The 72,089-nt window shown below is 43.9% G+C and overlaps 1 protein-coding gene across 1 annotated transcript; it reads right to left on the reverse strand.

The window, feature by feature from the left end:
* Positions 1–1,353: 1,353 nt before the first annotated feature.
* On the reverse strand, positions 1,354–57,499 carry Wdfy1 (WD repeat and FYVE domain containing 1). The gene is made up of 12 exons (XM_041650375.1): positions 57,313–57,499; positions 28,454–28,521; positions 23,696–23,769; positions 19,490–19,544; positions 17,335–17,485; positions 15,782–15,894; positions 13,085–13,211; positions 12,042–12,147; positions 7,812–7,913; positions 6,302–6,432; positions 5,162–5,270; positions 1,354–4,496 (listed from the first exon to the last, which is right to left on the reverse strand). Exons 1-12 carry the CDS (start codon positions 57,447–57,449, stop codon positions 4,437–4,439), a joined length of 1,233 nt encoding a protein of 410 aa, XP_041506309.1. The 5' UTR covers positions 57,450–57,499; the 3' UTR covers positions 1,354–4,436.
* Positions 57,500–72,089: the final 14,590 nt, after the last annotated feature.

The raw sequence follows: 72,089 nt of genomic DNA on the forward strand, positions 1-72,089 counted from the left end.
GGATGGCTCATGCACTCCCATGACTACTGTGGGAGAAATGGTCACGATAGGGTGTTACCTGATGGCGGTGGGTCTTGTATCTTATCTGTTATTTTTATTGGTTAACTAATAAAAAAAAAAACTGGCCCTAATAGGACAAAAAATTAGGTAGGTGGAATAAACAGACAAAATGCTGGAAAAAAAAAAAGATGAGTCAGGCAGTCGCCATGATTCTCCCATTCCAGACAGACGCAGGTTAAGATCTTCCCTGGTAAGCCATCTTGTGGACTACACAGATTATTAAAAATGGGTTAATCAATATGTAAGAGCTAGCCAATAAGAGGCTAAAACTAATGGGCTAGGCAATGTTTAAAAGAATACAGTTTCCGTGTAATTATTTTGGGGCATAAGCCAGCCAGGCAGCCGTGAGCCGGGGCAGCAGGAACACAGCCCGCCGCTCCATATCACAACAGTTACCTACAAGGAGAAGCTTCTTCCCTACTGCTAAGCAAAGCTCAGGGACCCAGAGACACGCAATCGCAGCAGGAGCCAAGTTAACACAGTCTAAAGTGCACAGCAATGAGAAATGGTAATGTATCGCAAACACTGGAAAGACATACGATGCAAGCTTACTGGGGCCATCTCTGAGCTTCAAAAGCACTGTGCTTCGTATGGTTTAGTGGAACCTTATTCTACTGTCTGCTCTCTGGGACAGTCTCCCGCAGCTAGCTGGCCTCCAGTTTCTGGGTGGTTAGGCTCCTTCTGCCTAAACCCTCCAAGTGTTGGGAATAGGAGTGTGTACTGCCACGCCCAAGCCCTTTTCTTCCATAAAGCTGGTCTGATGCTGAGAGGAAAGACAGTGACATCTAGTTTTGAGAAGCACACAGTAACCTGACTGGCCAGGCCAACATCTTACGGCATTAGCTCAGGATTCAGTTTTCCTGGCTCTGACTCCCTGTATCTAACCTCACAAGGTTGAGCTGCAGGCACAGGAGAGCCGGAGCCAGGGTCTCTCTTCTCTATGCAGCTCTGTGCAGAGCTATCCTGAGCTACACTAACTGGGGATTCACCGAAGTTTCTAAACTCCAGTAGAGCACTACCCTCCTACACTCCCCTGCCACGGTATGATACGCTAGCACTGGAGGACGGGTCAGACACACAGACAGACAGAGACACAGAAGGACAGACTCTTCTTCACTTTGTCACCTGTAAAATGCAAATGGAAGGTAAACCTGAGGGGTGATACTAGAATGTAAAGATAACGCAGGTAACTTGCCCAGAGCACATGGAATGCCGAGTTAAGTGTGACACAGACACAGACATGGCCTGTGCCGTGCCCAGACCAAACAGAACACACACGAAGCAAGCAGCGTAACAAGCAGGGAGATTTTATTATATGCATAGTCTCCAAAAAAAGAAAAAAATAACAAAAAAAGCCCCACAAAAACAAACCCACAAATAAAAAAGAACAAAATTTTCAGCCTCTCTGGGATACACAGAGCACAGTATTATACGGAAACACAGCTATACAAGAAAAAGTTGAATTACTTTATGTCATCTTTTGCTTCCCAAGTCAATAAAGGCTACAGAATGAAACACTTTGAATTGTTCGTCAATAGAAACTTGCTGCACAATGAAAGTTCAACTTACTCAAAGAGTTATTGTATAGTAAACTGCAGAAGATAGACGAGACATTCAATAATCCGCTCACAATTAACAATTAGACGTCAGCTCCTTTTAGAAATTAGCATGTGTTACATATTTGTTAAGCCTCCCATTATAATGAGCAGATTGTTTTCATTAATAGGAACTGGATTCTTATCATTTAGGGGATATCAATAGTACTTTAATGAAACACTGATTTTCAAAAATATCTTCTTGGATCTGAACTGCTCTCCTATTTTCTGTATATCTGGGTCAGTTCTGACAGTTGAATAAATACAGCTGCTAACAAACTGAATCACAGTGAGGGAGAACAAAGTGAGGGGCTCTAGAGCTAGTGTTTGTGACGTCTTCTAGGCAGCACGTTAAGAGTAAACTGTTACGACCTAGTGACTACTAAATAGATTCTACCAACGTACAGGCCTACTGCTACCACTGGGAACAACTAATACAGGACCACTGAAGACCATGATGAGAATAAAGACTTGACATCCCTTCGTTACACACTAGATCTAAGTAGACTCCCCTCTAACACCCTGCACTTCTTGATTCTTGTTTTTACACATCAGCTTGAGAATTCTGGGATAGGAAAGATGGTAGCTGTTCCTTGAGGAACTATATTAAGTGACCCATTTTGCAACAGAGTCCAAATAAGATAAAAAGCATGAGCCTTACTGTCCCTTCCTCATGTGCCCAGTCAGTAAACTTGAGAATATAATTTTCACCCTCTATAAAAAAATGACCCCATTTGCTACCTGACGCGTAACTCACAGGAAGAGACTGGCATGACTATTTTTGAATGACGTGATCACAGGCCCAACTGCGAAACGAACTGCATTGTCAAACAGTCTGCACTCCTTCCTAAGGTCCCCTGCCCTAATTTGCCCTTAAATACAAATTTCTTCCTTAATATCTATTAGCCCCTTAGAAGCTCAAACCAACCTCATGCTCTCTATGCCACACGGGGTTTTATAACAAGAGGCTTTCGAAATAAAAAATAAAGCTTGAAAAAATATAGAGTATTCAGTTTAATCTACCACAGATGTCCAAAAGTCACATTTTACAGACGTCTTTAGGAAAACAAAAGCACACAGGGTTCAGCACTATTCCACAGGGCAGGACTCCTCAGACCTGTATCCCTTTGCAAGGGCAGAACCACGGACTGGGCAGCCCGAGGAGAACATTCGACACGGCGGTTCCAGAGCATCGCTCAGCCTCCTGTGCAAAGCACACTGGCAACACACGTCTTCCAGAGTGTAAGCGGAATCTGGTGAAGGATCACCAGTTAAGGTGACAAAACATAAAATCTAAAAGGGGCAACACAAACCCTTTGGTCCTACTTCTGAAGACAAGAGCTGTCACTGCAAAGCTAGAACCCAGTATGCCTGGCTGCCTTTCCTTCCCTCATTTGTGTCACAACCACTGAGACATCATAGCTTCACTGCCTCTTAGAAACTATTCCCTGACCTTGATGTAACCCAGCATGGAGCAGCAGCGACATTAGCAAGAGTCACATAGGTGCTGCGGCCATTCACTATTTGGCCTTTAAAGCAGCAGGCCCTTTTCCGCTGTCTCCCGCAGTTCTACTGGAGCAGTTCATGTGCTACAGTTAACACAACATACATAAACATCTGAACATTTACTGCAGGCCTTCCAACCCACTTTTGCTCCTCATCCCGGTTATCTGGTCAAAAACTTTGAAAATGCGTTTTATACAACAGCTTTTCCAAACATGAAAAGTGGTTTAGCAGTTAGGGATTACTGTACAAGACCTGACTGATAATTCTGGCAAAGGGCCACCAATTTCTTCCTATGAAACATGAACAACAACTAGTCACAAGTACAGCATACTATAAAAGCTTCAGAGGACTTTTTCTGAGGGGCAGAAGTTGCTACCATATCACGGGGGCTCATCTTGGGACTACAAATGTATCTGTTAGCAAGACTGGGTTTTTCCATGGACCAGGCTGATGGCATCCATCCCCACCATGCTGGGGGAGCTGGGTTTGCCATGGGTCATGACTAGCTATAAAGAAAAGAAAAAAAAAATGTCAGGAGGCTTGTATAACAGCACCACAAAAAAGCTTTGTCCACAGAGCAGGTGTGGGAGAGAGGGACAATTGTGGGCTGTCTTGTTGTGTGTCAACTGTAGAGACATACACATGAGAAACAACTGCAGCGAGCCAAAGCCAAGAGCAGATCATGGCTCGACCTGACGGGAACAGGTACCTTGAAGAGGTTCTTCAGCAACTTGCTGTGGAGAACACTCACTCACATACGGCCAGCCTGGAGGGAGGAAGCTGGAGTTTCTTAACATCCTACCAACTCCCCCGGAGAAAGACAGAAAGCCCTTCCTCCAACTTCTGCCTGGACAGCAGAGTGCCCGCAGGGGCTTCCGAGGACCCTCTCAGGAGACTCCATGTGTGCTCACAGGTTTGCAGTGAAGTAAGCATTAATCTTTTTGTTAAAATTTTCCCCCTAAACCTTCATTTGCTGGATTACTTCCCCTTACCCACTGGTGCGATATTCATGAGGCAGTTGTGCTGAGGAAATTCTATTCCTTAGGGGACCACCAAGGACAGACCCTTCAGGTGTTATTCCCCACAGATAATTTCCACAAATACCCCAAAACACACTTAAATATATATTTTTTTCTTTTTTAAAAATATTGATTTGTTTTTCAGGTGGTTACTGTCCATTTACATGACAGTGGCTGTCGAGCTACATGAAGGGTTTTGTTTTGTGGAAGTCACTGTGCGTGTGCAAGGTGGAGCGGACATCACTCAGCTTCAGCATCAGTGTGGAGAGAATCCAGTTGCCAGGCTGCAGCCCACCACAGGAGTCATATCCCATATCTACAATGAAGGGACACGGAGAAGGCACACTTACCATGGGTTCTCACTTCAAGAGTCAGCACTGACAGACTTACATACAGACACAGCAATGGAGGTCACGAACTACACTGAAAATAAATCAGCAGCAACAACAAACAACAACAAACCCAAACAATAACAACAAAAACACTTCTAGGTAGCATCTTGAAACCTGAAAACAATGTCATAATAGTCTACTATAATGTCTAAGAATATAAAATATTTCCGTTTCATGACTCAACTGAGTTTAAAACATTTACTTCCAAGTTCTGTTTATGAACTGGAGATTAATTAAAATATATGTGATGATTTTTCACAAACTGAAGAGGGTGTAAAAAAATATTAGCCAAGAAGACAGGAAAGGCTGGAGACAGGGATGGGCAAAGATGGAAGCCAGGTGAGAGCTCAGAACCCACAGGACCTAAGGGCACCTGGTCCTCACAATCAGGACCAAACAACACCCAGAGTGACTCCCCCTCAGGGTGTAGGAAATCATAGCCATCTGCTCAGTCACCGGGGCTATGAGCAGGCAGGCAGTTGATTCTAGAAAGCAAAGGCAAATGGCAATGGTTTCAGGAGTATCCTGAAGCCCATTCACAGCGTGAGGACGGCTCTATCTCAAATGAAATGCTAACAGGCCTGCTTACCTTTACCACACGATCTGTCCCACAGGTCACCATTAGTCCCCTTGCAATGTCCATGGACATATGGGAAATGTTGTGTTTTCCTTCATGAAATGTTGCTAGAGAAGTCCGACTAACAAAGAGAAAGGATCATTGAAACATACTGACTGTACCTGAGCTAAAAGAGCAGCGATCCGCCAGCAACATAGGTGGCTGACACACGATAATGGTGTTAACATTCGTTTCTAAAAAAAAAAAAAAAATAGCACTGGGGGCTGGAGAGATGGCTGGGCAGTTAAGAGCACTGGCTGCTTTTCCAGTAGGACCTGGGTTCAGTGGAGTCCACCACTGTCTGTAACTGTAGTTCCAGGAGAAATGCCCCTGAACCTCGACCGCCCATAAGAGCTATGAGGCTCCGCTCTGTTGCCCGGAGCACCACTCCCTCCCATCAGCTCCCTGACCATCACACAGGCCTCTGCTGCTGCGGTTCTGGCTCAAGAAGACAGGAAAGATAACTGTGATTTTTCTCCTAAGGATCTGCCCACATGAGGGCACTGTGTCTGATGAAGTTATTTCAGAATATCCACAGAAAGCACAGGTCTTTACAGTCTTCTTAGTAACGACATCTGCATGAGTGGACAAAGGTCAGTTTGCTCAGCGGAGCTGTCCACTGATACAAGAACATGTCTCTGCACCAAGTCCTGTGAGACGGGCCCTAGCCGCTGGACTGGACTACCCCAACCACCCTCACAGTACTCAAAAAAAAACCTGTCCCAGCCAGTGGAGAAGCTTGAGATAAACAGTAGCAACCAAAAGTCACAAAGCTAGGAGAGGAACGTCTCCTCAAAATGGTTTATGTGGGTTGGCAAAATGGCTGAACAAGTTAAGGCATTTTTCCAGCCGTCTGATTCTTAAGAAGAAGAGACTCTAATAGACTCTACAAGCTGTCCCTGAACTTCCACAGCCAAGCTGTGACACACACGTGCCCAACCCACAAATAAACAAAAGTAATTAAAAACAGACAAAACAGAAATGGTTTATGACGTTCCAAAGAGATAAGCACATGGGTAGAAAGAAATCTAGATCCTTCCTCAGGCTGCCCTCACTCAATGCCCATCAAACAGAGGGTTGGGACACAGTTAGGCAAATGCCAAGGGCACTCACTCTTCGTCTTTGATGGAGTCATAACAGGAATCACAGACCCGGACCTGGAACTCGAAGCCCATGACTGGGTAGCTGGAGCGCTTGCTGCTGCACTTTCCGCAGACGGCCTTCCCGCACTTCCTGCAGTGATGCTTCCAGGGGAGAGGGAGGCAGGGTTAGTTTTGATTCATGGAAAAGCAGGGAAACGGGGCCAGGGAGGATACGCTTCATATACCCCTGATGCTCACCGCACTTGAAACAACTGACACTTGAAACACTACACAGGCAAGGGTCTCAAAAACATAAACTTCCTTGCTTGCGGGACAACAGCTATGTCTGCTGTTCCATAGTGTCTTGTCTACGATAAGCACCAACATTCAAACCAAACTTAACTTCTTTTAGGAACGCAATTGCTGGAGATGCTAGAAAGAAAAGAGTCTAGAATAATCTGTACAGGCGAATAACGTTCTTTTGACCTTTCAAAGTCTGATCCAGGAAATAAGCTTACTCCAGAACGCTAAAAACCACTCCGGTTATTATTACTCTAGCAGACTGACCGCTAATCCTCTGGCGACCATTTTTCTCTGTCCTATTAATTATTAATGCATAAGAGTGAAACCCACGCTTCCGTGTTTTCTTCAGAAGGAATACCAACTGTACTGTCTTATCCCCACTACGCAAGCATCCCACAGACTTGGCTATTTCAGAGTGTTTCAGGGAAATAAGAAATAAGGAGGCCCAGTCTGGGATGCCAGTCTGGATGGGGCCTTATGGGGCAGTTCTTTGGGTGAAAGCAAGCAAAGCTAGTCACACACACAAATGTTAGGCTAATCCCTCACCACTGACGGTGAATGAAATCACCACACTCTGGGTTAGCTGCCCAAATTCATGCCCGGCCTGAGTGAGCGACCACCTTCGAGGCTGTGCAGGAATGCATCCCACTGCAGGCCTTAGGCATTACATGGGCGAGCGAGCATCTCGTGCTATCAGTAACTCAGAATAGGCTCCTGGGGGCATGCTTCTTAATTTAAAAAACTGTAAGAGAGATTTGAGAGAGCCTTAATGAAAATGTTCCAGGTGTATTTATACTGGCACAACTGGGATGGATGAACTGACAGTCACAGGGTCAGAGAGTGCCCTGGGGAGGGCCATTAATTACCTGCTAGTGACAGCTTAAGACTCATCGAATTTCCTCATTGTTCTAATTTTATTCTTGGCTAATATCAAACACTGACTCTAGTAAGAAATAGTGCCAAATGCAAACAATTCCCACAGTTTTACAACAGATTCTGCAGCGTCTCAAGGCACCCCTAGCTTTCTAATGCAAGACAAGCAAGTGAGCAGTTAGGGAAGGGGTCTGTCTAGCCCCAGGACAGGCTATGCTCGTTATCAGTTACCCAGCAGCAAGAGAAACAATAGAGGAATCAACTGCGTTTGTAGGAGCAAAGCATGATTTTCTAAAAACCCAAATTAGTGATAAAGATGACAAGACACAGAATCCTTAGAGGGTGAGGAAACACTAGCTACTGACCTGTCTCAACCCCAGCGTCTTCGTGTCCCACATCTGCTTTATATTCCAGAAGAAGGGCTGCTCACACTTCTGACAGGAGTCACTTTCCAGCCACTGGGGAGCCTAGGGGCAGCACAGAGTCCAGACATGGGTACAGACTTCTACAACTTTCTAGAGTTAATATTTCTTTTAAATTCCACAAGGAATTTAGCTGAGGTTGCCATGAGCAATACCATGGTATACAGATTTTTCTGTTGCTGTTTTTATGTTTGGTCAGTTTTAGGAGACAATCTCACTGTATAGTTTGGCTGGCCTGGAACTTGTAACAACCCTCCCGTCTCTGCCTCTCAAGAGCTACAAGCATAGGTGTGTACCACCATACCTGACTCACGCTTGTATTCTGACTAATCGTAACAATTTTAACAGTGCTTACAGAGTTGTTCAAATTGTACCTGCAGATAAGAAAATACTTTGACTCTTTAAGGATGGTCATATATTTCTTTTTCATGCTAAAATTACTTGAAATCTATATCCACTTGAATAAAACCCATTTCTTGTGCAACCTGAACTATCTCTTATAGGGCCACTGTAAGACAGACCAACAACATAGAAACTTCTAGTTGTTCTGTGTGGGCATCATGCCAGACAGACTAACTAGCACTCCCTGGCCTGCCCAGTCCTCAGGATCAGGTCCACTCCTCATCTGAATCCTGTGCCCTCACTGCACAGCGAACTCTGCTATTCCTTCCCCCACGCTGACCAGTGAGTGTGCTCTCACCATACACTGGCAGCTGCCACACAGCCCTTCCCAGTGCTGTTTCGTGGGGGCTTCAGACCATGGTGCTGGAGAACGACAGCTAAGCTCTGGTCTCGGAGAGCCACGGACTAAGACTGACTATTACTTTGCTGAACTAGAGGGCAGAGGAGCACAGGGGAATATAAAATATACTTTTAGTACCTTGAGATAGAAAACTATAATCAATGCAGAAATAGGGTTGGAACAAACTTTAATATAAGAAAATCCTTAACTTAATTTTGTTAATACACGAAGTCGGTGTTAAACCCTAAGTTATTATGAGTCACGTGGCTTCGTGACAGCTGTGTAAAGAGGAAAGGGGTTGTCCGCACTGAGAAGAGCAAAGAAGAGCAAGGCAGGGCCAAGGACAATGCTGAGCGCTTGCCCAGGATGGAATGGTCCTGGGTTTGATCCCAGCATGATGAAGTCAGGTGTGGCGATGCATGCCTGTGTCCCAGTGCTCAGGCGGTGGAGCCAAGGAAGACCCAGAGGTCAAGACCATGCTCAGGCTACACAGACTCCCAGGCTGGTGTGAGTTACAGGAGACTCTAGTCTTAAGAAAGTGCACAATGAGGGGACGGTGAACCAGGGCCTAAGTACCCACACTTGGCAAAGGCTCTACCATTCAGCAACACCCTCAGCTCGGAGAAGAGGATATTAACTAAGCACTATGACATCTACATCTTCTCTGCATCCTGTTCCGTCTGTCTAATATGAACAAAGAAAGTGCAAGAATAACCCCATTTGATCCTATTCTATTTGGATGCACACCTTCCTAAGCCTGGATGGAGGGGGGAGGGCCTTGGACACTCTACGGATCCCTGGCAGGGTCAGACCTCGCAGATAGCAGGCTGCTCACCTTAGTACTAGAAAAAAGTTAGTATCTACTAAAAATAAAGCTTCTTTGGGTACAAACTGCTTTATCCCTCTTCCAGAGATGACTAACAGGAAGCCATCTCTGCCACACAGGAAGCACCTTGACAGGCAGGACAGTATTTTCCTTTTCCTACATGTGCAACTGCAGTTCACAATTATGTCACCTAAAGGAGGGGTACTACTCCCACTTTCTGACAGCATTTTCTGAAAGAATGCACCAAGGAAAACAAAGGTGTGTTGAGATTGGGGTGCTTCAACCTGTGAGAGAATCCCAAGTTATCCCTGGCCAAACAGGAAATGCATCCTCCCTCTCACCTCTGTTCTCTCAGAACAAGACTGGGGAAGGAAGGACCAAGAACCCAGGACACCGAACAGCACATCAGCGGCTGAGGAATGCAGAGCACAGCCCTGAGAGACCTTTGCAAGGAAAGAACCTTCATGGAGCCATGCAAAGCTGGTGCTACACTATGTTGTACAATTCACCACTCCAAGCCTTACCAAAAGATTTTTAGAATGTGCCAACTAGAAGTCAAACTGTAGCCATGTAACCAGAGTTTCCTGTTTGGCGTGCCACACAAGGCTGCCAGGAAACTTAGCAATTAGAACGCCTCTGTATTAGGATCACATATTATCAGCTATGGGGCAGTCTGTTTTCTTCAACTTGCCCACACGTTTCTTGTGGGTAGGAAGCTGAAAACAAGTTTGTCGCTACTGCTTCCTATAGACAACTCCCTGATTAGCACTTAAGGGACACACTAAAAACCCAAATCTACGCAGTGAGAACCACGGTTATTATGAGGCAACACAAAGCAGAGCCACTCATAGAAGCTTCCAGGGGACTTTGGATTAACACGGCACCCACTGCAATGGCACATGGGGTGCACTGAACTGCACAATGACCTACAGGATAGTATAGGGAACACATGTGACATCATGTAAGATAATACCTGCTACAGTGCAGTATCAAAAAGGATTCACCAAGACTGGGGAGATGGCCCAGTGAGTAAGAACCTTGCAGTACAAGCGTGAGGATCTGAACTGATTCCCAGAATTCTAGTAAACATCACACAGTTACACATCTGTAACTCCAGTGAGGGGTGGTCAACAAAGAGACAGGATTGCTTGCGCTTGCTGTCCAGCCAGCCTAGGCAAAAACCATTAACTCCACGTTCAGTGAGAGACCCGTCTCAAGGGGACAAAGCAAAGGGAAGAGAGTAGGGCATAAGTCAGTACACACACAACACAACACACACATGTACACATAATTCAAAAACCACAGAACATCAAAACACATCTACCATATGTTCCCCTAAGTTGCCAGACTGTGTGGCCACGCCGTGGTGAAAGCTTGGTGAAGGTTCCTTTAAGAGGAACTCTCCTTCCCATGCATCGCCCTTCTGAATCCACTTCTGCTATCAACATCACAAGCCACAGCTGTCACTGAGCAAAGACGGACCACCCTGGTCCTAGCAGAGATGAGCAGGAAATCCTGCCTGAAAACCATCTGATGACAGCTATAAAAAGCCTCTGGATGTACACATCCCTCCCCCGGAATCTATTTTCAGAAATTTGCATGGGGCGAGTAAGTGAAGAACCGCACACGGACAAGGTCGAGCGCACTCACTGCAGTGTGCCCTAAAATAAAAGGATGACGGGAGCCTGCACAGACAGTTAACAGCACTAAAGAAATGGAAGAGGCCTAGACATCACCCTAGGAAATGATCTCACTGTGGAGAAGAGAAAGCAGACACCCAGAGACTAAGGGACTTATGTAAACAAGGCTTCACACCTAGTTAAGTGGCTCAATGAAATTTAAAAATCAAGTTGCCAAAAAAGAAAACGGTTATCAGCATGGACTCACTGGGAGAGAGTGCAGCACAAGATAGAAGCAGAGAAAAGAGGCACAGTTTCCCTGCAATGACCATCGCCTAGCTCTGTCCTGCGACATCCTTCTCGGAGCTTCCAAACTGAAACACTCTGGACTTGCACGAATACTTCAAAAGGCCTTCATGGGCCCATCCCTGGATGAGTTAGAAGGCTGCTGGCTGCAAAGAGTCCTCCCGTTATTCAACCTAAACACTGCCCATTAACACCAGAAAGTCTCACCCGGGGCAGGTTATGGAACGGCAGAGAGGGCTGAAGAGATGGTTGAGCCAGCAAGGTGCTCCCTATGAGTTCAGAACCTAGGCACTTACACAAAAAGCCAGGCAGAGTGGTATATGCCTGTCATCCCACTGCTGAGAAGGCAGAGGCTTGGGTTCCTGGGGCTTGCTGCCTGGCCAGGCTAGTGAAATCTGTGAGCGCCAGCCTTAGTGTCTCCACCACTAAGATGGAGAGTAAGAGAGAAACCCTGCACCCATGCACACACAAGAACACAATAGATACACATCACACTTACACACATGCAAATAAAATAGGTTAATGTCTAAAATTTAAAAGAACTTTGTTAGACAATAATTCACAGATGGAGCCGTGAGAAAGGGGGGATTGTTTATATGACTGCCAACCTGCAAGGTGGAAAACTGAGCAGTCAGAGAAGGGCTCTCCTCTGACCTGCCGGCCATGTTCTTGCTCCTTACCTCTTCTCTGCTAACGTCCATGTTCCACACTGCAATTCCGCCATCTGAGGAGCAGGAGACAAGCTGCCTCGTGAACTGCAGGTAGCACAGTGACTGCACCCTGTCGCTGCAAACGGAGCACAAGTCACACGTCAACACACAACAGCCTGGAAACGCCCCACCGGAACTCAGCCCTCTCCACTCTATTATGGGGGCTACTTTAGCACTCACTACCCAGGTCTCACTCTCTACAACATAAATGCTGCTCCTTTTGAATCTGTCATCGAAACTGCCAGTCAGAGAAAGGTAAGAACTGCAGTTTTCTGTGGCCATCACCATAATCTCTCTTTCACACAGTTTATTTACTTGTGAAAACAAAACAGAATATAACTCTTACTGGAAAGCAGTTCATATGCAAAAGTAGAGAGGCCACGAGGGCCATGAAAGTCACCTCTCACGCAGCCACAGGGGACTCACGTGCACACGTAGGGAGAACTCTGCCCTCTTCCCAAAGGCTCTCGGACCTGGATGCCACGCAATCTCCTGACCTGGTAACTTTTGCACCTTTCTCCTGGCTAAGTTTCAACTTGATTGTAATTGCAGTAAACAATTATGGCCTGAGCAGCATCAAGGAAGAAAGAAAACCACAGTGAAGGAGCAAAGAAAGGAATCCTTTTTCACAAGCTGGACAAGCAGCCCTAAGCATTACAACATCAAAGCTTAAGGGACTTAGCTACTGATGCACCTGTTACTTTCTAATAAGACATATTTTAGGGTTTAATAGACCACTTATGTCCCCAGCTCAGGCGGAGCCCCGTACTTTAATACAATCTGCCATGGTCAAAGTTCTCGCCTCCAGTCTCTGATCCATGGTGCTCTAAGTAGGTATTTCAACAGGGCCACTCCTTGGGAGAAGAGCGGTGACCTCTGTAGACTAACGAGGAAGAACACCTCACACTCCATTTTGCTTTGACTCAGGACAAAAGCAATGAAAATGAAGGCAGGAGGGAAGAGCAGTGCCCTCCTTTCCTGACTCAGACCTCCATCCCCTAAAGGTCACGTACTGGTGGCCCTGAAGGAGAAGTGTTCGGCCTTTCCGTCCCCCGATGTCCCACATGATGATGCTGTTGTCGGATGCTCCTGAGAAGAGTAACCGCTGAATGGGGTCCCACCAAAGGCAGGCGATACTACCTAGGCACGTGAGAGAGAAGGGTCAGACAGAACTCAGCATCAGGACACATGTGCGACGGGAAAACCCAACTGCCAGCCGGCCCTTTGAATAAAACATCTCCCTCTGTCATAAAAGGGTCATTCAAACCACATCCCCACGAGTCACGGAGAAAACATTGCAAGTCCATCATCCAGAGTTGGAAGATGAGGATGTGACCGTGAGACGCACAGCTCTGAATTCAAAGGCTTTAAAGTTTGTCCTTGCAGGCAGCTCCACGGGCTGCGGCGTCTCTTTTTAACCATCTTATATCTCTGGTGAGTGAGAAAAGGGTTCTGTGCACCTGGGAACTTCTGGGACTTCCAGAGGCTCGTGAGTTGCTTAATTCCTGCATCTTAATGAGCCTTCCTTCTATGTACTACCTGTCATGAGTCATGTGGACTTTCAGTGATGCAACTGTCTTTGAGTTACCCCTGCTCCTGTAAGGTAACCCCCTCATCCATATTCCTGGGAGTAACCCCAATAAACTCATTGGTACACCAAAAAAAAAAAGTTGTTTTTGTTTTTGTTGCCACCAATAATTTATAAAGCAGCTAGATATAAAACATCAGTTCAGAAAACTTCTGGAGAGAAAAAATGTCAAGAAAAATACGTGTAGTTTACTGTGGGTATTTTATTACAATATAAATCTAGGTTATTCCAGACTCATGAGACTTTATAGAAATTTACCCTAGGATGCTTTTATCTCTAAAAATTAAATTAATGCCTCAAGAAAAAAAAACAATGCTGTAGGTGCACAAAATAAATATATCAAAGTAGTTCAGCTTAAAAAAAAATTCCAACCCTTACATTTCACACTCTAGACAGCTTATCAAATTGAATGGCCCTGGGAGAATATTTTGTTTCTAAAGATTTCTCTTGCAGGAGTGTCTTCCACCACTACTACTGACCTGGGAAACAGCTGCTAACAAAAAGTAATGCTGAACCTGTGACACAAACAGTTCTCCTGGAGGGACACAGAAACCTGTGACACAAACAGCTCTCCTGGAGGGACACAGAAACCTGTGATACACACTGACAGTTCTCCTGGAGGGACACAGAAACCTGTGACACACACTGACAGTTCTCCTGGAGGGACACAGAAACCTGTGACACACACTGACAGTTCTCCTGGAGGGACACAGAAACCTGTGACACAAACAGCTCTCCTGGAGGGACACAGAAACCTGTGACACAAACAGCTCTCCTGGAGGGACACAGAAACCTGTGACACACACTGACAGTTCTCCAGGAGGGACACAGAAACCTGTGACACACACTGACAGTTCTCCAGGAGGGACACAGAAACTAGTGAAGCCACCTTTACTAGCAGTTAAGAAAAGTCAGTTTCTCACATAAACCTCAAAACAAAAGTGAAAACAAAACAAAAAAGTCCTCTGCAAAATGAGCTTTGGGCCCCATCTGTTTTTTCTGAATCCTGTTGGGTCCTGTGCCCCTCCTGTGTCAGTGCCCTAAATCACAGATACAGATGGTCTGACAGGAGAACCACTAAGTAGTCTCAGGGCAGCTTCAGCAGGAGCTCTGCTTCTCCGCAACAGCTGCCTAAGGCGTTATCCGTTTCTCTTTTCACCTTTCCCCCAGAGTCCCTGACCTCAGAAGGTCTATTTCATCCAAACAACTTAGCTAGAAAGTGTATGATACATCCAACATGTTGCACTTGAACACCTAAATACCATCTTAAATAAACACACTATTGAGCCTCTCAACAAATGTTCAATTCTCTAGTCTAAGCTAGAGACCTCAAAGTTCCAAACCATGACTCACACAGAAATGGGATCCAACCACTTGAATAAAAATAAGCAAACAAACAAACCCACATTGCATTTCGGCTCCGTGGTCAATGAAATCAACGTGTCACTCACACATATATAAAACGTTTCCCGTCCTCCATCGAGCCCCACCACCACAATGTGCTACAGACTCAGGGAGTTTTATCTTATGATTCACTCTCCCAGGTCATTAGCCAGTGCCTGGTGACCAAGTATAAAGCTGAGCAGCCCACAGTGGTTCTCTAATTGTACTGCTCTGGAAACTCATAAAATAAACAGAACAGTAATGAGAACTCTTCCAAAGGTCTGTTTAAAAGACATGGTCTGGGGACGGAAGTGTAGGTCAGTGGTGGAGTTCTCACTTGGCATGCGCCGGCCTGGGTTCAAAACCCCTGCCCCTGAAAAGTTTTTATGGAAACAATAGTTTGAAAAGGTTGTTGGGCACGGCGGCTCACAACTAGCTGACGGAGGAGGATTCTCATGAGCCGAGGACAGCCAGCGTCAGGGAATCTTAAAAAAACTCCATCCACTCATCAGTCAATAAGCAAACAAGGTAAGCAATACAAGGCATCCCTTTAAACAATGCACACAGGATTTCTGTTGAATGAAATGGAACGCGACACCCGACCCACACTTAGTTATCTTTTCAATCCCATCAAACTGAAAGCTGGCCAGTCACAGGGAGGGGAGCACTCCCCAAACCACAGAGCTGCCGTCGGACGTTGGATGCCTAACCTAGGAGAGAAACTTATGGCCAGGCCTACCTTCATGTCCCTTGAGGGTTGTGATCACTGAACAGGCATTCTGCTCCAGCTTCAGCAGGGTGATCTGTCCCGAGTAATCTCCAACGAAGGCATGCTGAGTATCCAGATCATACCTGAGAAGCAGTCAAGGACAGGTGACAGGAGCCATCTCAGCACGTTCCCACAGAGCAAGCAAGAGCAGCCATAGACAAAGGCTTCACACGGAACTCAGGCATTCTACGACAACGACCACAGACCTGAAATCACGATGTGAGAGACAACGAGCAAATAGCAAGGGCGTGACAGGTATACGCTGAAAGAAAAACTAAAGCAGCTATAGGGAAGCTAGCTTCCACCCAACAGTTAATATGCCGAGGGCAATAGAACAGGAACCAGCCATAAAAAAAGTGAGAGCTGGTAAAGATGACAGATAGGCAGTTCCAAACAAGTTACAATAAAACATTAATGAATACAATTGCTAAATAGTGAAAATAACAAACATACACATGTATACACACATACACAATGCAACAGGATGATATTTTGCAAAGGAGCTCTGAAAACAATGTCACACTGACAGCAAGTACAGACTCATCTTCCTTTTGGTGGAGAAAATCTAGCTTTAAATGAAGACAATGGCTTCCTTTAACTTAAGGTAGTTCATAACCCAGATATCAGGGCTCTGGGGTGGTCGCCAGTGTGAAGGTTTTAATTACCATAACAACTCACTCCTCACTCCCTCTGGAACCACAGGCATTTGTAGAAAGTCAGCACCGTATACAAAACAGCAGAACTACGACTAATATTCTACAACACAGGTCAGGGGAGCTACAAGACAGGCCATCCATGGCTGTGATTTCGTGTAATGTTCTGCAAAGCCATTAGGAGAGCTCTCGTTTATGACAGAAAAGCTCACTTAAAGCCAGGCAGTGGTGGCGCACGCCTTTAATCCCTACCGTCAGCAGGCAGAGGCAGGCGGATCTCTGTGAGTTTGAGGTCAGCCTCTTCTACAGAGTAAGTGCCAGGACAGGTATCAAAGCTACAGAGAAATCCTGTCTTGAAAAATCAAAAAAAAAAAAAAACAAGAAAAAAGAAAAAAACCTTACTTAAAATACATGAACATTTCTCCCTTGTATGGGCCTACACTGTATGGTGCTATGTTAAAGGTTTATTTTAAATAGCTCATGTTATGCATTCACTTGTAACAACTTAAGAAAATTGATTTTATATTTTGTGTGTGTGTGTGTGTGTGTGTGTGTGTGTGTGTGTGTGTGTTAGAGAGGTATACCATGGCATCATGTACTACCTAGGGTGTTGTTTATGGTCTTCATCTTGTCATCACTGGTGCATACAGCAAGCAGGAGTCACCTGAAGCAGAGGTGAGCTGTGTGTAAAATAACTTTCATAGAGCTGGAAAGTTAAAGCAGGGATTGCCATCATCTGGGGGAACCCAAGGCACCTTGGATTTGAGATTAAATCCACAGGAATCATTCTGTCTCAGAACAATTAATAACTCAATTCCAAATTAAACAGTGAGGTAAGAGTGATGGGAAGGCGTACACTCTGAAGGATACTGCAAGCAGGAAGCCCAGGATGTGAAGAAGTGACGACCAAGCATGTTCCCACTGCGTGTGCACATCCAGCTCACACACTTGTCGTGGCCTGTGCTGATCACCCACTCGGCGGCCAAGCTGAAGATGATGGCGGACACTCGGTTCTGGTGGGCTGCAGGAGACAAACGGAGGGTCAGTGCCCGTCAGGACAGAAGGGATTTTCAGAAACACCTCCCCATGCTGGGTGAGAGCTGAGGCTCAACTTCCACAGTGCAGTCATGATCCCAGGAGATGCCAGACAATCTGCTTCTCCCCATCCCCACCATGCACTGGCACAGGCTCTCTCCAAAGTCCTGGGCCACCTCACATAGAAGGCTGTCAGAAACACTAAAGAGGCATGCTCAAGAAGGATTCCAGCAACAGAAAACAAGAATTTTTTATCATTATCTCTCTGTGTTCAAAGGAACATTTTTACTTTTGCTCTGACGACCTTAATATGCCGTCTCTATACACAGTGCAAATTTTTCTCAAGAGAGCAAGAGTGTATTTTATGTGCGGATTACTTTATCATTGCTCATGCCTTTCCCGCCATGACAGACGGACTTTATTCTTGTTCATACCTTTTCTGCATGGTAGACGGATGAGCCCTCACACTTTAAGGCATAACATGACTTCTCTACATCTGGCACAAGACTCTGTACACAGCAGGTATCTACTAAATGCGCAAGCTGATGGATAAAGTCAAAGGCCAGACAGAGACAAGGCTACTAATGCTGTGTGAGCTGTTCAGAAGAACTGAGAGGCTCAGAATGCTGATGTGACTGTCGGGCAGAGCCCGTGACAAGGCTGTGCTCCCCGAAAGCCCTGAAACTTCAAGGGTGCCCCACGGCTCTCAGGCATAGGTTCCCGCAAACCAAATCCCAGATGGTGACTGAGTGGGCTTCTTGTTTACTTTTTTCTGCTTTAACGATATTTCTAATTTCCACAAACAAAGGGTGCATATTAATTTCAGATATAAAAACTGAGGGAGATGGCTTTTATTTATAAACTACATCTTATAATTGAAATATATATAATTTGATCTGTCTGACCCCAAACACTTTTCCTACTAAATCTGTGGCTGTCAAGCTGAGGTAAGATAAGGTTTATCCCAGATCACGGTAAAGACCTCAGAACGACAGTCAATTACCTTTCTCAGCTGTCTTATTCGTAGGCTTAGATGCTTTTTGCTACTGTAGTTTTTCAGTATTTTCTTTTAGGGAAGAACGGTGAAGCCTGTTAGTGCTTATCCTGCTTCACACATGGTTTCTAAACTCTCGCATGTGGTAAAATTTAAAACATGGCAAACTCTATTCACTCTTCCACAGATTTCTAGATGTCATAAGTCACCAATGAAACACAAACTCTAGAATCCACTACAAAACTATGCTGTATATAACCAGTAGAGAACTCTGGAAACTTAAATGCAGATTTAATAAAATGTGTATTTGACAGATGTTCCAAAGCACACCTTTTAACTCAGTTACAACACACTGCAAATCATAATGGACATTCACGGAAGACAAATGGCCAACCCTAAATAAAGCTGAAGACATTTAAAACACTCCTCTCAAACTGGCACCAACTAATAAGGCAGCAATGGTAGGAAGATCCAGCAAGAGAGAACCTCGGTCACTCATTGGTCATGGAGCTGCAAGGAGCTGCACTTTTGTTGAGAAAGCGGTTTGCAAAAATAAATCTGTAGCATTAAAATAACTTTTTAAGTGTCTGACCTGACTATTCCACTTGCAGGACTTTGTCTTAAGTAGAAGTCATCAAAATTAAACACCTAGAGTCAGTGTTGCTGTCATGAGCACACAGTCATACATATAACTGTGAATCACACCCACAGACATGTGCACGTACACACAAATGCACGTATGTATACTGCACTGTATGTTAATCAAAAACTGGAAGCAGTGCACATCTTCTTCCAATAATAAAAAAATAGTGAAATTAAATCTTGTACACTTACCCAATATACAAAAATTTAAATGCAGGAAGAAGGAAAAGGATGGCAAATAACTTAATAGTCTCTCATGTAACTGGTGCAGTAACATGGAAACGTTAACATGGAAACCTACCTTCGATGTGTGTGGATTTAAATACGTACACATGCGAGAGTGTGTGTCATTACCTGGATAGGTCTTGATAAAATTCATTTTATTAAAATCTTCAGAAATGTGAAATTCCTAAAAGCAAGCATATACAATAAGAAGACAGTTACAGTTCTGTAAATAATAGGAGCTCAACTTGAAAAATGAATCAAAATCCAAAAAAAAAAAAAATGCTTGTCATAAGGCATGGCACTCAAGATGAGCTACAGAGGGGATGTGAACTGCTCTTCCCAGAAAAGCTGATTGGGTCCTCATTCTTTAGGAGGAATCAAACAGCAGGAATCCTACAAAGAAACTGCTGCTGGCCAGCTCAGCATTGAGTCCAATACTTCCTCCAAGTTTGCTAATTTTGCACCTTTGGCTATGCAAAACTAAATTAATAAACCTCTCAAAACAATACGTAAGGAGCCAATGTTAAAGATCTGTTGTCAATGTTGCTGATGACTTACAGGAAAGACATGGGGATGGCTCGACAATTTAATGAGGAAAATAAGCATGTTGTGTGCATAAAAATACCCTCGCAATCACAACCTTTAGAGATTATGGAAGGTCTTTGGATATTCTTATATTTTTCAAATAACTACGAGAAAAAAAAGCACTTCTGTAATGAAAAGAATCAATAAAAGTTAAAAGACTATGCACTAATTAAGAATCCTATTGATCAGTGTTAAATTGTTAAGTTGCTATGTAATGCAGACATTATAAACTGTAGACTCATTTAGAGTGAGAAAACACACACACACACACACACACACACACACACACATAAAAAGGAATTCAGGTTTCCTGTCCTCCACCTAGCTTTGCTGGCTACGAAAGGTCATCAGCACTGTAAATGAGAAAACCGACAAGGCGGCCAGCCCAGAGACCAACTGCTGACAACTGCACTGTCCCTTCCTGCTGCAACTACCGCCTTCACATGTAGTGACTGCAGCCTGTTCCTCAACCAAAAGCCATCGGGAGAAGGTGCTCACTTCCCACACTTGTGGGCTTACCTCACAGGGCTGTGTGCGTCATCATGAGAGTCCTACAAAGTCACTGGAAGGAGAGGGGCAGAGCTCTGCCAGTCATTGCTGCACTATGTGCAGAGTGGCCCTTGCCCCCTGCCAATGCTGGATGAATGATAGGGCAGCATCCCATCCTTACCTTTGGCTCTTTTTTCGCTGCCATTAAACAGAATCATGGCATCTTTGCATTAAAGTGCAGATCAACTAAAACAACAATGAAGATCTTTGACCTACATAAGACTCTTCATCCTCTTTCCAGCAAAACCCCTTTCCTAGGATTAGCCCTTATTAGTCACCCTAAGGATTTCCCACTATGGTCCCTTCTGTTACCACTGTGCTCCAAGCTTCTATGTCTGCAAGGAGAATGTGTTCCCTCCTACCCCTGGCTGCATTCTTCTACCTTTCTACCTACCTACCCACCCATCTATCTATATACCTACCTACCTATCATCTACCTACTACCTACTATCTATTATCTATCTACTTACCTATCCACCTATCATCTACCTCTATATCTATCTTCTATCTATCTATCTATCTATCTATCTATCTATCTATCTATCTATTTTTTTAGCAGACATGTAAAATACTAAATAATCCCTAGAAAATTTTCAAGCACACTTTGTTTTGACAGTTCTTCCCCCTGCACCATTTCTCCCCACACCTTGTAGCACCCCACCCTTGGTCTCTTTCTTCCTTCATGACCTTTGTGTCTTTGTGCCCACCCCCTCCCTCCTCACTGTCTAGCTCATTGCTTCCTAACTTCTTAACCTGTACTCACTCTTACATCCGTTCATACATAAACACATGCTGCCCTTCTCGATACAGCTTTATCTCAGTCTCTCTCTGTTGCCTGTGTTTTCTGAACTCACCACCTCCCTGCTCCCTTCTCCAATTGCCACCAGAAGCCTTTTCTTCCTCGGGAAATTGCACCAGCCTATGAAATTCAAGCCCCAAATCTGGTGTCACCTGACATCTTCTGTTGTCCTCTCCAACTGTACCTACAGCAAACATGACAGGAGGCATCTTAAGTCATCTGTCCACTTCTGAGGATACTGTCTTTGAGCCCAGATTCCTGGTTGCTATAGTAACTTGACTTTCCTTTCCATTCTTGTTACTCTCCAATCCAGTCTCCACAGTTAGTCACTTAAGAATATCACCAGGCACAAGAATATAAGCGGTGCCTATAATTCCATCCTTCTAGAAGGGTGAGGTGAGAGGTCATAGGTCTGAGGTCAACGGCGGCTACACAGTAGGTTCTAGGGCCAGCCTGAGTAGTGTAGTGAAATCCTATCTGAAAGAGGTGAAGGGGGATATGAATCACCTCATTTTGTATGCCTGTCAAAAACCTTTGTGCTAGCTTCTCAACACACAATAAAATGTAAAACTTTACTCGCAGTTCTTTCATGACCTGGCTCCTGTCCACATTTCAGTTATGCCTGGATCCTCCCTCTGTTGTTCAGTACCAACCAGCCAAGATACCTGCCTCCATCACAGACCTGTGCCACCTCAAGTCTTTACTAAACTTCCACCTCTGGAAACCAAGTAAAGACAATGGGAAAAGACAACACGCACTGGGCTAGCTTTGGGCAGCCACATGCAAAAGAAGTGTGAAGCCATCCCTCAGACCATCTACAGAAATTAACTAATAATGGGGCCAAGATCTAATATAAAACTAAAGTGTAAAACTCCTAGAAGAAAAGAGAAGTATAATGTGCCTGTTCCTATGACAGGATTAGGACATTATGACACTCAGAGGGATATGGCCACAGATTAATTTACTCCTATGAAAACAGGAATAAGACCTTGAGCCAGGTAATTAAAAGTTCCTTAGATATTGTAGCCAAAGTACAAGCAACTAAAAGAAAGGGAAAAAAAGAAGATAAATTGGACTTTACAAAACTTAAAAATGATTGAAAAGACAACCCTTATGATAGGAGAGGTTTTTGCAAATTGTGTATCTGATAGGAGTCTAGTATCTAGCACTAAATAAGAACTTATAAACAAAACCCAGGGCACCAGACGGTGACACGTACTTCTAAGGTCAGTGCTTTGAAGGTAAAGGCACTAAGGTGGCAAGTTCTTGGACAGCTTGAGCTATAAAGCAAGGTTTTCTCTTTCACAAAAATAAATTAACTAAAAATGGACAGAGGAATTCCTGAAATATTAAATAGTCACCACATGACCCAGAAATTCCATTCCTACATATCCAGCAAACTGAAGAATGCAGGTTCACACAGGGACTTATCCACGATGCTACAGTACCAATGTTCTTAACAGCCCACATGGAAATAACCCAATACCAATCAACCCATCAATGAACAAAGTGGGACTTCTCTATCTAGGCGAATACTCTGTCTAGGAGAACATCAGTCTACCACATAAAGGGATAAAGTAACGAATCAAAACTTCAACAAAGAAGACCCCTCAACACACACATAAGGAGCTACACATAGAACATGACTCTATTCACACAATACATGGAGGACAGACAACTCCCCATTCAGAGAAAGCAGATCAGAGACAGCCAGATGGGGGAGGTTGTACCAGGGAGCAACGGCCAATGGAGACACAAGCTTTCTTTGGGGGACGTGAAAATGTCCTGCAATTAGGAAATGGTGATGCTGACATAATCTAATGAAGACACACAACACTACAAACCACTAAAATGTTCATGCACCAACATGGTGCATGAGTTACATTTCTATTGAGAAAATGAGTAGATATGTACACACAACTAAATTGAAAAAAATCACCAGTCAGTAAGAGACTGAAAGTTTAAATATCCCATCCTTCACCAAAGGTTGTTCGAGCTGCACGGCTTTCCTCTAGAGTCACAAGAGTTCCCGGATGAAGAGTTGGTCTTCCTTCTCAGCTGTCTTTCACAGAAATACACACATACACAGGTTCTCCACTACCCTGTCGAAGACAGCAGCAGCTACAGGCTTCAAACCCCCTGTAAAAAGACGGCAGCAGCTACAGGCTTCAAACCCCTGTAAAAAGTCTGCGCTTTGTGGGTCCCCTGAGCACCAAGACACTAATCAAGAGAGCATTTTGAGATCCATGGAAAATAGTTTATAGGAATCAAATTGAACTCATTTTCAGTCTAACATCTATGATGAATCAGACACTGCTAATGCGAACAATGTGCTCAGCATAAGGAATCGTGGGGTAGAGCCTTACAAAGGGCATATTGAATACGTCAGAGACGCTACCTACCATTATAGCCCCATTATCCTGGCCCACAAATATCCGTCTGCTGTCATGGTGATAAGCCATAGTAGAGCAGGGAGCTGCCAAAAAGACAAAGACCACATTGTGAGAAAAGCTACATACTGGAAGCCATTTTTAAAAGCATATTATTATTAAGAAGAGTTATGTGGTTTAGGTTTCAAAAAATAGACAAAATGCTTTATGAAAAATAAATTGTACATATTAAAAATGTAACTGAAGTTCCCCATGGCTTAAGTTTAAAAGTGGAACTCTGTGAGTCATTTCACAGTTGCTTTTAGAACTCTGGGTGAAGTCTGGCAGCAGGAAGTCTCGTCTGCATGGAACTCCTATTGTAGTACAGATGCCTCTGGGAATCAGTGTTTCTGAGCATGCTCACACCTTTCCCCAGGAAAGACCATGATTAGTTGACTCTAAAAATGAAGGGTACTGACATGAGAATTCCAATCCCGTGACATATGTGAGCAAGCTAGGAAGCTCACCGTGGGATTACTCTTTTCCCAAGAGAAAGATAAAACCTTTCCCCCTTTGTAATAACATACAACCCATTTGTAGTGTGTGCTAAGCAGAGCTGTGACTGCATGGGATAGCACTGACCTCTTTTAGGCACGCACCCATTATGGCCAACCCATCCCTCTCCCAGGAATCATGGGCAACAGAAACTTCTTAAACAGGAAAAACTCCAAATTGTCTTCTAAAAATCAGAACAACTGTGATTTCTAAAACTCAATATTTAGAGACAGAACTGTTTGGGTTCATGTTGCATAAATAATTTTAGCTGGCAACAAAAGATCCACAACCTGAAAATGCACTTCAGAGGGACATAAACCAGATGTGTGTGGCTTTGAATTGAAATTGCTTATCAAAAATAAATAAACAAAAGAAAGCTGGGCTGGGTGGTGCAAGCGTGCAACTGAGCATTCAGAAGGCAGAGAGAGGAGGATCACAGTTCAAGGTCAAACTGCCTACCCAAAAAGTTCCAGGCCTGCCTGGGGTACATGCGGACTGACACAGTCTCAAATCCCCAAAAAAAAGTCAAAGAGAAAAAAAAAAACCTCGAAAGGAAGTTAGCACTTGAGGTTTTCTTACTCCAATGAGCTTATACTATTTTTGGCCTTATTTAGTGTGTGTGTGTATGGCGGGAGTTATACTTATTTGTGTACATGTATGAATGTGCAGCCAGACCTAAATTGAGTGTCTTTCCTTGATCTCTCTCCACCTTTATGTTTTGAGACAGGGTCTTCTCACTGAACCCGAAGCTGACTGATTCAGCCAGGCTGGCTAGCCAATCAGTCAGCTTCGGAGATCTGCCTGTTTCCACCTTTTCTCTTCTCTATGCCACATCAATGGTGCTGCAGGAAAACAGCATTGTGCCTGGCCCTTCATGTGGGATCTGGGGATCTGGACTCAGGTTTCTGTACTTGTGTGACAGGCACTTTACTGACTAAGCAATCTCCCAAAGCCCTGGGCTCATACTCTGCCAAAGAAAGCATCACAAAGAATTGTACCCAAAGACAACGAGAAGATCACATTAGGGAAAGACTGGAAGATCACACTAGGGAAGGACTGGAAGGTCACACTAGGGAAGGACTGGAAGGTCACATTAGGGAAGGACTGGAAGGTCACATTAGGGAAGGACTAGAAGGTCACATTAGGGAAGGACTGGAAGGTCACATTAGGGAAGGACTGGAAGGTCACATTAGGGAAGGACTGGAAGGTCACATTAGGGAAAGACTGGAAGGTCACATTAGGGAAGGACTGGAAGGTCACATTAGGGAAGGACTGGAAGGTCACATTAGGGAAGGACTGGAAGGTCACACTAGGGAAGGACTGGAAGGTCACATTAGGGAAGGACTGGAAGGTCACATTAGGGAAAGACTGGAAGGTCACATTAGGGAAAGACTGTCTCAGTAGCATTCTAGATCTCTGCAGGTGAAAGTGGATACTGGCATTGTATACAACTCAGTCAGATGTATGTGACTCTGAACTGGCTTTAAGTCTGCATATTCCTTTATCTATATTTTGAGTTTATAATATATAATCTCATGTTTAATAATTATATCTTCTACCAGGCATGGTGGTACATGCTTAAATTCTAAGACCCAGGAGGCAGAGGTAGGAGAATTTCTGTGACTTTTGGTTTACATAGGGAGTTTGAGGCCAGCTATATGAAAAAGTGAGGCTGTCTGAATTAAAAAATTATAACCACAAAGATATATTGTTTTACACACACACACATTCATACACACCAACCTCAAACAATTAAAGCAATTATCAGTTGCTTTGATGATTTAAAAGAATGTTACCATTATTTTGTTGGTCAGCTGATGATAAATTTTGATGTTGGCTTTAAGCCTCATTTCTTCTGATGCCTGACACTATCATAAAACTGCATACATATGTAAAATTACTCATTTGTGTAATAAGGTCAGTGTGCTGATTAACTTTATGACTCTAGAGATTTGTTGCATTGATTACTATTAATGTCTTAGGTGTGAGGTGGAGGGCACACACGTGCCACAGTGAATACGTGGAGATCAAAATGGCCGCCTTCGGGAGTTCCTTTCTCTTCCCATTGAGGGCTCCAGAGAATACCCTCAGGTTGCCAGGCTCATGGGCCATGCACTTTACCCACTGAGTCATCTCACCAACCCCAGAATTTTTTAATTAAAAAAGTTCCCCTAGTTTGGTTTTGATATTAGAATACCCTGGCTGTTTTTTGTTCATTTGCTTTCTCCATCTTCTTCTAGAAGATAGGTTCTCCTGGGATAAGCAACATACAGTTTAAAAACAGGGGTGGAGGGGTCAAGGACTCACACAGCTTTACAAACAGGAAAAACACAGGCCATCTTTCAGATTAATGACAATATACACACAAAGGCAGCCTGAGTCTGAGATCACATATGTAAAACTCAGATTGTGGGAATCTCCCCGCTGCAGGTTCTATTTACAGCCTTTAGTGCTGGAGCTTGGTCAGACGCCCTCACTGTTCGCTAATGCTTTTGTACCCTAGTGGCAGAGCAGAGGGGCTGCCCATGGAGTCTCAACACTGCCTTTATAATCCTGTGCATAAAACACCGTGGATCCACCTCATCCTTTTGGTAGGCAGCACAATCCTGCAGTCATAAACAAGTGTGGATTAGAATTATAGTCACCATCATGGAGAGGGTGACCTGTTGTCCAAAGCTCTTAGACGGTCTTACACTGATAAACCACTAACTTTTGGCAGAAATTTTTATAGGATGAATACATGGGAAAAGGCTGAGCAGAGCGGCTGGGAAGGCTGACTCCTACCACATGAACTGTGCTGACTAACCGCTGACCCATACCGGCGCCAAACATGACTGTTTCAGAACGCTTCTCAGGAAAGCTGTGACCAGTGTCAACAGTCACCAGGACGACTGGAGGAACTTCACAATGACCTTCAGTGACAAACCATTAAGGGCACAACAAATCCTTTTCTTCTCCTAGAGGGTCATCTGACCACTGAAGCCCTTAATTCAAGGAACTCCCTCATTAAGGAACAGTGCCTCAGGGAGTCCCACAGCTGGGATTGGTCACTCAGGAGTTAGGAGCCAAGCTCCCATTACAAAAAAGGCCTATGTATTCCACACACTCCTGCAGTGTGAAGCCTTTGGCTTGATCCTTTTACTGTCTTCCTTCCTGCCCCTCATGTCATGGAGAAGTGAGGCCCAAGGTGTAAGTAACACTTTCTAAGTAGAAATTTCCTCAGAAGCTGTCTCCTTGTGATTGTTTGGGAAAGAAGGAATCACCTCCCACTTGGCGTTAAGGTGGAAGGCACCCAGGCATTTTCTGCTGGGCTTTGTCTCTGAGAAAAGCTGAAGAAAAGAAGAAAGATATACACAGATATGGCAAAGTCATGGTGCGTACTTTGGCTTGAGGATATATGGGCAATTAGATGTCAGGATATCCTAAGAGACAGGGTCTCATGTAGCTCAGGCTGGCCTTGAACTATGCTTTGTAGCTATGGGCAGCCATGCCCAGCTTTATGCTCTGCTGGGTACTGAACTCAGAGACATGCTTAGCAAACGCTCTACCAACTGGGCTACACGCCCAGCTTCTGGGAAGATTCTCCATTTACAAAGTGTTGTTCCCTGGTCCACATTGTCCTACAACACTGGGGGACAGTGAAAAGAACAGGCGAAAGGCTGTCACAACAACAGGTCGAACCACAGCGTATGGAATTTACATACAGCATATGGAATACAGGTCGTTTACAGTGGTGTATGAGCCCCAAACCACTGAGTGAAAAGGGATTGCTGGAGGTCAATGAGAAGGCTCAGCATTTAGAGGCATATGCTGAAAACCTGAGTCTGGTAGACGGCAAAGAGTCCACACTTCAAGTTTTCCTCCAACCTCCAAATATTGGCCAAGGTATGAGCACTTACTAAGGTATTAACACTAAGTAACTGTAAAAATAATTTTTCTCAAGTCATTACTGAGTTAAAGCCGGACAAATGAGCACAAAGGAAAATAGCCCTTTTCCTGTTTTGTTTTTTTAATCCTTTCTTTTTTCAATTTTGGTCCTGTGTCAGTCAGGCTGGTAGACCAACTGCCTCCGTCAAAGGAGTTTTCCTGTGGTTTATGACCGCCTGTCAGAGGCGGTCTTAGGCAACAAAGGAACTCATTACGAAATCCAGCAGTCATTTTTAGCCAGGCATTTTGAAATGAAGTCATCAAAGGCATCAGAAACAAGGCCCTTAAGTGAAGAAGTCCGTGACTTACAGGCCATCGTGTGGTAGATGCTGGGCCAGTACTGGCCACTGTCTCTTTTCAGCCATACTCGGATGGTTCTGTGGAGACAAAGACGGAGAAGTAGTGCTTAGTCGTTAAAATCTTCTCAACGGCATGGACTAGTTACCTGGATGGAAGTGATCATCACCTAATACTATAAAGTCAGTACACACATCTAATACCATAAAATCAGTACACGCGGAGCGAGGACTCACACCGATGCCAAGTACATGCAGACGCTGTCGTCTTTAAACATCTCTACCAGTGGCATCTGACTCCCCATATATATTAATTTTAACTTCACACAAGCACCAATTCACCACTCTCCAGATTCAGTGCACAGCGAGGAAACAGAAAGTTGCCACAATGCTTTTACAAAGGCTTATGCTCCAAATGTGCATAAAAGATGTCCACATCATGAGAATGGTCACCCTCAGTGGAGCAAGAAATGGGGTTGTCTTCTTTTGTAATTCAGGACAATTTTGTTTTTAATTTAAAAAATTCAACATTTTCTAATTGATCTTATAAAGTTATTCAAAGGGAAATACATATACACAGATAAAATTTAGTATATTACATAAGGTATACATACTTACATATTACATATCACACAGTATAACCATGTTAAATTATATAATACCTAACAGTCAGGATTTCAAATAATTTTAATAACGTAGAAATGTTCATTGTGTAATAACATACAAAGGAAGCTGAAAACTACCAACTACTTTTCTGGGTAAAACAAATTGTGCCAACAAAGTCACATGACTGTCTCACCAGGAGACACTGAGGATAGTAGCAGGCACACAAAGAAAGAAGAGCTGGCTGCAGGGGGACACACCCCTACAATCCCAACACTTGGAAGGCTAAAACAGGAAGATGAGTTAAAGGCCAGCCCAGGACACACAGGATCTTATCCCACAGAAGCCAAAACAGAAAAAATGAAGTACCATGCTTGTGGAAAAGCAGTATAGGACTGGGGAAGGAAGAGAGGTGAAGGTGCCTCCATCAGTGGTAGGCCTCGCTCTGCCCTGGAGGAAACTGTCCCACACTGTGTCTCTGGCCTCTCTTTCATCAGAACACACACAGGGCTGTGAGGAAATCCTGTGGGTGCAGGAAAGTAACTAACGAGCCACAGAGCCAAAGGGCAGCATGTGTGCTGAGTGCAGGAGGAGAAACAAGAGGGAGCCACTCCTGCCTTTGCAGAATCCCTAAACCGGGCTCTTCTGCCCGCCAGTCCCCTCCGGGTAACTGCATTCTAACGGTGTCTGCTTTGCTCAAGTTTCTCATCATCCACTGTCATTCTTTGACAATCATGTTTATATTTCTAATAATGGATGCCAAGGTGCTTCACTGGGTAAACGTGTTTGTAATCTAGAATGAGGATCTGAGTTCAATCCTTGATACATAGTAGGAGAGAATTGACTCTCATGGGTTGTCCTCTGACCTTAGCCATGCCAGCCACACACCCACACCCACACACACACACACACACACACATATATATACACACACACACAAACACAAAGATGAAAGAATAAGAGTAATATTTCTTTCTTTTCTTCTTTTTTCCTTTTTTGTTTGTTTGTTTGATTTTTCGAGATAGGGTTTCTCTGTAGTTTTGGTGCCTATCCTGGAACTAGCTCTTGTAGAACATGATGGCCTTGAACTCACAGAGATCTGCCTGCCTCTGCCTCCCCAGTGCTGGGATTAAAGGCATGAGCCCCTACTGCCCAGCTAAGAGTATATTTCTAATAGCAACACAAGAGTTGACAAATGTTGCTAAATTTAGACAAAAATATATAAAAGCCATCATATATATATATATATATATAGCCATCTTTTCATCTAGTTATTTCTTTTTCAAGTTCAAGACAAGCCAAATTGTTCTATAGGAACAAAACTCAAGAGCAGCTGATTGACTCTGGGGAAGACGGCAGATTCTAGAGGAGTGAGAGAAAGAGCATGGCGAGGCTCTGGGGTTGGCGGCCAGAGCTGTGTCCACACAGAAGAACATGCCCCACAGTCTCAAGATCTGCAGAGACCACGTGTGTGACTAAAAGGCAATTCACCAAAGAGATGACAGGATGGCACAGTACAGAACCCCATTTCATGTGTGTCTCAGGGTCAGTGGAATCTGACTAGGTCGCTAGATCCAGCTACCAGCTTCAGCACATAGGGAGGACAGCGGGCGGAAGAACCTGTTAAAACACTGACAAACGCACTTCAGAAAAAACAAGACTGTGGGCAAGTCTACACACAACAGACCCAAAGCCTTCGACACATAATTTGGAAGGGAAAAGAAACAAGATGGGGGACAAGCTTAATAAATACAACAAATAATACAATGTGAGTGTTATTTGTATCTAGATTAAAAACCCATAAAACTATATGCGTATAATCATAAAGTAATCAGAAACATGAACAGCAGTAGATATCTGCTGATATTAAAATTACTACATTTTATTTAGGTGTAAGAGTTGTAATTATGTCACTATGTAGGGTTTCTTTGTTTCAGAGTCTTGACTTTTTGGTTTGTTTTGTTTTGACATGGTCTTCTTACTACAATGTTACCAGACTGGCTCAGGCAGGATCCTCCTGCTTCAGGCTCTCGAGTGTGGGATTACAAATACGTACACCAGGCCTGGAGAACTGTTTTGTTAAGAAACAAACAGCAATTCCTAAGTATCAAGAGGCCCTTTCTTGGGCATCCTCGGCTTGGCCACCAGAGTTCAGGGCCTCATCACTTCCTCCCTAGTCCCATCTCCTGTTACATTCTGGTCTCTTTCCCAGCTGCAGTTCACCTCCAGGACACCCAATACCAACCTCACCTCTCAAGGAGTCACACCATCCACTGCTACTATGCTCAGCATCTACCAGTGATGACCTCCAACCCAGGACTCAAGTGCAAACTTAGTTCCCATAACTCCCCAGCTCAGGCCCTGAAACCCAGCGAGTTGCTCTATTTCAAGTTTCCATACCATTCTCTCAGGTCATGCCCAAGCTCTCCTCCCTCACCACTCTACCGTGAACTATTCATTCATTCTCTACAGTCCTTCTAGGCAGATGGTAGGTTGGATACAATTTCAACACAACTCCTTCATCTAAAAACTCATGCAGGTACACAAGGATTACCCTTAGAACTGATGCACAAAAGGAGCCTTACCTGTGCTGACTGTACTTCATGTTGTTGAAATCAGAAATGCTACGGCTACATTTCAGCCAAATAGATGAAGCCAGAGCAGAGTAGTAAGTTCAAGACCAACTCCAAGGTGAATATTAAGTCCACTCAATAATGCCCCCTTCTGTCCAAATTCAAGGCACAAAGGTCACACTTGAAGATCAAGTCATGTTCCATTAGGTTCTGCTTTAAGCTCACTGGCTTTATTTACAACATGACCACCAAACGGTTAAATCCGGCAGCTAACCACCATCAAGATTTTTAAGTCTAACGAAGAAGATAATGTTGGTAATTCACTAAAACTCTGCTACCACGAAGGCCATGGAGTTAGTGGGGCACACTTTTCCCTCTGAGATCAGAAAGGGCAACACCCAGACATCAGCAGTGAGGAAATGATCTTAAAAGTCCATCTCTTCCACCTATCACTAGTCCCAAAAACCAAATCCATACACCTTCAGAACGGGATTAACCTAGACCAAGGCCACATTCAGATCACACTCAGCAGGACTCCAGCATTTGGAAGACAGGGTTTCTCTCTGTAGCTTTGGCACCTGTCCTGACTCTCTATAGACCAGGCTGGCCTTGAACTCACAGAGATCACCTGTCTCTGCCTCCCAATAGCTGGATTTAAAGGTGTGTGACACCCCTTCCCGGCTGCCATTTTCTTTGTAAAACCAACAGCTTTACAACTTGGTCGGCACAAATCCGACCCTGGCTAGGACCCAATCAACAAGCTAGGAAACTGAAACTTTTACCATATTCCCCTTGAAAACTGCGTATCATAAAAAGACAGAGAAAGCCAACCTCACTGGGAATCGGGCTCCGAGCAGGCAGTAGAGTTTGGCTTTATGCCCTCTACCCAGAGTTCTCTTCTTTAAATTATCCCATTCTTTCCCTTCCTGTGCTGCTGAGGTATTCCGTGTCTATGGGTCAATCAAACCAATATCAAACCAACATTAAACTGAATCCCTGATGCCCCAGGATCCTCGAGAAGCTGTACGCTAAACAAAGTTTTCCAATGTCTACAAGTTACATGGGAATTTGCTTCATAGTATGATCGAAGTGTTTCTCCTTACCTTAATGGGGTTATAAAAAACAGGCTTCAACTGACTAGTTATTAACACCTCAAAAATTCCAGGTGAAAACATGGACTAGTCTGCAAAGTCGAAGAAAAGCATGCTCTCTGGTAATTTGAAAGCAACAGTGTGTGATGTTTTACTGAATGCAAATTACTCAAATCCTTACAACTACATAATAAGCCAGCTACATTAAGCACTGAGATCTGGTGGGTTTGTTTGTTGCCCATTAGCCCGATGTTTCCTAGCAGAACACTGTTGAAGGTACTTATTTTAGTTTGTTTGTTTTAATTTTATTTATGTATTTTTACTCCTACCCCTAAAGTCAAGTACTGTTTGGTTTTAATTTTACTTATGTATTTTTTTCTTTTATACATGAGTACTCTATCTGCATGTATACCTGCATGCCAGAAAAGGGCATTAGATCCCATTACACACAGTTGTGAGCCACAATGTAGTTGCTGGCAATTGAACTCAGGACCTCAGAATAGTAGCCAGCTCTCTTAACCACTGAGCCATCTCTCCAGCCCAGTAAGGTCGTTTTTCCTGCCACCTTCTCTATTCATTATTCCCCCACTCCTACCCCTCACTCTGAGGCTATATTTCTCATATTCCAAGACCCTAGCATCCTAAAAAGAAAACTTTCTAAAAACACTTTAGGATCATCCTCCCCCCACCCCCACCCCAATTTCTGTTTTCCAATAAAGTCTCCTTTTCCAAAAGATATTTGGAATGGAAATGCATTGTTTCTGCTGAGCCTACAGAAATGGTTTGCAGGTTTCCTCACAGCCCTAACCCTGTGGAGGTCTCCACCACCAATCTAGAAAGGGAGCAGAGATGGCTGAGCTGCGATCCCCCCCATCAGCAGGCAAGTCTGCAGTTCTGAATTTTCAATCTCCCACTCCCAGTGTCTGCAACCGCAATGTGGAGGAGGATACGCATGGAGCATCTCAAACAGCAGGGAAGCACCCACTGCAGGGCTCTGGGCCCCTCATCAGCATTCTAAATGAGAACATTTCGGCAAGAGTCTGGCTGCACCCAGTAAGAAACACACCTTTATCTGACTGTAAAAGACAAATCAATGGCAAACCGTATGCATCACCAGGAAAAGGTGCTTTCCTCTGTGCCTGAGGACCAGAGTCTGAGCCTTAGAACTCACACAGTGGGAGAAGAGGACCAGCAAGTACAAATGAGGAAGCATGCATCATTCTTAAGAGAAAAGCCGGCAAACTTGGTCGAATTTAGGGATTTCAGACTTGGCAACTAGTTCTGAAGAAAGTACTGAATAGGGAAAAGGAAGAACTTCCCATCTAAAAGTTAAAAGGTAAGAATGAAGGATTTGGAGGAAAGGTTAAATAATAAGATGGGTTATCAAGTGGCATAGTAGCTTGATAGCTTATATAGTTACTACAAATAATTATGAGACCAGTAGGTGTGTGGACATGGTTATAAAATGCAGTTTTCTTTTTTAATACTTAGTATGTGTGTTGGTGTATACACATGCCCATAGCACACAGATGGAGGTTAGAAGACAACTTATAAAAATCAGATCTCCCATGGGGCTGGAGAGATGGCTCAGTGGTTAAGGGCACTGCCTGCTCTTCCAAGGGTCCTGAGTTCAATTCCCAGCAACCACATGGTGGTTCACAACCACCTGTAATGAGATCTGGTGCCCTATTCTGGCCTGTATACTTAATAAATAAATAAATCTTTTAAAAAAATCAGATCACCTTCCACTGTGAGGGTTCTGGAGACCCAGTGTGGGGCCTTAGACTTGGTACCAAGTGACTTTACCTACTGACCCATCTTTTAACCCAAAGATATTCACTTTTCCTCAAAAGGGTTGAATTACAGTTCTATAACTCAATCGTATAGGAAACACACTCTCTGGCTCTGCAGGCATTAGGTAGAGTGATGGGGTGGACTGTGGAAGGAGCAACATGACTCCAGATCCTTCCTAGGATCTGAGGACAACAAGAAAGTCCATGGGGACCTTACAGCGAGCCCCCACTTACACACCCTGCAGTGAGTTCCCAATGCTCAGGGATGGGTTCTGTCTAATGTTCAAATATGGTTATCTAAAACAGAAAACGTAAAATTGATCCATTCCTTAAGAATGTGTCTGTTAGCATGGCCACTGAAAGCAGAGAAGGCCGAGGAATATAAACTAAGTGAAGGTTAAAGTTGTTGTGCAACCTCAGATGTAGGAGAGAGCCAGCCAATCACTTTACTTGGGGGCGGGGTCCCCCGAGGATATTTTTTACTTAGAAAGATTGCGGGCGTGTTCCAGGCCGCCCCTTCTGCTTTCCTGTTCACCGCGGGAACCTCAGGTTCTATAAGTCTATTTCCCCATTAAAGATGTATATATTTTACAATCTGTCTGCGTTCATTTTACGCTGATACTTGGCACCCAACATGGGGCTTTTTTGCCCCGCCCCGAGCGGCTTGGGGACGTAGGCTTGAATTTTAGTTTGAGAGAGTTACACATCCCAATCTCGTAGCACTCTGACTGGGTCCTAAAAACACAGCACGCTCCCGGGTACCATTTGTTAGTTCGTGACTCGGGCCCCAGTGCCGAGTCCATTCCGCCCCGTCCCGTCCACAGGACCTACTCGGCGGAGCACTTTAACCCCTCCCTGCCTGCCTTGGCTAAGTTTGCAGCGGAACCCTGCTGCCTGAATTAGCGGAAGCTCAGGTGCCTGCGGTTTTGCAGCATCCACGACCACTCTAACTCCTCAGGTGGAACAATCCACGTCTAATTCAAGGCTCAATCTGGCCTTGGCTCTGCCGGGCTTCCTGCCCCCCCCACCCCATTGCTATCTATCAGCCTGGTGTCTGCTCTAATTCACACAGTACACAGTCTACTTAACTTTCGGTTTTGAGTTAATTGTTTCAGACCTGCTCTGACTTAGGCCAAGTGGACTCAGGTGCATTTCTTTCGCCACCACTAGCAGGAAAACGTCATTACAGGTAAATAATTTTCTTTTATAAATAAAAATAAATACTGATTTGATGGAAAATGTCTGAAAACGTTACCATTCAAGACTTTAACAGCCTTTTTGATTGTACCATGTGGGAGATTTTACAAGAGGTGTCTGTCACCCCACATCTATGGATCTTTCTGGGATTCGTAGTTTTCCTTGGTACTATATGGTTTGATAATAGAAATATAATAAAGTCTTTACGAGATGAATCCAGGATTCTTAAGACAGAGGTTGAACGCTTAAAAACAATTGAGACTGACAACAATCTCCTCAAGAATCAGTTTGAAGTTCTCCAGGAAGAGAACAGATCTTTGTTTAACATGACTCGATTAACTGAGCAAAATTTAGAAAAGGTACAGGCTGATGTTAAGGAGAAATTCATTACTATGGAAGAGGGAACAGCTGATCTGGATGGTAAGCTTCAGTCCCTTTCTGTAGGAACTGAAACATTAACTGAAAGAATCAAAACTGCTGAATGTGACAATCGGATTTTGTCTAAAGCTTATGACAGATTGGCAGAAAGATTGTCAATAAAAGAAGGCACGGTTTATGCCATAAAAGTTATGTCCAAAGATGAGATGTTATCTCTAATGGACAAACTTCATACTTTAGAATCCTCAATGAAGGCTTTGGAACATAATTCTGGACAGGAGATTCAGACATTGCAGAAGGCAATGGTGAATAGAATTGAAAAGATTGAGGAATTTCTAAATTCTGATGAAGAAGAGCAAAGGGTAGAAAGGCAAATTTTAACTCCATCTGTGGGTAAATCTCTCCGGAACAATTCCTACAAAGCTCTACCTACAGCTCTACCTGCCTTTCCAGTAATAACAACAGAGAAAGTGATTGGTTCCAGAAACCCTAGGGTTATCAAGAAAGATACATGGGAGCCTTTCCGTATGAATGATCTCAAAGAAATTAAACAGTCTGTCATGACTTTTGGGATGCACGCCTCTTTTGTTAAAGAGATGCTAAAATCTTGGGCCACAACAAGCAGAGCAACGCCCTCTGACTGGCTCCAGTTGAGATTTGCAGTACTTGACAGTGGACCGCAATTGAAATGGAAATTCTTATTCAGGCAAGAGGCTAGACTTTTAGAACAGCAGGAAAGAGCGAAGGGAATTGAGATTTCCCTAGATCAAATTCTAGGTGAGGGGCTCTTTTCCAACCCTCAGGAACAAGCTAATTTGGATGAAAACACACTCTCCATGTGTACTACAGCAGCCTCAAGGGCTTGGGACAGGGTGCAAGACCCAGGACAGAGAATGGAATCATTTGTCAGAGTTAAACAGGGTCAGAGAGAACCCTTTAGTGACTTTTTACAAAGACTAACTAAAGCTGTACAAATAGGAATATCTGACCCAGAAGCAAGACGTATAATGATTGAGTCTTTGGCTTATGAAAATGCAAACGTGGAATGCAAAAGGATTTTGGGGCCTTTAAAGCTCAGATCAGCGCCCTTGGAAGAATGGGTCTTGCATACACTGAATGCTGATACATTGACTATGGCACTGAAGCATGGGTAGAAGAAGCAATTTCCAATGGTAAAAGGAGACACCAGAATACCAAATGTTTTAATTGTGGCAAAATGCGTCATATGAAAAGGAATTGTAGACAACAGATTTTCAGAAATAATAATAATGCATCTTCTAGAAATAACAGAAATAGAAGGTCTCAGCCTTCAGGTTTATGTAGAAGATGTGGGAAAGGCAGACATTGGACGAATGAATGCAGGTCTACAAGAGCTAGACAAGGCAACCTGATACAGACGGGAAACGTGGGGGGGGGCCTCACAGGCCCCCATGGCAAACATGGTTCAGTCATTTCCAGTTACTGCAGAGAACGTGCCTCATCAGGACAATTAGGAAGCCTCATGCCTACTGTTACAAGCAATAATGATCAGAAAGATGAGTTCCGTGTGTTTTGGCAAACTTCTATAAGTGATCAAAGACCTAAGCTGAAAGTGTGTGTAAATGGCATTTTTATTACTGGCCTGCTGGACACAGGTGTGGATGTAAGTATCATTACCCCAGAATCTTGGCATCCATATTGGCCTCTTCAGAATGTAAAGGTTCAGCTCCTGGGAATTGGAACCCTATCTTGAGTAAGGCAGAGCACGAGATGGGTTGAATGCATAGGGCCAGAGGGACACATAGGAAAATTAAGGCCATAGGTAGCCAATATTGCAGTGAATTTATGGGGTCGTGACCTATTACAACAATGGAATACTCAAATTAACATTCCTGCTACTTCTAGAGCATATATTTCTGAGAATAATACTAAAAGATATTACAAACGGAGAAAACCGGCCATTCGGGCTGTACAAGAACAAGCAATTGTTGTCCCTTCAGAGATACCAACAGCCTTGCCTCTAAAATGGTTGACTGAGAAACCAATATGGACAAAGCAATGGCCTTTAGCTGAGGAAAAGTTACAGGCTTTAGAACAGCTGGTACAAGAACAATTAGATGCTGGACATATAGAAGAATCTACCAGCCTTTGGAATTCTCCTGTATTTGTGGTTAAGAAAAAATCAGGTAAATGGAGAATGGTGACAGATCTCAGGGCTATCAACAAAGTTATTCAACCTATGGGCACTCTGCAATCTGGAATTCCTTTGCCCTCTTTATTACCAAAAGGATGGCCTCTCATAGTTATTGATTTAAAGGATTGTTTTTTCACTATACCTTTGCAAAAAGAAGATAGAGAAAAATTTGCCTTCACAGTACCTACTTATAACAATTCTCAACCTTCGAGGAGGTACCACTGGGCCGTCCTCCCCCAGGGTATGTTAAATAGCCCCTCCCTGTGCCAATATTTTGTGAATCAACCATTGCAAATAATCCACAAGAAATTTCCCAAATCAATAGTATATCATTACATGGACGACATTTTGTTATCTGATTCAAACATGGATACCCTGAACAGACTGTTTGAAGAAATAAAGATACTTTTACCTAAATGGGGATTGCAAATTGCTCCTGAAAAGATTCAGAAGGGAGAGTCTGTTAATTATTTAGGTTATAAAATAGGTTTGCAAAAAATTAAGACACAAAAGGCACAAATTAGGAGAGATTGCCTATGGACTCTTAATGACTTTCAAAGACTGTTAGGAGATATTTCCAGTCTACGACCAGCTATTGGGATAACACCTGATCTAATAATTCATTTGAACAAAACCTTGGATGGTGATAAAGATTTAAACAGTCCCAGAGAATTAACAGCTGAAGCAGAAAAGGAACTGACAATGATTGAGGAAAAATTACAACAGGCACATGTGGACAGGGTGAATCCAGAGCTGGATTGTATTCTCATCATACTACCATCAAAAATTTCTTCTACAGGAATTTTAATGCAGAGAGGTAATATTATCTTGGAATGGATCTTTTTACCACATAAACCAAGTAAGAAACTGAAAGCTTATGTGGAAAAAGACTCTGGGTTGACTATAAAAGGCAAGTTAAGACTTCGTCAACTAGCAGGCATAGACCCATCAGAAATTATAGTGCCTTTCACTGCTGATGAACTAAAGAAATTATGGGAAGATAATGAACCATGGCAAAGAGCTTGTGCTAATTTTTTGGGAGACATTAATAACAACTATCCAAAAAGCAAGAGGCTTAACTTCATAAAGAGAACTTCTTGGATCCTTCCTCAAATCGTCCGTGATGCTCCAATAACTGGAGCCCGTACATTTTATACTGAAGCCAATAAATCTGGGAAGGCGAGTTACAAATCAGAAGACTTGGGTAAGGTGGAACAAAGTTCTTATGATTCTGTCCAGAAGGCAGAATTATATGCCATTCTTATGGTGCTAAGGGATTTTAAAGAACCTATTAATATAGTTACTGATTCACAATACACAGAAAGAGTTATTTTACAAATTGAAACTGCTGAATTTATACCTGATGATACAGAACTAACCTCATTGTTTATCCAGGTACAAGATATGATCAGGAACAGGCTTTGCCCTATGTACATAACACACATCCGATCCCATACGAGTCTGCCAGGTCCTCTAGCACAAGGTAATGCAGAAATTGATCAATGATTGATTGTTAGTGTGCTACAAGCCTCTGAATTTCATAAAAAATATCATGTCAATAGCAACGGTTAAGAAAGAGTTTTCTATTACATGGCAACAAGCTAAGGAGATTGTAAAGAAATGCCCTACTTGCTCTTTCTATAACCAAACGCCACTGCCTGCAGGGGCTAATCCAAAGGGCACCCAGAGGAATGAAATCTGGCAGATGGATGTGTTCCACTTTGCAGAATTTGGCAAATTAAAATATGTTCATCACACCATTGACACTTATTCAGGCTTTCAGTGGGCAACTGCTTTAAGTTCAGAAAAAGCTGATTCAGTAATCACTCATTTATTAGAAGTCATGGCTATAATGGGTATACCTACACAAATAAAGACAGATAATGGTCCTGCTTATGTCTCTAGAAAAATGAAATGGTTTTTTGATTATTACAATATCAAGCATGTTACAGGTATACCATACAATCCTACAGGTCAAGCAGTCATAGAAAGATCAAATCGAACTATAAAGGATATGCTGAACAAACAGAAAGGGGTAGAAAACACCCCCAGAAATAGGTTACATAATGCTTTGTTAACCTTGAATTTTCTCAACGCTAATGAGAAGGGAACAACAGCTGCAGAAAGACATTGGATAATGGAAAAGTCTACTGAACTAAATCAACCAGTTTATTTCAAGGATGTGTTGACCTCACAATGGAAGCCAGGAGATGTGCTGCGTTGGGGAAGGGGTTTTGCTCTTGTCTCCACAGGTGAGGAAAAATTGTGGATACCGTCAAAATTAATAAAGGTTTGGTTTGAAGAAGAGAAGCCACTTGGAAAAGATAAATAACAATCCATTCACAAGGATGGCGAGCATACTGATGGTAAGAAATACAGACAGGTTGGGGGCAGGGTTCTTATCTCCACAGGAAAATACTCATCTTCAAAGAATTTAAGGGACCTGTTGAAATACGAGCGGCGGGCTGTGTCCCGCCACCCGGCTAGCTTTACCCGAAATAATTACACGGAAACTGTATTCTTTTAAACACTGCCTGACCCATTAGTTTTAGTTTCTTATTAGCTAGCTTTTACATATTGATCTAACCCATTTCTATTAATCTGTGTAGCCCACGAGCTGGCTTACCGGGAATGATCTTAACCTGCGTCTGTCTGGAGTGGGAGAATCATGGCGACTCCCTGACTCAGCTTCTTTCTCCCAGCATTCCGTTCTGTTTACTCCGCCTACCTAAGGGTTGGCCTATCAAATGGGTCTAGGCAGTTTCTTTATTAATAAGAAATTACTCCCACATCATTTCCCCTTATTCTGTTTAAACAAAAAAGAAAGGCTTTAACTTTAACATAGTAAAATTACATATAGCAAAACAGTTATCAAGCAAGAATTACAGTTACAATATTTATATCTATTTTGTCTTTTATCATAACTAAGGAAAACTATAACTATCTATTTATTCTTCAACTCCATCAAAGACTCCAGAAGGATATAATACTACCTAAGTAAACAAGAAATAAGAAAACTCTAGAAATGACAGAGACATCTTGCTGCCTGGACAGTCACCCAAAGTTCTTTTGTATGGTTGGGGCATCCATCTTCAGCCTTCAGGCCCATAGTATCCAGCAGACATTTCCATGAAGCAGGAAATTTCAAAGACAGTTCAGTCACTATCTGCTGTGTCCTGCAGAATGTCTCACAGACTCTTTCATGAGTCATGAACCCCAAAAGACCGTCTCACCTTTAGGCAAGTTTAGCAGTCCTCTCTCTGCGGGTTCTCTGTGTCCATTTTATGCAACAGTCCAGGCAAGAGCAGTTTCTTGCCCAAATGGCTATCCAACTCCATAAGGATCCTCTTCGATGCCCATCTTCCTCTCGAAGTAGATTGGTGCCACCAGGAGCAGATATGTCTCATTGTCATGAAAAGTCCTAAGTTATTAAAACATTAAATGCCATATCCTGCAGTCTTTGAAAGATATGAAGAATGTCTCTCTAACTGAAATGTATCTCTATATATCTAGAAAATCTAACTAACATGACTACAAGCTTGACTATTATTGATGATTAACCATTAACCTATATTTCTTAATTATACATTACATTTTTAAATGAACTACACAATCACAATACCTTAATCAAGATCAGAAATACATATACATATAACAAAATTGACTGTAAAATCCACACCAATGCAAATTACTCATACCTATATCATTTCCCCCTTTAAATGTAAAAGAACATTTACAAACAATATTTTGGGAACATGGGCGCAGTTTTTTCTCTCCAAACTGCTTACTGCTGAATGGGGGTGATGTTAATCAGATCATTTAGGGTGTAACCTGTGTGCCAGGTTTATCTCAGTTGGCAGTTGAGTGAAGTAATTTTTTGAGGGTGGTCACAGGAAGTTTTCGGGAGGTCGTGGTCTATCATACCATATCGGGATAGATGCAATCCATAGGGTCTGGTCCTCTGTGAAAACAAAAGAAGACCCTTTCCAAAGCATCATATCCTTAGGCCCAAATTCTGAAGTCATACCCTCATGATATCCGTTTTGGTTCCACTTGGCAGCCCATAGAATGAAATGTCTCTCTGTACTTAGCTCCTTCACAGTCAAATATTTTAAAGAAAACACAATGTACATAATCCAGACTCTCTGTGAATTTTCCATTTTTACGTGGCTTATTTTTCTTTATTTCTTTTAATCTCTTAACTATCTGTATTGTCTCTTTAAAGACTTTACCTTTTTTTTAAAACCATTAACTTTATCTTCTATATTCTCTTTCTTCTCTCTCCCAAGTCTACGTACATTCATCGAACAGTGTGGTCTTTTATGTCTGAATCTGTTTTATTGTGAATCTGTAATTTTTTTTTTTTTACTATCCAGGAGCATTTATTAAAATGTTAAGCAGTTCTTAAAAACTTAAGTTGCACCATGTACGGGACCCTGAATATTTAATTACTAATGGATGGACATGTTCTGTAAGTATTAATTTTTTTATATATGTCTTATTAAACATTTCTTTATAAATATGTAGAGCTGGTTTTGGAGTCGGACTATGGCTCAGTCCCTCTTCAATCCCAAGCCTGTTGATAAGAAATATTTCAGAGTTTCTGTCTCAGGTCACGAGCCATGAAATGGGACAGAATAAGAATAATTATGTACTTGATAAACTTTCTTTGCTTTTCCTCATATCTGTGTCTTTCTTTATATGTCAGTATATGTCCTTGTTGTTAATGTTTAAATCTCCCATAACAAGCAACAAATTTTCCTATAGTAATTTTTAAAGTTTCCAGGATGAAGATGGGGCCCCACAACATCAACTCAATCTGGTTTTTATGACGTCATGAACATTTTTTTAAGCGCTAAAATTAGACCTGATTTTTGGTACCAACTGCACGAGACAATTTCGAATGGTGCACATTTTTGACAACACTCTGGCCGGACCTTCTCAAAACGCTCAGAGACTAGTTACAATCTTCTTAGGTCAAAGGTTAATTTGGGAATTTTACCATCATTTGCTTTCACAGGAGTCCCTAAGAAGAACGTCGCCCCCATGTCAGCTAGAAGCAATCTTAGAGGACGATGTCCCCTCTCCCAACAGAGTTTGTCCTCAGGGTTAGGGACATCTTTTAGTGGTTGGTTTAGGGTTGAGGGGGTGGGGAGATATTTTATGGAATTAGGGGTATTTTCAAAAAAAGGGGGGGGATTAGCTGGTTTGATGGGATGATTGGTATTTGTGAATTACTGTTTTTAGAAAATTGTATTGGTACTGTTTCTTGTATATTGATATATTGAATATTGAATGTGAGTGTTCCTACCTCTATTTTTGTATGCTTATAACTTTGTCTATATTGTATTGATACATTTATCATATTACAATGTACATTTCTACCTCTGATATTATTTATATAATAACATTGTTTACATTTGATATGTAATGACATTGTTTACAGTTGAAGATCATTGTCTTCATATATTACACAGTTGTTTATTCTCTTAGTCTTCAGGTTAGATAGGTATTGAGAATTAATCAGGTCTTTTAGATACATAGAGATTATATTTAGTATAGATAGTATAATCTTCAGCCTCTTCGAAGAGCTGTAGAAAATGGCCTTTAATTTAACCTAGAATCTTCTTAATCTAACCTAGAACTCTGTGCCAATGAGACACAATCACTCCTGGCGACACCACTCTACTCCCGAGAGAACGCTGAGCACCAAAGACACTCCACTGGGATTTTGTCTTCTTGGCAGAACTGGCCTTTGGGTTAAGAAAAGCACATACCTCAACTTCTGACAAAGATACAGAATATCCATAAGTGGATGAAACAGGATTGTCTTATCTTGCCAAGACAGGGTAGGATAGTTCTAAGAAAGTTCCTTGCCTTTAATAATGGTATGTCAGTTATGTTAGGCCTTAGTCAAAGTTGGTTGACTCAACATTGCAAACGAGACTTTGGGTGATTGCCCAGGTAGTCAGTTGTCTCTGTCAATTGTTGCACATCTTGGATATCTCTCGTTTGTTAAGTAATATTTATTCCCTTCTCAGATCTTTTTTGACGGAGTTTAAGATTATATAATTGTAGTTACTCTCTACATTATTTAGACTCCTTGAGATAGAATGTTTAGCAAAACTTTTGTTCTCCATATTGTTTATTATATTTATTATTTGTTACTATTGTATATAGTTGTATTTGGTCTGGCTCTATCTTATTTAGACAAAAAGGGGAGATGTAGGAGAGACCCAGCCAATCACTTTACTTAAGGGCGGGGTCCCCCGAGGATATTTTTTACTTATAAAGATTGTGGGCCTGCTCCAGCCGCCCCTTCTGCTTTCCTATTCACCGTGGGAACCTCTGGTTCTGTAAGTCTATTTCCCCATTAAAGCTGTATGTATTTTACAATCTGTAAGTCTATTTCCCCATTAAAGCTGTATGTATTTTTACAATCTGTCTGCGTTATTTTACGCCGATACTCAGGCATAAGAATCAGAGGCAACTTCAAGTAAATGGCAGCCACTTTTCCTCCTGAACGAGATCAAGGCCAGAGGCTTCTGTGTGCCTCCCGATGACTCCGGCTCAGTGGTCAGCTGGGCATCAATAGGAACTTGTGCCTGGGGCAGGCCTGGCCTGGCCAAGAATCAGAAGCACCCTGGAATTTATGAAGGGGCACAGTGTTTTCCTGCAGGCCACTGCAGAGCAGGGAAGGGACTCCCTGGCCACCATAAGGAAATGTGGATAGAAGCCACAGCTGGAGGTTCCTGGATGGGTTAGGATCACTCCCAAAGGAGCAGAGTACAGAGCCTGCATAACAGGGCTAAGAAACCAAATGCAAGAAAGCTGGGAAAGATGATTTTCCCAAGACATCAGGCTCCCTGGCTTGAAAGATGCACTGAGCTGTTGCCCTCCAGTGTGTCCCTGTTTAGTTCCGAAGTCCTCGGCACTGAACTGCATGCTAGACCCCACGAAAGACCTGGGATCTGCGGAGAGCAAGCTAGCCTGTAGTGGAGGCGATGGACATGTTTTACCTCCAGTTCAAGCTTCAGGAGCCAGAACAAGCAGAAACCACACAAGACAACATGGCTGCCACAACACTGCCTGACTCGAGCTGCCTTGTCCAATTTTATCCATCTCTGATTAGAAAGTGAGAAAAATCTCACAATTTAAAACCTTCCAAAAGATACAATTCAATATAAAGTAGCTTTGCAAAGTCAACAAAAAAAAAAAAGCAAAAGAGCTTTTCCAGAAATTTACATATATTTTCCATTCAACAGTAACATAAACATGAACTATTAAATAGTGGGTTCTTTGTTCCCCTAAAAGGAGATTCAGAACACAGAAAAGTCTGGTGGAAATAGACTTGTGCCCCAAAGCTTAAAGAAAACCCAACTTTTGTGCTAAGTCAGAATAGTGATACTAATAAGATCTCCCACTACCTCCAATCTGGATCTGGCTGGACCTACATGAGATGCATATGTCAGAGTCTGAGGCAGAAAGCTGTGTGTGAAGTGCTCTCGATTTCTTTTTTCACCCCTCGCTGCTCCGTGCCCTTTACTATCTGATTTTACAGCCTTTCCCATCGAGAGGGAGAACCTCTTTCTCTGACTCCCCTGGGAGGCTGCCTGGTGTCTCTTGGCCCACTGTGTGTCAGGAGTGGTGCTGGGGCTCCTCTGAGAAAGGCCTTTCCTGTTGTTGCTCCTGCTCCTGGAAGTCTGCCAAGCCATATGACCCGGGCTGAGGGGCAGCGGGGGAGGGGGATAAGCCTTGCTAAGGAGAAACTACAATAGGAAGAGGGAGCCCATGTCTTGGCTGAATTACCCTTGACCAGCCTGGAACTAGTCACCTCTCCAGGGGCTGAGACACAGGGCTGGTCACAAGCATGGGTGAGCCTAGCTGAGTCAGGTGAACTGTTCCACGTGCCCACTTGTCGTCTCCAGCAGCACTCAAGGGCTTCTGCATAAGCCCAGGGTCAAGCCCACCCCACCTCCAACAACACCACCTTTCTTCCAGGAACAACAGAAATAAAGCAATTTAATCATTTTCTAATTTTGCTGACAAATAGGTAGTGTTCAACCAACTAACTGAAAAGCCAATTTCAGAATATACAATATGCTACAAAGTAAGAGCAGGGTCCTGATTTATCTTAAACTCTGAGTAAATCGTAATTGTAAAGAATATTATGACTGCTTGTAGGGCCACTGATACTCCCAGATTGAGGACTTCCTGAACGCTTCCGTCACCTACAACAAAGGGTATCGTTTCCTAGGCTGACCGTACCTCTGGAGGATACAGATTAAAATGCTTAACTCTAAGAACCTAATATGGGTTCTAGAACACTCAGATGTTAGCCTGAAAGGAAGAGGGAATGATATCATCATCACTCCAGTCTGTCTTTATCAAATAAATAGCAATTTCCTTCCAGCCGAGTTGCTGGAACTCTGACCTTCATTTCCGCTAGAGAACAAAGTGTGTCTCCTTCGGTAAGAGCGAGGCGGAACAGTGAATGGTTGTTGAGTGGATCTTCTCAACCAAAAGACGAGAAACTGGCCTCATTTTTAGAGGACAATAAGCCTGACTGAGCAAAAGAAGGAAGTACTCACTGGCCCGCACCTCAGGAAGGAATGGATGCTGGACAGCTTACAGGGCCGTGGGGACACAGTATCACAGCCTGCTGATTTCATCCAGAGAAGGCTCTCAGGGACCCTGGCACTTGTATCGCCCCTCACCAGTAATGCCGCCCAAGAATCCATAGACATGTGGCTGAAATGCCTCCTGCAGGCTCTCTGTGTGACTGGAGAAACCAGCCCAGAGGTAATCTTTTACTGCCAGCATTGAAACCACTTTGTATGACTCCTGTGCAAACAAGAAGCCTAAGAAAATCCCGAGCCCCAGAGGACAGGAATAATCTAGACAAGCTGGGGTCAGCAAGGGGCCCATGCAGCACCCTTTTCTAAGGTTGATGAAGATGATGATGATGACGATGATGATGATGATGATGATGATGATAACCAACGAACAACTTCAGTTAGTTCTACCCAGAGCCCACCAGAGCTGTCTGGACACCCAAGATTAAACTAGCTCAGAGGAAGTACAGCTTGAGTTAGCTTTAAACTCTGCTCTCTGGCTCGTTATTGGTTTGCTCAGTGATTCAATCAAACTAATACTGGGCACACTGCTGGTAGCTTTACACTGTCTTAGATGCTAGAAGAATGTAAAAGGCCAGCATTCAGCTGGGAAGGATGTAATGAGGCCAGATCTACGGGGATAGTGAAAAGTTGGACTGGCAGCTAGAAAGGCAGGAGGCAGCACAATGGACGGGACAAACACAGTACCCCTCAAAGTTCAGACCCCTCAAACAATTTCCCCAGGAGGTATAAGGAAATTAGTTAAGCACACAAGGCAGGAATGTTGGGGAAGCACAGAGTTGGTAAGAAGGCCCTCTGAAGTACTCCAGTACCCAAGGAAATGCAGCCCAAGTGGTATTTTCTACAAACCAACCATAACCTAGTACTGCCCAAAGCTCCCTATCAACAATGACCTCGAGCACCTCCAATTTCCCCAAAGCCTTTCCAGGTGGATGCCCCTGCCAGGACGCAAACAAAGAGGATGAGATAAGAAGGGGGAAATGTACCAGTGCAGGCCCTCTCACCCCACAGCCGTATAAGAACACTGGCTGCAGGTCCACTTTGATCTTACCGGGAGCTGATCTGTGTGTGGTCTATGGGGAAATGACTGAAAGGATGATTCTCTGAGCTCAGCTGGCGGGGTGCTGGCCTCGCAGGCTCTAACCAGAGTTCCAGCCTCAGCACCACACAAACAGGGTGTGATGGGCTCACACACGTGACCCCAACACTAAGGAGGTTGAACCAGAAGAATTAAAAGCTCAGGACCAATCTTCGGTAGACAGTGAGTTTGATATGGGCCTGTCTATATAAAAAGTTAAAAAGACTATTTTGTTATGCAATGTGAATAAATACTCCACAAAATGAGTACACACTCCTGCTCTCTTATCTTTCAGAATGATTTGCTGATGCATTTCACAGAAAGAAGGTAACATGACCAGCTGAATTCTAGGACCAATACCATTGGTTACATTTCACAGAAAGAAGGTAACATGAACAGCTGAATTCTAGGACCAATACCATTGGTTACATTTCAGTTTTGTTCCTAGGGGAGAACATACAGGCGGCTAAAGTCAACCAGAGCGGGGAAAGCCTATTACACAGCAATGAGAGTCTCTGGCTATTGACCCAAGGATAGCAGTTAGATGTAGCTTCGCAGGGCCTGCTGCATGACCTGCTCTTTGGAGGTACTGGCCACGTGGGAGGATCAGATGAAAAAAACCCAAACCAACAGCAACTAACACCTAGTTGTAAGCCGGAGGGAGCTGAGAAAGGCTGACAGCGGTAGACAGGGAGGAATTCCTCCACGGTGGAGACAGAAGTAGAAGTGGCCCTAAAAGGCTGGGATATGGGAGACAGAGGAGGGCAAGGGGTTTGAGGAGAGTGCACATGAACTCTGGTGCAGAAAGGTGTATGGTGTTAATGGGACAGAGAGCACACTGGCAAGGACCACTGAGAAGTGAGAAAGAAAGCTGGGCACAGAACAGTTACACGCTCCCCTGCATCCTATTACAGTCATGACCACAGACAACATTAATGAAAGGTCATGAAAAGAAGACATGGCAAAAGCCATTTGGAAGATCCAAGTGTGGCGAAACAGATTCAGATAGGGCACACTAGGGCTCAGGAATTCCTCGTGGAGGCTGCTGTAGTGATCAAGGTTTAATAGCGGTTAAGAGATGAGGACAACCTTGAGGGTGAACATGGACAGGCACTCCCAGCAGAGTCAGGCCCGAGGCAGCCATCCTGCCTTCAAGGCTGGCCCTCAGCTGGTGTCTCAGACCAAACTCAGAAGAAGGGCTCACCCTGTTTCATGTTTGTACAAAGCTCATGGCTGATGCTTCACACTTGTCTTTCTTTTCCAGACTCTGGAATGCTGGTACATGCTAACGAGAGGGTGCCCCCCCATAAACACTTGGCATACTGTCTCCACTGAATTCCCCTGATAAACAGTACTGAACATGGGGGGGGTGGGTCACATAATTCAACAAGGGGAATTCAGCACATCTTGTGTGACTCCATGGTTACTTGGGAGGACTCTCAGAAGCTTGGCCTGGTGTCTTCCCTGCATGTGCTTGATTTATGCTGCGCCCTGTGACTACAATATGCCATGGCTGTATGTATGGTGTGAGTCCTACTAGTGTGTCAAAGGACCTGATCTTAGGGTTCTCTGCCACCACAGGGGAAAGATCTATGTGGGACACGAATATGACTGAAATGACTTGTAACTGACCAAATAAGGAAATAAAGAAAAGCCATGACGCAAAGTCAGTTGTAAAAGTTTAAGAAAAATTTGCAATTGACTTCCAAATGCTAGTGCCTTATTTAGGGCAGGGAATTTTTTTTTTACTTTATCTATACACACAAGCACGCATAACACACACTTGCCCACACAGGGCAGAAATGTTTTGAGCTTTGTTGACAAAAAGGGAGATAAATAGGAACTCACAACTGCTAGCCCGGTGCCAGGCTCCATTCTAGGTGTCTTCCATCTATGTCATCAATCTGTCAGCGCTTCATAAAACCCCATGAGGTAGATCCTACTACATCCACGCTTTGCAGCTGAGAAGACCATGATGCAAAGAGGTTAAGTAGCTTGTCTAAAGTCACGTGACTTAGAACCAAACTCTAGCACTTATCTCTGGAGCCTCTGTTCTTAATTACACTATAAAAAGAAACGATAGTCCCAGTGAGGGGTCGTTCTGGCACGGGAGAGTCCTCGCACTCACTGCCTCGCTCTCTTCCTGCCCTCTTCAGTTTATTTTATACCACAGACTAAAGAATCTACTTCTAGGCCTTGAATGACAATCAAGATACAGTCGCTAACACCCTGGACAAATGAACAGCTTCCAGCTGTTACACACTTTCCTTTTAGGCATTTTACTTTAAAAACAACAACAACACAGGTTTAGAGTCAGTTCCCATAAACAATAAGGAAATATATAAATTTCCCTACAAACTGTCTTAATATGCTTATAAGTATTCAAAAACCGTTTGGAGACATAGCTCAGTTGGTAGAGTTCTTGGCCAAACGTGCTCAAAACCTTGGGTTTGTTCCCCAGCACGGCATAAACCTGGCTTGGTGGCACATGCCTGTAATCCCAGGAGAGAACAGGTTCCTCAGCTACATGGTGAGCCAAAGGCCAGCCTGGGCTCCATGAGACTCTATCTCAAGCAAAGTGTTTAAGAGGCAAATATACTAAAAGGGCTAGTGGAAGAAAAAGGGAAAATGCTACAAAAATATATAAAAGTTGGGTTTTGGGTTTGTTTCATTTGAGGGCTTTTTGGGTTTTTTCTTTTTCTAAAATCACACATAGCACCTGAAAACACAGATCTGTCACTGTTTGACTTAAGCCAAAGAATACCGAGATTCCTGCAGAAATCAATATTGGGCTTGCAGGCCGTGGGTGCAATAGCAGACAAGGTTCATCTCCAACCTTGTCAAAAGTGAAGACGGCCGGGCGGTGGTGGTGCACGCCTTAAATCCCAGCACTCGGGAGGCAGAGGCAGGCGTATCTCTGTGAGTTCGAGGCCAGCCTGGTCTAAAAGAGCTAGTTCCAGGACAGGAACCAAAAAGCTACGGAGAAACCCTGTCTCGAAAATAAAAAATTAAAAAAAAAAAAAAGTGAAGACAGCGGGTCTGCAGCCCTCACTTCACTAAGAAAGCTTTGTAACAAGAGTTCCCTGCTTTGAAAACTTCTTGTGTGACCATCTGACTACATTTCTGTGCCATCCTAGCAGAGGTCAGAAACAGCCTCCTGCTAGGGAACCAGCCCCCTGCCTCACCAATTCAGCTCTGCCCTACAGGCAATCTCAGCTTCCAGTGGCCTCCCCCTCCAGAGAAACTGCTGGGACTCCAGCTTTCTTTTTCCTTTTTTTTAAAAAACTAATTTCATTGAGCTTATCTTTTTTCTCTGCTCCCCTCCCTGCCTCTCCCCTCCCCTTCAACCCTCTCCCCTGGTCCCCATGCTCCCAATTTACTCAGGAGATCTTGTCTTTTCCTACTTCCCTAGTAGATTAGATCTATGTAAGTCTCTCTTAGGGTCCCCATTATTGTGTAGTTTCTCTGGGTTTGTGATTTGTAGGCTTGTTTTTTTTTTTTTTGCTTTATGTTTAAAAACCACGTAAGAGTGAGTACATGTGATAATTGTCTTTCTATATCTCTGACTCCAATTCTTAAATTTAGCACTGAGCATCATTTGATGGAGGTCTTTGTTTAATTTCCTCAACAGGAAGACAGTTACTTTACTGACTCACTGCTCAAATAATTCTTAGTTTGAAAGTTTCGGACCCCAATTAAGCCTTATTATCCACATTGACTTAATAATAGTCTTCTGAGGATAGATTATATTCAGCTGCTATGTTAGTCTGATTTTATTCGAAAGGAGGTAAGTGTTATGTATGCTTGTGTGTGTGTGTGTGTGTGTGTGTGTGTGTGTGGTGTAGACATGTGAGTGTGCACGACCCACCTGTCTGTGTGCCCCAACTAGGAGTTAGAGGAACACACAGTCATACCTGGCTTCTTATGTGGGTGTTAGAGATTTGAACTCAGATCCTCATGTTTGCAGAGCAAACACTCCTACACACTCCCCAGCTCATAGTTTAGTATCTTAAATGTCCCCAAAAATACGTGCTAAAAGGCTTAGACCCCAACCAGGGATGTTATTAGAGGCTGGGGAAACCTTAGGATGTAGGTGGAGGAAGCAACTGGAGTTGGAGGTGGACCCTTGAAGAGTATATTGGGACCCTAGCCCTTGCTCTGTTTTAGCTTCCTGTCCGCAACGGATGCTTGCATGCCAGAAGAGGGCACCAGATCTCATTATAGATGGCTGTGAGCCACCATGTGGTCGCTGGGAATTGAATTCAGGACCTCTGGAACAATAGTCAGTTGATGGAGGTTGGTCTTGTATCTTATCTGCTGCTTTCATTGGTTAATTAATAAAGAAACTGCTTGGCCCTCTGATAGGGTAGAATTTAGATAGGCGGAGTAAACAACAGAATGCTGGGAGAAAGAAGCCAAGTCAGAGTCGCCATGATTCTCCCACCGGACACAGACGCAGGTTAAGATCCTCCCTGGTAAGACACCTCATGGTGTTACAGAGATTATTAGAAATGGGTTAGATCAATATGTAAGAGCTAGCCAATAAGAGGTTGAAACTAATGGGCCAGGCAGTGTTTAAAAGAATACAGTTTCCGTGTAATTATTTCGGGTATAAAGCTAGCCGTGCGGGCAGCCGGGTGCCAGGAACGTAGCCCCGCCGCTCTTATTTCAACAGTCAGTACTCAACCTCTGAGCCATCTCTCCAGCCCCCATGTCAGGTATTCTGTCACAGTGACAGGGCATTTGTTAGGATATAAGTATCTGTAAAATAGTTCCAGAGAAATATACTCTCCCTGCTGAGAAAGAGGAGGAGGGCTAGGGGGATGGCTCGACAGTTAAGAGCATACACCAAGGACCTGAGTTTGGTTCCCAGAGTAGCTCCGGCAGCATGGATTCCAGCACCGTCTTCTGAGCTGCAAGGGCACCTGTGCCCAGTGAACAGATCCACACGTACACAAAATTTAAAAACAATTTTTAAAGGGGGGGGGTGAAGCGCATTCTTCTCTGATGACTGATGCATAACCCCCCCCCCTTTCTTGCACCGCACGAGTGCTTTGAGTGTGGTCCTTGGATTCGCAGCATCCCTCAGAGACTTGCCAGAAATGCTAGCTCTCTCCGGCCCCCACACCCACCAGGTCAACTTCCTCACCAGAATCTCCAAGGGTGAGGCTCAGGAGTCACTAGTTCACAAGAGTGTTCCAGCAAACACTCAAGTTTGAGAGCCACTCTCTCTAGAGCAGAAAGACTCGTGACTGGGCTCTTGTGTACCACAGGATGTTGAGCAGTCACCCTGGCATTGAAGGATGCTGAGCTGTGGGCCTGGCACAGCCCCATATACCAAAGTATCTTTTGCCTTGCAACCCAAAGTGAATACAGACAGTTTCCAGTGTTCCCCGGGGGCCAGCACTGATGGTGGAACTCCTGGCACAGACTTTGGAAAAGTGGGCCCTGACTTTAGGAAGCCCCTTGATTCTTTAGCTTTTCCTTTCAGGACATCCTCGTTCTCTGTGGCTTTTATGTAATAAATTAACTTCAGCTGGATCCTGCTATAAATATTCAAAGTTACTTTCCTAAGCAGATTTGGGGCAGTACACACCTACAATCCCTGTACTCAGGGGGGCTGTTCTGGGCCAGCCTGAGCTATGCAGTGGGGCCCTGTCTCAAAAATAAAAAATACATGACCACAGCCCTAGCAATAAGGGGTGGAGGCAGGAGAATTAGGAGTTCAAGACCACGCTGAGCTGCACAGTATATTCAAGGCTAGCATGGGTTACAGGAACTCCTGAGTAAAAACCGGGTGTTGAGAAAGCTCAGCCTGTCTGCCACAGGCACACAGTGACATGCATTCATGCACGTTTATGCACGCATTATTTACACACACTAATAGATACCACACAGAGGTCTACACAACGTTACTTTGTGAGCATTAAGGCACAAGTTGCAAAGTTGCGCTAAAAAGGTATAAGCCGTTTTTTTTAAATCCTGAAAAGTAGTAAAAAGGAAGGCTCACTGATCAAGGCAGAAGGTGAATCCTGTCCTTTTGCATTTGCTGTTGGTGTAGTACATCGCTGACTGATACAGCCTGGACTTGGTTTCTTCTAATGCACAGAGGTAGATTACAGGAAGAACTTGGGCTGGAAGGGGCAGAACTGGATTCAGGTCTCAGCCCCATTACTCAGTAGCTTTGCAGTCTTGGTGATTACTTAAGGGTGGCTGGTGCCTCGGTTTTCTGACCTGCCTGTCACATGGCCATCAGAATATGGTATGTTCTATTACCTTATGTTCCAGAATACTCTTGGCAGGACCTGACAAAGCATCCTTACCTCTGCTGCTTAAGCAGTAAAACAGACAAATATTCACACTGCATGAGATAAAGAAAGATTGCAAGCGAATGTGCTTTGAGAAAACTTCCATACACAGGCACTTCTGACTTTGAAAGGGTATTGTGTTTTGGAACTGTTGATCAGAGAAATGGACTGCACTGTTCTCATAAGGAATATGAGCTTAGGTTGATGATACACATACCCACACACATACACAGCCCAATTTTGCATTGTATAGAAGGGACTTTCTAAAGGTTAACTATTGCCATTTCGAAAGAAAAAAATCTCAATCACGCAATTTGCTTGTTTTGAACTCCACTTTAGAGTCTGTCCCTGCATGCAAAATAAAATCCAGTTCCTAAGAGTCACACCAAAATTCTTTTCCCAAACTGGACACAGCCCTTTCCTGCCACGGCCTCCCATACACCTTCTGCTCTGGTCACTATAAAACATCTCACTACCACTTCACACTCCCTTCTGTCCTTTCGCCCTGCTGGGAACCAGGATATGCATCCTCCCTTCAACAAACCACTCCTTCATCCATGAGGCCCTCTCCTAAGGATGGTTCTTGAACCCAGGCCAAGTTTCCTCCTTCTATGTCTCCAGCATCTGGGGAGCGGAGTACGAAGGGCCACGTCCTCAGTAAGCCACTCGGCACTTGGAAAGAGCTATTTTAATGTCAGCTGACTTTACAGTTACGGTAGAGACGAATGAACAGGCATGTCTGACGTATTCTTAGATGAATACGGGAAGCCAAGATTCTAAGTCCTTAGACATACGTAAACTGGACTTCGATGAGTCAAGGGCCATAAAGAGCAATAAATCAGAAGTTATATGAGTATAGGTACAGTGGCTTTTGATCCTTCTCTTATCCCCAGGACTTAGGTACAGTATTCCTGAATGGAATGAATGAATGAATGAATTGTGGTACCTACAAAAAGGCTTAACATACACATCAGAAACCTTCAGTAGCAAGCCAGCTCCTTGGTGGTCTAGTCATTTGCCTGAATCCTGCAGAGCAGTTGAAAAGCAGGAGGTTAAAAAAAAAATGAGCTGATCAAGACTCCTCTGAACATCTGAGTCCCAGAGGAGCTTAGTAATCACTTTCCATAAAATCTTTATTAGCACCGTTCCTACCCAAGTAATCTCAGATATTCGGCAATTTAACCAACATGCATGAATCACAAATAAAATATTTCACTGAATAAAGCCTGCTGACTTTAATAAACTGTTGTCTGCACTCCTGTTTGTATCATGTAAATACCATTATTCTGCCCTTTGCCTTGTACATCCCCTTCTCTCTCACCCCATGTTCCCACTCTCCCGACACCATTTCTGTTTCATGGGATCCTACCAGTCCAGTCCCGTAAGGTCAGCTGCAAGCAAACTGGAGGGAAAATAGCTCACTGCCTGCGGGAAAGCCTTAACTAAGCTCATTCAAAAGCCAAACAGAAAGGTCCAGTAGGAGCTAGGGGCATCAAGTTTCCTTTTCCCTCTAAGAGCAGGCCCTCAAATTCACTCACTTCTAAAGGTGTAAGGACAAAAAGCTGGCCTCTGCCTCCAGCTTTCAGAGAACAGGAGAATATTCTCGCCAAAGCCCTTCCAGTTTGGGCCCATCGCTGCTTAAGACTATGGAAACCGGTTCCCTCAACTGTGGTTTAAACCTTTCAGGTTCCAAACTTGCTACACTTGTAAAGCAAGGGCGATTTCTCCAGGCACTTGACAGTGCCCTGAACACCTGAGGCCAGAAGACAAGCCCTGGGTTCCATTCCTGGCTTCCTCTGCTTCTCCTTGACTCGGAGAAACTAGTTACACCTCTGGGGCTTCAGTTCCCTCTTGGATAAAATGAAATCACTAGAGCAAATGAATCTTTTCCAAAGTAGGGTGACCGGCAAAACACAAGAACGCTGGTAACACAGATTGTTTTAGCCCTATGATAAATGATATTACTTCTTACTTTTGGAGATAAATCACTCGTCAATAATATTACTTGTAAATACATTTTCCTTTTAAAATAAGTGTGTCTTCTTTTTAAAGAATGAATAGTTTTTATTTAAAAATTGAAAACCATTTGGTCAATTATGGGTTCAGATAGTTCTAGCAGCTGAGGTTAAAAAGAACATTAAATGGTAACCACCCCCCCCACCTCAACTTCAAACAAACTGGAAGTTGGTCCCTGGAGTTCGTTTAAAGAATAAACACCCGCACCAGGTTCCAATGTAATCAGCCACTAGAGCTCTGGGACTTGGAACGGGCCCAGGAGAATCCAGAAACTCTGAAGCACCCGGTGAACCTCCCATCAGGAAGACACAGGAGGCAAAGGTCTGAGGTTGGAGCAGCACCAAGGGACAGGGTTTGGGCGGCAGGGGGATGGGGAGTGGAGCAAAGGCTGGGCTAGAAGACCATGACCACTGGCGTCCCAGAGTTGCAGGGGCGCACTGGGAAGACAGGACGGGAGGCCTGGTAGGGGGAGCAAAGGGGAGCAATCTGGAGGGGTCCTGAACTCTTGGGCTGGAGAGGCCCTGTGAGGCGGGGTCCCAGGATGGAGGGGCGATGAGCTGGATGGGCCCTGGGGCTCAGGTCCCTCCCGGGCTGGAGGGGAACAGTGAGACAGATCCGACTAGAGAAGAGCTGTGGGTGTGTATAGTGGCCCTAGGGGGTGCTGTAGGACGGGGTCCCGGGATGGAAAGGTTCTGTGGGTCGGGGTCCCGTGATAGAGGGGGCCGCTGTGGAACCAGGTCCTAGACTGAAAGAGCGCTAGGGGCAGGTCGGGGCTAAAGGAGCACGTTTGGGGTTCCCAGGAGTAAAGGCGCGCGGCGGGGGAGCGGTCCCCGGACTGGAGGAGTAAGACAGAACCGCCTGGCGGCACCGGGTTCTCTGCGGAGTGCAGAGACGCGGGAGAGACCGGTGGCCGCTCGACCCGGGGTGACCACAGGAGGGGAGGCAGAGCCGCGGACCCCCACGGTCCCCACGCCTCGTGGCCGCCCCCACTTCGCGCCCTGGCCCCCGCGCGCTCCCGGACCCTACCTGTCCTCGCTAGCGGTGATCACGCCGTCCTCCTTGGGGATGAGCAGCGCGGCCGTGACGGCGTCCTGGTGTCCCTCGATCTTGCTCAGCAGCACCGGGCGGCTGCTCTGCGGCCTGGAGTGGATCTCGGCCGCCATGTTAGCGCCGCGGCCTCCCCCGCGGGCGGCCCATCAGCTGACCGCCGGGCGGGGACGCGCCGGTTGCTTGGGGCAACCGGGCCGCGTGTGCGCCACGCCGCCGTAAGCTCGCGAGCGCCGCCGCAGCTTCCCGTATTGCCTGGGAAAGCCGCGCAGACGTAGTTCTGTGACCTGGGAGAGAACCCCAGAAAAGCCAGGACTTTGACGAACGTTAAAAAGCCAAATCATTCTCCCGGAAACAGATTCAGCTGAGCAGTAGCAGACCTTAGGCACCTGCCCCTCAAACAACACCACACTGCTTTTATCCTAAGAAGCCATTGTTTGAAAGTCAGACACACCCCGTTTGTAGGCATGTTAAAAAGTGAGAAATTGGTGCATCTTAGAATATTTGAGCTGCTGTAGATGGCATTGGATGGTGAACGCATCCCGGTTTTCTTTACACGGATTAACTCAGTACTGGAGATGATGAATGTTTTTGTCTCAAAACTGAACCACAGAAAGACCACTCTGTGCTTAACGTGCCATAGCTATGAGAAAAACACAAGCAGCCCTAACCTGGGTGCTGGGCCTGATACCATCATCTGAGTGCTCATAGCATGCGCCGGTTAAAGAAAGATACAGCATAATTCTGCTTGATGACCATTAACGTTGTGCGAACTACAGTGCTGAACACTCCTGTCCGGGAGAAGGTGATCACTACTTTTCCTCCAATTACAGCTTTCTCCTTCAGATAGTCTTGATCCATCTAGTTAAGATGTGAGAATAAACAATGTTGTGACCCGTCCCCCTTCCTGCCAACTTCCTGTTCAGAGGAAAACTCTCTTTCCTTAAACCTTCCCCAAATCTAACAGCGACCTGTATCCATCCTACCGTTGCCCTTTTCTGACTCCGTTTACCCAGATGCCCAATGACTCCCTTACCATGAGGCACCTTCTGCCAACCTCACTTGGGTTTTTTTTTTTTGTTTTTGTTTTTTGTTTGTTTGTTTGTTTTTTGGTTTTTCGAGACAGGGTTTCTCTGTGGTTTTGGAGCCTGTCCTGGAACTAGCTCTTGTAGACCAGGCTGGTCTCGAACTCACAGAGATCCCATGCGTATTCCTAGTGGGTTTTGGCTGGAGGACACAGATAGTAAGTTTAAAGGTCCATAAACCGAAGTACCGCCCTAGAACTAGGCTGTGCGCTCACAAACCATAAGCCAAGTAATCCTTCCCTTCCTTCAGTTGCTTTTTATCTGGTAGTCTGTGTCACAGCAGGGAAAAAAAATCACTAATTCAGTGGGAGTGAAAGACCTGGATAAATCCAGACTCCCCCCCCCCCAGCAGGAAAAAATAGAGCCAAAAATCTAAGCAGGGAGAAAAGAATCGGAAATCTAGGATTAGCCAGGTCAGTTTCAGGAACTAGCTGAAGATAAAGTTAGATTGTAATCTTGAGACTAATCTTGAGAAACGGGGAGTTTCCCCCTTGTGATTATCATTGGTATTTTGGGAATACTGTGTTTCAGGAACTACCTGATTATGACCTTGAGAGTGATCTTGAGAGGCAGGGAGTTGCCCCCTTGTGCTCATCACTGGTATTTTTGGAATTTTCTGTGACACCCACCCTGCCCCTTTTGGAATACTGGGCTGTGGTTTCTTCCTATAAAAACCCCTTCTCCAGGTCACTCAGGGTGGAACTCTTCCCCTGTGTGGGTTATGAGTCTCGGCCCCAGTCGATTAAACCTTGTGTGATTGCAGCAAGGACGGTCTCTCGTGAGTTACTGGGGGGGGGGGGGGGGTCGTGTTATCCCGAGACTTGAATGAGAGTCTTCCCACACTGGGGGTCTTTCAGAAGAATGCTTACTTAGCGTGTACCAGGACCTGAGTGTGGGATGGCAGTTTCCTCTGAGGTAAAAAGCATCCATCTGCCAGGGACTCTGAGTACGACGAGATATTTACAGGGAGGTAAGACAGGGTGTCCTATGGGAAGGGGGAAACACTGTAGTAGATAGGCAAGCTCTTTGAGCTCCCAAAGTTAACAACTCAAAGTAGCTTGAGGAAGTCCCTGAAACTAACCAGATTCTCTAGGCCCCTCCCAAAGCATACAGAAGCAGTAAAGACAGCTGAGAGGCACTCTCAGATAAACCAAGCTACCCAGATGAAGTTCAGACAAGCTGACCTGCCTTGGAGGAGCAGAGACTAACCTAGCTGCTGGGAAGAAACAGAAATCAGTCAAGGTGGGGCCTAGAAGATGCAGAGAGCAGCTGTTCATCCTGGGAAGAGGTTCCTGATGTAGGTGGGTCTTCTATCTATCTGTTGTTTCATTGGTTAATTAATAAAGAAAACTGCTTGGCCTGATAGGTCAGAACATAGGTAGGTGGGGAAGACAGAACAGAATGCTGGGAGAAAGTAAGCAGACTCAGAAGCCATAGCTCTCCTCTCCAAGATGGACGAAGGTTAGAATCTTCCCAGTAAGCCACCACTTTGTGGTGCTACACACATGAATAGAAATGGGTTAATCAAGATGTGAGAATTAGCCAATAAGAAGCTGGAGCTAATGGGCAGTGTTTAAATGAATACAATTTGTGTGTAATTATTTTGGGTAAAGCTAGCCAGCGGCCATGAGCCAGGCAGCAAGAAGCGGCCTGCTGCTCCTTCTACAGGTTCCTATCTATCAAGTAACTTACCTAAGGAAGACACTCCAAGCTGCCTGCAGATTGTGCGGTGTGCTCCAGGTTTCCAGCTTTCAGGAGCTGTCACCTATGCTCAAGTGAGCTTTGGGTGATAGAACTGTCCTTTGAGTCATCTCTGCTCCTGTCAGTAACTCCTCACCCATGTTCCCTCGTGAGTAACCCCAATAAAACTCATTGGTTCACCAAATCGGACTTTAGCGGCGTCTATATTTTGATCTGTTGTCAGTTCCCTATCTGGAGTACGTAAACACTTGTTCATGTTTTCCCAAGATTAGTGTCATAAAACACAGAGTTTCAGCTGCATTACTATCAGAGTGGCAGAGACTGAAGAAGAGAGAAGTGGCTGACATGCCACTGAAGGAAATGAATAATATGTGTAATAAATCATATTCTATATTGGAAAATGTTGGCTGCGTTGAGGAAAATAAAGCAGTGAGGGGTAACGTGGACTATAGGAGTATTACAGTTCTAACTAGGGATGGAGAATACAAAGATGCCTGCACAGAGCCACCTTCATGGATGCAGTGTGGCCTTCAGGGGCTTCAGGGTCTGCCCCAGCTGCTGAAAAGCCCCAGGGGCCAGCCATCCCCTTTACAAAGCACCTTGCATTTTACAGCTAAGGGAGACAGGAACCTTCAGACTTGATGCATCTGGGCACATTGCTAGTCAATACTGGCTCCAGAGCTCTCTCTTGGCATGAGCAGGGCTTCACCAGCCCTGTGTTACTAATGCTTATTCCTACCTAATCTTGCTAGCACCCTCCCCTTCACAGGTGTTAAGCTCTAATAATACCTTGGGTGCCAACCTCTAGCTCGGTTTCCACTTGGAGAGAATACAACCCGAGTCAGGTACAAGTGGAGGTGTCCCTGCAAAGACATTTGAGCCAGTAAGGAAGTAAGCCCCGTGGAATGTGGGCAAAATGCTACCCTGGACAAGGAAATAGCATATGCTGTGGCCCAGAGGTGAGCAGGCATGGGGTTTTATGGGAACAGGGCACAACCAGGGATGCCGGGGGAGGGTGGGGCAGCAAGAAGAGAAATAAGACAGACAAAATAGATAATGCTGAGCCTGCAGACCTCGTAAAGATTTTGGGTTTCCCTTCATATTTGTTGGGAAGCCAGTGACAGATTTGGGGAAGACTGGACTAATCTATTTTTAGATTTTGGCTTTGATTTTAAGATGCTCTTGATAAATAAACAAGATGGTCTTGGACTCACAATCCTCCTGCCTCAGCTTCCTCAAGACTGGAATTATAGTTGTGTGCTATCATACCCAGCTTTTACAATTTTTTTAAAAAATGCTCATGATCCCTGGTGGCAGTAGGCAGCAGAAATGCTGAAGGTCCTAAATGGTGGTAGCGGGCCATGTGGCAGCAGACAGCGGGCCCTGGGAGCAGCCAGTCCCAGGCAGAGCAATGGCTGGTCCCAGGCAGGGAGACACATGGCAGGCAGGCAGAAGACAGAAACATGGATAGATATGACTTGCAGAGTGAGGTTGAATATTTATTCACAGGGCTATGAAGGGAGGAGAGAGAGAGAGAGAGAGAGAGAGAGAGAGAGGAGAAGAGAAGAGAGAGACAGAAGGGGGAAGCAGAGAAGTGGGGAGAGAGGCAGAAGCGAAGCTGCCTCTCTGAGAGGAAGATGGAAAAGAGAGCAAGCTCAGGCTGGAAGCTGAAGATCAGCCTGCCTCAGAGGATGGGGAAGGGAGTGGGCATGGCTTGTCTCTTAAAGGGACTAGGGACCAAAACCATAACACCAGCTACTTCTGATTTGTGTGACTGAGTGATTGGTTTTTATGTTGTGCTGAGGATGGGCCTAGGGCTTTCACATGTTAGTTAAGTGCACTCCCACTCAGTGTTACCCTCATGGGCCATGAAAGGAAGCTAAAAATGAGGGCTGATCAACCAGAAGACTAGAGTTACAACCTTCTAAACTGGCAAGATGAAGAGGGAGCTGGTGTGGAGGTCAGTTTCAACAAGAAGCTGAAGGTGTCTATTGTGTCTCCTAGGGAAGGTGTCAAGAAGACAAATAGGCATTCTTCACATTGTTGTGTGATATTTGATCGTGTTCTGACAAATAAAGCTTGCTTGGACCCAGAGGATGGAGTTAGCCACCAGCTGATCTAAATTAACTGTAGACATTTGGAAGATGTAGGACAGGTAGGACAGGAAGTAGTAAGGCGGGATAGGAAGGGATTGGGCTCTCTGTTTGGAGGAAAGAATGGAGCAAGTAGGTAGGACCGATGGCTTCTCTGCTTCTCTGATCTTTTAGGCCCTTACCCCAATATCTGACTCCTGAGTTTTTATTGATAAAAAACAATTAGAGTAACATGTCATCACACAGTGTGGAAGACTGACCCTACATCCTGCACCGCAGATGTGCCTTCAGAAGGTCAAGGCAGCTAGACACAGTGTGTTTGTTTAGCAGCCAATGGCACTCAGTGGTTGGGAGCAAAGGAGAGGAACCAAGCTTGGTTTTGTTCTGATGGCAGCAAGATGGTTGAAAATGAGTAAGAAAGGTAGGCAATCTAAAAAGAGTTGTTCAGAAATTCTGGTCTGGGGATGTAGTTCATGTAGTAGTGGTCTTGAGTAGTAGGTATGAGGTCCAGTACCTCACAAGATGGTATGGTGGCACACACCTGTAATCCCAGTTGTAGAGTAAGAGGATTAGAAGTTCAAGAGCATCCTTAGCTACATAGTGAGTCTGAATCCTGTCTGGGCTACATGAGACCAGTGTTTACTCAGGCCTCATATCTGTCTGAGCACACAAAGCCTGTTCAACCTCATCATCAGAGACCTTAACCCTTCTTGATTTGCAAACATGAGTGAAACTTAACTTGACCCATTTCTTGTAAATGACTGTAGTAAAGGAAAACAAAACTTAAGCTCAGCCAATCAGAAGCAGTCAACAAGACCTTGATTATACAACTAGAATCTCCCCAGTGGGACAGATCAAACAAGGCCACAGAAGAGCTGTGACTAACCATTACTTATGATTCCTTAGCATTCATGCTTAAAAAGCCTCTTGTCAAAGGATGTCCCCAAAATCACTTTGGGTCTGAACCTTTCTGATTTATTATTTTCTACTTCCTCAGATACACTCTTTGTAGTTTATATTGGTCATTAGTTTGCTTCCTATTTTAATAGGCCTTATTTTCCAAACCACTTTAAGAAGCAGAGAAAAATGAACCATCACCTATAACTGTTCATTGTATACGAAGTCCAAATAACCCTCACCTCAAACAACTAAGATGGTCTGACCCAAAAGTGTGCATCTCTTCCAGTCTCCCATGACTACGGCTGCTTCTGTGTGCTTTCCTCCAAAAGGCGCATAAAACTTTTCGCTAAATCTTGGAGACAGTTTATACAAACAGATTAAGTTGTCATTTTACCTTCCCTTTATACCATATTTCATAAAAATCAGTGCTTAAATGCACGCTAACTTTTAAGTATATATTTTATTCCTGCAGCTATGAAACTATAATTAAGTCCAGAAGAAAAATATGTGTTGTATATGTATAAGTCAGCAGTTCTCAGCCTGGGGGTCATGACCCCTTTAGGGGTCCAGTGGCCCTTTCATAGGGGTTACATATCAGATAGCTTGCATATCAGATATTTACTTTACAATTCATAACAGTAGCAAAATTGAGGCTATGAAGTAGCAATGAAGGTAATTTTATGGTCAGGGGTCAGCAATTTACTTTACAGTTCATAACAGTAGCAAAATTGAGACTATGAAGTAGCAATGAAGGTAATTTTATGGTCAGGGGTCAGCACAACATGAAGAACTGTGTTAAAGGGCTGCAGCGTTAGGAAAGTTGAGAACCACAGTGAAAGTGAAGAAAGCAGAGCCCTTGTGCACACCAACATTTAGGGGTTACCAAGAGAAAGTGGTCCCAGGAAGAGGTCAGAGGAGGAAGCCCATGAAATAGGAGGAAACTAAGCTAGGTGTGTGTTGGTTTGGAGCCCATGGAAGAAGATATTTAGTTTAAGGAGGAGGGAAAGGTTGGCTGCGGCAAATGATGAAGACTGGTCAAATAAGTTGGCTGGAAGCCTCTAGAAATCCAGATGTAAAGCCTGAAAAGAATGGTTTTGAGTGGTGGCAACAGACGATAATTAACAGTCTCTAGAAACCAAGGGACTCTGGATACACCAGGAGAACTGATTTCTGAATTGCCCTGCTGAGTTAGCAGAGCTGGCTAATCCTGTTCTACTATTGATGGCTGTCTATGGTTATCAGCTGTCCCTTTGTTCCAGATCTGCTGTTAAGTAGCAGAGACATCTTTGGCAAGCTAGTCTTTCAGGGTATTGCGCAGCTACCGTAAAAACAGTATTAACTATTATTGGTGATGCAGGAAGCAGAGACTATGTAGAGAAGCCATGATGGTTGACCCAGATTCCTGACCTTGGATCTCACCATTAATCACCCATTTTGTCATCAAACCTTTTCTAAACCTAAATCTTTGAGTCTTACATTATATTCCTTGAGGGGATGTCTTTATAATTTCCTAATAATAATAAGTATAATTATCATTAATTGCTAATTTTTAAAAGTTTCTACGTTTAACATTTGGATGAATTAAAAGGATATTAGCCTAATAGGTGAGGATTCTAATCTGGCCTTGATTTTTCACTCTTCCCATCTCTGCTTCTTGAGGACAATCACCCTGCTGGTTATTCTTCTGTTTGCTGTCCACCCTTTCCCTGTTCTGTCTGTGTCGTAGAAGGCTTACTTCTGCAGTCTTCCTAGACTCTTGTTCATTTGTTCCCTAATATGTTTGTACAGTGTCAAGCAGGTGTGAAAGATGAGAAGATGGGAGGGAAAGAGAAACAAGAATATTTTACCCGCTTTTCCTGATCAGGAAACAAAGTCTTTCCCCAGCATCTCCAGTTTCCACTGGCTATAGCTCCCTCTTTTGTACTAGCTCTTAGGGAAATGTCTTGACTAGGATTCTGGGGTCCTGGAGCTCCCTGGTGTGCTGTGATGGTATCTCCTCCCTGTCTTTCTAATCCTTCCCCATGATCCCCTGCAAGTTTTTCAGGGCTTTCAACACCTTGAAAACAGTTCCTTTTATTAATTTCCTCCAGGAAGTCATCTAATATGGGTCTTATTTTCATGATTAGCCTCAACTGATACAATTACTGGATAGTGCTGGGCGATGGTGGCGCACGCCTTTAATCCCAGCACTCGGGAGGCAGAGACAGGTGAATCTCTGTGAGTTCGAGACCAGCCTGGTCTACAGAGCGAGTTCCAGGACAGGCTCCAAAGCCACAGAGAAACCCTGTCTCGAAAAACCAAAAAAACAAACAAACAAACAAACAAAAAACAAAAAAAAAACCAATTACTGGATAGTATAGGCATAGTGGCTCACCCAGTAATACCAGAAACTGAGGCAGGAGGAAAGCCATGAGTTTGAGGCCAACTGGAGTTACAGAGTGCGACCCTATCTCAAGAAACCACACATACGCACGCGCGCGCGCGCACACACACACACACACACAATAGCAGGGAGGACAGACAAACAACCAACAATGTGATGCTAATGAATTATCAATATCATCAAGTGGATCATATGATAAAACCACTGGACTGTGACAGCATATACTTACATTATAATACAATAAATACCAATGTAGGCATAAGCAATATGATTCATATAAATGATAGACTTCTAAAAGGGCTCTTTTACATACAGCATTGAGGTTGTTTATAATTCAGTGGCTATAATCTGGTTAATTAAGAGAAAATGTTTAACATCATCAACATCTCTGCATTTGTTATGCACTGTAATAAACTTTTATCTGCTCAAGGCATGTTAAATCTGTGGCATAAACTGACAGTAGAATCTCAGTGTCATCTCCTTCCTGAAATAACTCATCTTAGCCTTGCTTTCTCTGTCCCAGGAAGGAAGGATACTGAATTCTTATAACCATTTCACCTCTTTACAAATTGTTCTCTCCATAAAGCTCAAACAATCTCTACATGTTTATTTACACAAAACAGACAGCACAAATGGAGTTAGAAGCTTTGAGATTATAGCCAGTGTAGTCAGGTATCTCCACTTTTATCTTGCCAGTCACCTAGTTTTACTTATGATTAATATTCCTGTTCCCACCATGGTTTTCCCTCTTACTCCATGCGAGTCCCATGTTAAAGAAGTATTAATAATGTGTAAACACTACACTAACACCCCCAGTTTCTGTTTCTAGAGTTTGTTTCATGTTTCTAATAATAGGAAATAGAATCTGCAACTATGGGGCATTGGAGGGCCGGACTAATTTCAGTAGGTGTGGGGGAATTTACTAATAATCCAAGGACCATCATCTCAAAATACACTTTGTAATAGGCCAACTAGCTTACGATTAATGTAGACCTCTGTGTGTTTCTTTGGGACTGAATGGCTGTGAAATGGGGCAAGACAGAAACCTCTGTCAACAAAATGGTGCCAACGTGGACAGTTGCATCCATATAAAACCTGAGAGAGCTTGGGAAGTAATTCTAGACACAAAAGAAGAGTTAAGCATGGCTTCTTGGTAGCAGTATTTTCTCAGGTGGACTTTGCTTGCTAGAAGCAAGTGCGTCTTATTTAAGATAGGCTTCCTGACTCAGCTTTAGCTGCAAAAACCTTGCAGCTCTTTTAAGAGGCCCCACCACAAAACACTTAAATGGTGCTGATGAATAGCTGATACATGCTTCTTGGTGGTGGCACAGACTTTGAAATGCCATAGAGTTGTGACGATAAACATGACTCTGGCCAGTACCTCTGCCATGAAGCTAGACTCTCAGAAATCTAAGGAATGGGCTAGATCCAGCTGTCAAAGCCAAGGCTTTAATCCTAGCCACATTGCTTAGCAAATTAAAGACTCATGTGATCAGAAAAAGAGAGATATACAGTAAAGATAGATTCAGACAAAATGCCTCAGTTTACAGTGTGTTTAAATGTGTGTGTGTGTGTGTGTGTGTGTGTGTGTGTGTGTGTGCGCGCGCGTGCATGTGCTTGGGAGAGAAAAGAAAAAGGTTAAAGTCCTTAAAAGGAAAAAGAAAAAAAAGAGTAGACAAATGTGGTAGCACATACCCTTAATCCCAACACTTGGGAGGCAGAGGCAAGTGTATCTCTGTGAGTTCAAGGTATGGTGGCACACACCTTTAATCCTAACACTTGGGAGGCAGAGGCAGGCAGATCTCTGTGCGTTCAAAGACAACCTGGTAGACAGAGTAAATTCCAGGACAGCCAAAGATAAACAGAGAAACCCTGTCTCAAAAAGCCAAAAATTAAAAATAAAAATAGAGTTTAAAATAAAGCCACATAAAGATGGAAAATACACAGAGTCTGGATACTGTATGTTATTATGTTGTCTTTAAATGGTTTAATAGCTGAGGAAGAAACAACAGCTGCTAAAAGACATTTGATTACAAATTCTGCTGGATTAATACAACATATATATTTTGAAAATGCTTTGACTTCAAAATTTAAGTCTAAAAACATGTTACTTTGGAGAAGAGGTTTTGCTTTTGTTTCCACAGGAAATGAGAGGCTGTGGATTCATTCTGGGTTAAGAAAAATTAGGTTTGATCAAGAAAGACCCCCTGAAAAATCTCTAATAGGAGCAGATGGTCCAGACAATCCAATATTTCAGAGGACCTCTGTTGGAGTTTCCTCTGAGTTCTGCATTTAGAACAGCCTCAAGACTGCTGGCTCAGATTATCAAGCCTCACAGAATATTCCAGTCAGGACTTGATCATAATTTGAAATTTTCTTTAGGTCCCCATAAGATTATCAATACCCCTAATCAGCAGGAAGTAGTCTGGAAATCTATGCCCACATTCCCCAAAAAATGGATTACGGATATTTATCTTTGTTTAGAGTGTTGGTTACACAAAGGATATTAGATTCAGATTTCTTGTTTTGAAAAAAAGGGGGGAGAAGTGCTGTGGGACAATGGTCTTTTATCCTGTCACTTGAATTATTTTAATAAAATACTGATTGGCCAGTAGTCATCCAGGAAGTATAGGTAGGGTGACCAAACAGGAAGTATAGGTGGGGCAATGAGAACAGAATTCTGGGAAGAGGAAAGGTCAGTCTGCAGTCCTCACCCAGATGCAGAGGAAGTAAGATGAGAATGCCTCACTGATAAAGATACCAAGCCACGTGGCTAACACAGACAATAATTATGGGTTAAGTTGTAAGATATAAGAGTTAATAAGAAGCCTGAGCTAATAGGCCAACCCGTTTATAATTAATGTAGACCTTTGTGTGTTTCTTCGGAACTGAACGGCTTCAGGATCCGGCAAGACAGAAACCTCAGCCAACAACTCTCCAATACCAGTTGTTCTGAAGAGAAAGAGAGGGTAACAATATATGGTGAAGGAAACTTCTGTGATACCTTCTTGTCTACCTAAAGCATGAACCCCCAATGAAACAAATAATTACCCCGGCTCCTCCACTGACTTTCCATTATCTCTGCGGAAAGACTGATGCCTGCTGGCACACCCTGGCAGGCATTCCTTGTAGGTCATTGTCTTTGAGGGTACCACTCATTATTCCAACCAGGGTCACTTGCAATTTATTGTCTGCATTTCCTGCCCAAGAAACTTCTCTGTGTGAAACGTCATGTTTCTCCAAGCCCAGTAAATTCCCTTACAAAACACCTGCATTTCTCTAAAGTTGTGCATAGTCCTTGTGAGCGGGTTCATTGTAGTGATTTTTTTGTTTTTGTTTTAACAAATAAAGCTTGCCTGAAGATCAGAGTGCAGAGTTAAGCCAGACAGGTAGCACACACCTTTAACCTCAGTGTCTGTGGGTAGTGGCTTGAGGGGGAGACACAGCTGGATCTCTGTTAGTTCAAGGCCACCCTGCATGCTACACAAATTGATCCTATCTAAAAGAGAAACAGAGCTCACACAAAGGTGATTCCAACACTTGGGATCACACACCTTTAATCCCAGCACTAGGGAGGTGGAGACAGGAATGGTATGGCTGGCCAGAGAGGAATATAAGGCAGGAGGAGACAGGAGTGTGGAGGCTGGAAAATGCAGGCCCATTTCCACCTTGTATGCCGGCCAGAGAGTTTGGAGACTACAGACTTAATTGCACCTTCTAGCTCAGGAGGTGATTGCCTGGCCCTTTTGAAGTTAAGATAGCTAGGTGCCATCCTGACGGATGGTCAGGATATGCAGATGTGCTTCTGACCCTTTCCTTTATAACTATGAGGTGACCTAGAGTACATGACTTGGGGCACCTCACTACCTAGACAACAGAATGCTAATGATTGATGTCCCAGAGTTGACTATGTGAGTTAACCTTTTGTATCATGTATATAAGGTCTTTCATTACCTTCTCCCTCAGTTTACATCGGGTATAAAAGCTGTGGAAAAAATAAATAGCAAGTGATTTCATTGTCTGATTAATCCCTGAAATGCCCTCCCGATACTTTCTATGTTTTCTGACTTCTTCTTCTTCCTCCCCTCCTCCTCTTCTTCCTCTTCCTCTTCCTCTTCTTCATTATTATTATTATTATTATTATTATTATTATTATTATTATTGATTTTTCAAGACAGGGTTTCTCTGTAGCTTTGGAGCCTATCCTGGAACTAGCTCTTGTAGATCAGGCTGGCCTTGAACTCTGCCTCCTGAGTCCTGGGATTAAAAGCATGCACCACCATTGCTCGGCCTGTCTTATTATTTTTAATGCATCTTTATATTTTTTAGTTATATTTTTTTAGCTCCCCTGCCCCTTCCCTGGTAAGAAATATTTTTGTCAGTACAGGTCCTCTACAGAGGAGCTCAATGTAGTCTGAGGAGCAGTGTAGTCTGAGGCAGTCAGTGTGAGGCAGCAGTCTGAGGATGCAGTCTGATGAGGAAGTCTGAGGACAGGATCGCCCCTTTTGATCTGAGCATTAGTAGGGGTAAGAACTCTAGTGACTGGCTGCTCTGCTTCTCTGATCCTTCAGCTTCCACCCCCTGATAGCTGACTCTGAGTTTTTATTATTAAGACCAATTAGAATTCATGCTACAATTCATAGGTTCTGGATCATGTTGGACTAGTGGGGAATTAAGCTTTGTGATTTGCTTCTATGGACATAATATGTTTGTATGTCGTCTCAGCTGTAGGATGCCTGCTATCAGTTCACTCCTGGGAACCCTCCTTTCAGCTCCACAGAGTCTCAATAGTTCTCTCCCCTTTGTGACTTTGTACGGGCTACAAAATATTGTTCTTCCCCTCATCTCCTCCACATTTAGCAAATCTGTATCCACCTAGACCCTGCCTTTTGATTTATTTCTGGAATGTGGAATATTTTTTAGGCTGCCATTTCACCCTATTGATTTGACCCCAAGCAATAATTACCATAAACTGCGTTTCTTAAAGCATAGTCCCCAAAAGCTAAGACTATGAGAGGAGAGAATCTGCTCAGTTTCCGTGAACTGTCTTCTGAAATGTTCATCCCTTTTAACCTAAAGCCATAGCCTTTTGCTATGACACCAAGATGTAAATCTGTTCCAGCTGTCTTACAGATAACTCTGGGAGAAGTTTCTATCAAGAAATCTGGTTTGGTAAAAACTAACAGTCTCCAGAGCCTATTTTGACCCCATCCATTTTCGAGCATATTTTACAGGTCAGTCCTGTTGTCTGGGCCAAGGCCAACCTGTAGAAGGTCTTCCAGATAATTCCAGCACCTGCACCAGCTCCTTGCACTTCACCATTGGTATTGCCTCTCCAGGCTCAAATGGGCATCTACCCAGCAACTAAAATCTGGTTTTAAAGGGCACATCTGCTCTTGTGTCTCAGTTATTCACCTGTGCCTCTCCTGTACAACCAGGGCGCTTCTCCATCCCAGGCTTTCCTGCAGTTAATCACCTTTCTCATGGCTAGCCCTGTTCATAGGGCTAGTAATAAAATCTATTTTTTCTCTTGGTAACCTGCCTTCTCATATCCCTCAAGGAGCATATGCCTTTGATCTCCAGGATGGCAGTTAACTGGATGCTTCTTCACCCACACCTCCCGCTGAGGATGAGCCCACTAACTCCCAACTCTTCCCCCTCCCCACATTGTCCCATGCCTGCAAGGAGTAGCCAGATTTGAACTGGTGCCCCTATACCCAAAGATTCTTTAATGTTTAGGTGGAAGTGTCACCCCAGCCCCTGGCATCCATATATCCAAAGAGTATGGAGTGTTCAGGTAGAAGCCCCACCCCAAGCACTCTCCCCCTCAGAGTTGCCTCAGTCCAGACTACACCCCCGAGAAAGCCCGCCAAATGACAACCCCTCCCTAGAGATGCTCAAGATCACTCCCACAGGTTATTTCAACTGCTCCCCAGAGAACAAACATGTGGTTTTCCGGTCTTTCTTTCCTGTCTCCTCTCTGGGGGAATGGATAGCCATCCGGGAGCATTTGTATGCATTAAAACTGGGCTTGTTTAATTCAGTTTGATTTGGTCTGATTTGTATTATTGCATCAGCGGAGATGATTATGAAGTGCAGAAACTTTCCAATGTGAGACCAAAAGTATTAGTCAGGGTTCTATAGAGGGAAAGGGCCTATAGAATGAATCTCTGTCAGTAGAGAGAAGGAACTTACTGGAATGGCATACAGACTTTGGTTCGGCTAAGTCAACAAGAGCAGCCTAGAAACAGAGGATCCAAGAATCCAATAGTTGTTCAGTCTCTGATGCTGATGTCTCAGCTTGTCTTCAGTATCTGCTGGAATCCCCAGGAAGTAGGCTCTAATGCCAGCAAAGGGACGGTCTTTTCAGCAAGAGTGACAGCAAGCAGGTAAAGAGAGCAAGCTTCCTTTTTCCGAGTCTTTTATGCAGGCTGCCAGCAGAATGTGTGGCAGATTACAGGTGGCTTTTCCCACCTCAAGGATCTGGATTATAAGTGGATCTTCTGGTTTCAAATCATTTAATTAAGAAAAAAAATCCCTCAGAGATGTGCCCAGCCATTTGGGTTTTCAGTTGATTTCAGCTGAGTCAAGTTA

Source organism: Microtus oregoni, unplaced genomic scaffold, assembly GCF_018167655.1.
Source record: "Microtus oregoni isolate MIOR12 unplaced genomic scaffold, Mior012 000004F_ref0000308, whole genome shotgun sequence".
Lineage (NCBI taxonomy): Eukaryota > Metazoa > Chordata > Mammalia > Rodentia > Cricetidae > Microtus > Microtus oregoni.

Coding starts and splice junctions, on each gene's coding strand:
- Wdfy1 (XM_041650375.1), bottom strand. CDS start 57,449: ATGGCGGCCGAGATCCACTCCAGGCCGCAGAGCAGCCGCCCGGTGCTG. Junction 17,486..19,489: donor TTTTATCAAGACCTATCCAG/GTAATGACACAC, acceptor TGTCTCCTGCAG/CCCACCAGAACCGAGTGTCC. Junction 7,914..12,041: donor TGGACGTTAGCAGAGAAGAG/GTAAGGAGCAAG, acceptor TGCTGCCCCTAG/GCTCCCCAGTGGCTGGAAAG.